The 72089-nt window shown below is 38.6% G+C and overlaps 1 protein-coding gene, 1 long non-coding RNA gene and 1 pseudogene across 2 annotated transcripts; 1 reads left to right on the forward strand and 2 right to left on the reverse strand.

Moving 5' to 3' along the window:
- Positions 1-22791: 22791 nt before the first annotated feature.
- On the reverse strand, positions 22792-24452 carry LOC148926325 (serine/threonine-protein phosphatase 7 long form homolog). Its single transcript, XM_089059078.1, has 4 exons — positions 24067-24452; positions 23908-23995; positions 23380-23826; positions 22792-23304 (listed from the first exon to the last, which is right to left on the reverse strand). The coding sequence occupies exons 1-4, from the start codon at positions 24450-24452 to the stop codon at positions 22792-22794; spliced, it is 1434 nt and encodes a 477-aa protein (XP_088915204.1).
- Positions 24453-26901: 2449 nt separating this feature from the next.
- Positions 26902-29074, reverse strand: LOC125187253 (exocyst complex component EXO70H1 pseudogene; annotated as a pseudogene).
- A 36632-nt stretch (positions 29075-65706) lies between these two features.
- On the forward strand, positions 65707-67187 carry LOC125191145 (uncharacterized). The gene is made up of 2 exons (XR_007171054.2): positions 65707-66887; positions 66968-67187. It is a non-coding gene; the product is annotated as an uncharacterized LOC125191145 (long non-coding RNA).
- Positions 67188-72089: the final 4902 nt, after the last annotated feature.

The following is a 72089-nucleotide window of genomic DNA, read 5'->3' on the forward strand; positions in this document are numbered from 1 at the left end:
ACGACTTTCAGATATCCAGTTTTTGTTTCTCTATTTTATATCTCCCTAACAAAGATCAAATCAATATGTCGAACAAAGAAACGGTGAAGGAAGGAGCGAAAGGTTTCGCAAAGTTAGATAAGTTTGCTGGCCAGGACTTTAGACGCTGGCAAAAGAAGATGCATTTCATGCTGACAAATCTCAAGGTGGTGTACGTTCTGAGTACTCCCATGCCCGAGGCTGTTGATAATGAAACTCTGGAACAGACGAGGAGGCGGATGAAGTGGGAGAACGATGACTACATATGTCGTGGTCACATCTTAAACGGTATGTCTGATTCCCTCTTTGATGTGTATCAAAATGTAGAGTCTGCTAAGGAATTGTGGGATTCTCTCGAAGCCAAGTATATGGCAGAAGATGCCTCTAGCAAGAAATTTCTTGTTGGTAACTTTATCAACTATAAAATGGTTGATTCGAGGCCTGTCATGGAACAATATAATGAATTGTTGAGGATATTGGGACAGTTTTCCCAATATGATATGAAAATGGATGAATCTATTTCTGTTTCTAGTATTATCGATAAATTGCCACCTTCTTGGAAGGATTTTAAAAATAATCTGAAACACAAGAAGGAGGAACTGAACTTGGTCGAACTTGGAAGTGATTTCCAAATTGAACAGTCCATACGTGATATGGAAAAGAGTTCTGGTGGTAATACTAAAAACGTGGTCGGTTCTTCTGTGAACATGGTGGAAGAGGGTGAATCCTCAAAGGCTGGTAAAGAGAAACGTAAGTTTCAAGGGAAACGGAAGTTTCAAGGTTATAACAGTAAGGATGAGAATAAGAAGCCCAAACTGACTTGCTGGAAGTGTGGCAAATCCGGGCACTTCAAGAAGGATTGTAAGTCTGGAAAGGGTGGAGGAAAAGGGAAAAACGAGGCTGGTCAAAATGGATCCAAGGATCCGGAAAAGCAATCAGGTTCGTCTTTTGTACCTAATGATCATTCGGTTGAGAATTATTATGCATCAATAATCTCTGAAGCATTTTATGTGCAGGATGATGATATCTCATGGTGGATTGATTCGGGTGCAACATGTCATGTATGCAAGGATCGTCAATGGTTCAAGGACTTTAAATCAATTGAAGATGGATCTTCCTTGAAGATGGACAATGTTGCAACTGAACTAATCAAAGGAATAGGATCTGTTAGCCTAGTATTTACCTCTGGAAATTCGTTGTTGTTAGAAAATGTTATGTATGTACCTGGAATTCGTAAAAACTTAGTTTCTGGTATTGTATTGAATAGTTGTGGCTATAAACAAGTATTAGAAAGTGATAAATACATTCTGTCAAGGCATGGTAATTTTATTGGCTTTGGTTATCTTTGTGGCATGTTTAGGTTGAATCTAGATGTCTCTTTTATGAATAATTCTGTTTGCATGACTTCTTCAAGTATTGGTAATCATGTTAGTAAATCAGAATTGTGGCATGCTAGACTTGGTCATGTTCATTATAAGAGATTAAAAGATATGTCGAAAATGAGTTTGATACCTGCTTTCGAGTTGAATAATGAAAGGTGTAAAACTTGCATGTTAACTAAAATAACTAGACAACCTTTCAATAAGAATGTAAATAAAGAAACTAAGGTATTAGAACTTATACATAGTGACTTGTGTGATTTTCATTCGACTCCATCACTTGGTAATAAAAAGTATGTAGTTACTTTTATTGATGATGCGACTAGATTTTGCCATGTCTATCTATGTCATTCTAAAGATGGAGCTCTTGATAAATTTAAAATCTTTAAGGAAAGTGTAGAGCTTTATCATGGTGTGAAGATTAAAACTCTTCGCACTGATAGGGGAGGTGAGTATTATGATCCAGCGTATTTTGAATCGACTGGTATAGTACATCAAACGACTGCTCCATATACACCACAACAAAATGGTGTAGCTGAAAGAAAGAATAGAACGTTGAAAGAAATGATTAATTCAATGTTGTGTTATTCTGGCCTAAGTGAAGGATTTTGGGGTGAGGCTATGTTAACAGCCTGTTATTTGTTGAATAGAGTTCCTAACAAAAGGAACAAGATTACCCCTTATGAACTTTGGCATAAGAAACCTCCAAAATTGAGTTATCTTAGAGTTTGGGATTTTCGAGCAGTGGTAAGACTAACTGACCCTAAAATGAAAACCATAGGTCAAAGAGGCATAGATTGTGTGTTTCTGGGGTATTCAGAAAATTCTGTTTGTTATAGGTTCTATGTCTTAGAACCTAATGACTATGTATCTGTGCACTCTATTATTGAGTCAAGGGATGCTGATTTTGGCAATGAGGATAGATTCACGTCTATACCTAAACCTGGAGGCATGATTGCAAGATCTAGTAATTCTGATGATGTTACTGGAAAGGTGATAGATACACCTCCTGAGGCTAGGAGAAGTAGTAGAGCAAGAAAAGCTAAGTCATTTGGAAATGATTTCCAATTGTACTTACTTGAAGGATCAAGAAATGAAATTAATTTTCAATATCAGTATTGCTTTACTATTAGTGATGATCCAAGGACTTACAAAGAAGCTATAGCTCAAGAGATTCCGCTTTTTGGAAAGAGGCAATCCAAGAGGAGATGGATTCTATAATCCAAAATGGTACTTGGATACTGACTGATTTATCACCTAGTTGTGAAGCTTTAAATAGCAAATGGATCTTCAAAACGAAGATGAAGGTCGATGGAAGCATAGACAAATATAAAGCCAGATTGGTTATCCAAGGCTTTAGGCAAAGGGAAGGAATTGATTATTTTGACACCTATGCTCCTGTTGCTAGGATTTCCACAATTAGATTATTATTAGCACTTGCTGCTATACATAATCTTGTAATTCACCAAATGGATGTCAAAACTGCCTTCTTGAATGGTGAATTAAATGAAGAGATTTATATCAAAAAACCAGAAGGCTTTGTCATGCCTGGTAATGAACATAAGGTTTGTAAATTGGTAAAATCTCTTTATGGACTAAAGCAAGCCCCCAAACAATGGCATCAGAAGTTTGATGACGTAGTATTGTCTAATGGTTTTGTATTAAACCAAGCAGACAAGTGTGTATATAGCAAATTTGATGCTACCGGTAAAGGGGTTATCATTTGCCTATATGTGGATGACATGTTGATCTTCGGTACTGACCAAGATCAAGTTGATAAAACAAAGGCATTTTTGTCATCTAAGTTTGAGATGAAAGACATGGGGAAGGCTGATGTGATTCTTGGAATTAAGATCACACATGGAGAACAAGGAATTTCCATTTCTCAATCACATTATATTGAGAAGATTTTGGAAAAATTTAACTTCAAAGATTGTTCTCCAGTTAAGACTCCTTTTGATCCTAGTGCAAAGCTCGTACCTAATAAAGGAGTTGCTGTGAATCAGCTTGAATATTCAAAGGCTATTGGATCACCAATGTATGCTATGATTAGTACCAGTTGGAAAGTTGAGTCAATATACTCATAATCCAAGTTTAATCCATTGGCAAGCCATGAATCGAGTATTTAAGTACTTAAAAGGAACAATGGATTATAGGTTGTCTTATTCTGGATTTCCTTCTGTTCTTGAAGGTTATTCGGATGCAAGTTGGATCACCAATATGGAAGATCATTCTTCCACAAGTGGTTGGGTATTCCGTCTTGGAGGTGGTGCTATATGTTGGGCATCAAAGAAACAAACTTGTATAACAAATTCAACAATGGAATCGGAGTTTGTGGCATTAGCAGCAGCTGGTAAAGAGGCTGAATGGCTAAGAAATTTGATATATGAGATTCCATTGTGGCCTAAACCGATATCACCTATATCTATCAGATGTGATAGTGCTGCTACCTTGGCTAAGGCATATAGTCAAGTGTATAATGGAAAGTCAAGACACTTAGGTGTTAGACATAGCATGATTCGTGAACTTATTTTGGATGGTGTGATATCTGTGGAGTTTGTAAGAACTCATGACAACTTAGCCGATCATTTAACCAAAGGGTTAAGTAGAGATCTTGTGTACAAATCGGCTATAGGGATGGGATTAAAGTCCACTACAAATCTCTGATATTAAGATACCCAATTCCCATTTAGTATGACACTAGATGCAGAATTCAATGTGGAAAACTTAATGTTGGAGATTGGAACACATTTGAAAATCGTCCCAAGGTATGTGTTCGGACCTACAAGTTAAGGAGGTTGAATATATAGATTCTTAATAGTTCTTTTGAAAAATTGCAAATGTAGGTGCAAGAATAAAGGAGCTACCTATATAAGCATGAAGTTTAGCCGCTTCAAGAAGCTGGGACTTGGTTTCGATATGTTTATGAAGGATAAGGACATAGGCTAGTAAAATATAGTGTCAAGATAGAACTATTCATATGTAAACTTTTGTGTACATTATCTTCGTGTATTCAATGTGAGTTCCCAGGGTTCAATCCTTAGAGACACCCGGGGTATTCGAATATTTGGAATGCGTAATGTACTAATATGGAATTCAATCGTTACGATATTTCGTTTATGCAAAAGTTTGAATGTTTGAGATGACTTGTTTTAGTTAATCAAGGATTGCACTAAAATAGGGGAGGATTGTTAGATATTTTAGTGTAATTGGATTAACTTGAATGATCGGTTATTGTTATAATGATACATCATTTAAGTATGGAGGTGCGGAGTGCATGCTTATTTGAATTCTTTATAATATTAGGAGCGAAGCTCCTAGATAGATGAACGGGGGTCCAAGGGGCAGATCCCCTGGCTGGGGTCGAGCTGTATCGGAAATTCATCCGAAAATATAATTTCCGAAAGTCGAAGGACTAAATTGCAATTTTGGAAACCTTTGAAATTCGGTTATTTTCGGTTTCATCTCCCAACAGGTGCAATGCTTCATTGCACTGTTTCATCTTCTTCTTCTACTGATCATTTTCTGATTCAAAATTATCGAAAATACAAACATATGATCTTCTAATACTCTGAATTTTATCCGATCAAACATTTTGGCTGAACCCCGAAATTGATTTGATCTGAAAGTGATAAACACGACTTTCAGATATCCAGTTTTTGTTTCTCTGTTTTATATTTCCCTAACACCTCTCCACACCTATCTCGATTCCACACCCCACTCCATGCCAAGAGAAATCAGCCTACAGCCTTCTAGGGACAGCAAGGAAGTTGTCCTCCAGCTGCCACATCAAGATAAAAAGTGTTAGAGTACATTCTTCAAAAAATAGAGTTAAGAGTGCAATTACTAGAACAAGTAAAAAGGAGTGACTAAGCTGCCAGCTCATACTTCTTAAATTTGGAATAGAAACAAAGAGAGAAAGACTAAAGGAGCTCATCTCCTTAACCTGAAGAGTGAAAAATCCTTTTCCACCACATGATCAATTAAGGAACTTGATCACCAAGTATAACATCTTCCAAGACTTTCACCAAGAAGGCAAGGTAGCCTTTATCAAGATTCAAAAAGAGAGTTTAGCAATAACCCAACGAGGAAATTTAAAAACCCAATGGCTTCCACAAGAAGCCAACACTTGTGGCTATATATAGAGCCATATCACACAAGTTCCTTCACCCTCAAACCACCCCCAAAATTTGAGAAGGAGCAGCAAGAGGGAGAGTAGGATTCGGCATCAAGCTGCGGAGTTCCGGCAGTCAAGAGGAGCCGATAACTGAGGTAAATCCGTGCACCAATCTCCATCACTAGAATAGCATTCATATAGATTCACATACCAAGCTCTAGATGAGAACTTAGAACCTTAGATGCTCAAAATTTGGAAATAAGTAGCAAGGATTTTGGAACAAGGACCAAGCCATTAGCCTCAATAACTTAAGCAAATCACAAATGCTTTGAAGATGAAAATTCCAGTAAAGTGTTGAGAATTTGGACTCAAAGGATAGGCCCCTTCATCAAACTCAATTAGACTCCCAACACCAAGTATTAGCTACTGCCATTGAGAGGCCTAAGTAAAATAGCTAAGTTAGAAGACTTAGCTTATGGGGAAGGCCATCTTTCTTAATAATGCAATTGTCATTAAAAGAAATCGAATATCCATCAAAAAACAATTTAGAAACTGAAATTAAATTTCTTCTAAAAGAAGGTATCAATAAAACATTCTTCAAAATAAAAAAATATCACTAGAAAAACGCAAGTAAACGTCTCTCACTGCAACGACCTGTTGGGGTTTGTATACTAAAAGATGCTTCGAGCGTACATGCCTTTGTACAGTCAGCTTGTGCATGTATACGAGAAACGCCACGTCCACTTGTTTACCTATTTATGAGAATAAATAATATAATATAATGGTTTATTATTGAAATATAATAAACAAGTCTAAGGCTTTTTACTAAGAAGGTCAAGCAGGGAAATTCGATGAATCTCCTCATGAGTTTTCCAGTAGGGGACTTGGCCAGATCTAGTAAGAAGAAAAACGTATTCACAACCTAGATAGGCTTTGGCTACCTATTGGTACGGTTGCGGTGTTTGTGATAATTCTCTCTTACCTAAGATGAGATTAGTAACACCGGTGTGGTAAAGCACTGAAAGGATCTAATCCGAAATGTATTCTTTATTGCTATCTACTGAAAGAATATATTTCAGAAAGTTTTGTATTTTCTAGTCTATGATATTAATATCAATATTGTTTATTCAATCAAACGCCACTTTGACTTCTCAATATGTGAGACTTTGTACGTAACTCAAGTTCATGATATCTTGGGTGGTAGTAATTGAATAACATGAAGGTATTGGAATATTATTTCATAGAATTCGCGTGCCCAGTGTGGTATGATTAAATCCCTAAAAGGGTGATCCCCAATGAGGTGTTTGAAAGAGGAATTTATTATTCAGAAATCTGCGCAGTTGGAATTTATTCCACGAATAATAAATAAAGTTTCAAACTAGAAAAACTCTTTGGAGAATTAATTTAATTCTAGTCACATAGCAGACAAAAGAATTAAATTGATGGATCAAGATAATCTTAAACGCGAGAAATATTATAAAATAAAATGGACCCAAGTTATTTGTAATTCGGTGATTTAAGTGGGAGTGCAATATTATTCTTTAGTGGAACAAAACAATATTCCATTGATAATATATTAAATCATGGGTCATTTGATTTAATTAGTAATTTATCTAATGGGTGAGCCCAACACTTAAGTCATTCCATGGATCCCCATCCTAGCCCAATAGGTCCATGCTTATAAATAGTGTAGTGATGGGAAACCCTAGTAAGCACTCCACACATCACAAACCCTAACCCTAGCCGCCATAACCGTCTCTCTCTCTCCCCCCTCTTGCCTCGGTTTTCGTGCCTTTGCACGAGGGAGATTAGGGTTTTGGTTTTTGTTCTTGTTCTATCCTAATTCATAGGATTAGATCAAGACAATTTCGTGTTTGTGTTGGTTTTCCCTAGATCTCATATCACTTTTATTTGGTTCTTCGAGATCCGCCCACACGGATGGAGAATCAAGGACAAGGGAATAGGTTGGAAGATTTGTGGTCGATAAACCAAGGATCTCCGGGTGGTGCAGCTAGCAACGTCAATCCAATGATGGATCATGAGGTAACAATCGAATCTACATCGAATATGCATGATTATGTGTTTATTTTATGTTATATCTATAGATGTATGTTTATTGCATGAAATTGGAGTCGAATGCATAATCACCTAAATAGATCCGGTCAAGGACCTGTTTGGTTTCCGTGTCTTCCGCTGCGGTAGTCCAACAACTGGTATCAGAGCCATTTTTTAGGCTCTGATTATGTATTTGATTAATTGAATTTTTCGAAAATTATAGTGTTAAAACTTGGGATTTTCGAAATTAATGCAATATGTGTTGGATCTATGTTTTTCTTGATTTTAATTTTGGATCTATGATATGATGTTCTAGATCGATGAAAGAATATTATGAATCTTGAATTTTATTCAAGTTTTTCACAAAAATATTCTAGATCTATGATGAACATCATTAGATCTATATATTCTAAGTAATATGTACTAGATTATATGTTTGTTGATTATATATATGTATGTGTTTAAGTGAATATATGTTTTTGAATCAAGAAATAAAGTGGTCCATGATTGAATACTTGGATCGATGAAAGAATATTATGAATCTTGGATTTTATTCAAGTTTTTCACAAGAATATTCTAGATCTAAACAAGTATTCATAGATCTATAGTTTTATGTTCTTAATATGCAAGAATAATTTAAATTGCTAAAAAGCTAGATGTTTAAATATGCATATTTGATATGAACATAAAATATTTGAAACGATTAATTAAGATTTAAGATCGCGGTCAAGCGAAGCGACCGCGATGAATCAAGTTAATTAAATTGAAAACGAATATATGAACGCAAGGGTTTAAACCCTAGATGTGTTCAAGTGCCGGGCTGCCTTCATTGGGGATCCGAGATCCAGATCCGATGAGGGGAGGCAGCGGCGGTCTCTGTTTGTCGGAGAAGCGGTCAGCGGCATGGAGTTGGCGACGGACAGCAGCTTCGGCAGCAACTGCTTCGTCTTCGGACAGCAGCGCCGGACAGCAGCTGTGTCATCGGCTGACAGCAGCGACTCCGGGCAGCAGCAGCAGCGTCGTCGTCTTCGGGCGGCGGCGGGCAGCGGCAGCAGCGGCGATCAGCTCCAGAACAGGCAGCTGCGACGTCATCTTCTCCGGGCAGCGGCTGCACAGTCACGTGACAGCAGCGAGCTCCAGCAGCTACGTCGTCTTCGGGCGATGGTGGAGGGGCTGACCAGCGGCAACAGCGACAGCCACAGTCAGCGGCTGCGCTGTCTTCGGACAGCAGCGGCAGCCGTGAGGTCTGCAGCGTCGGAGGCCGCGAGGAGCTGCGCAAGCAGCGGTCTTCGTTGCCAAGCGTCGGTGGCTGCTCCAGTGGGAGCGGCAGAGACGGACGGCGGCGGGCAGCGGCGGCGGTGGCTACTGCAGTGGGAGCAGCGCCAGCAGCCGCGAGAGGCGGCAGTGGTCGGGCGCGGCAGCAGCGGCTGCTGCGAGGCCCGTGGCGGCCCAACCCCTAATTAGGGTTTTGGGTTGCATCGTCGTGTCGTCTCGTTTTTCATTTTCGTGTTTTTGTTTCTTAAGGCACAAGTTATTTATAATTGTGGTTTAAAATCCTAAACCTAGAATAATTAAATATCTTGTGGTAATTATAATGATTTTGCAATTAAGTCAAGATTCTAATTTAAAGAGAATATTTACCTTCTTTAAATTTGCCAATTGAAATAATTAGGTCAAATAAATTGATTTAATTTGTTAATTAGTTGATTTTGATGGATTCTTTCCATCTAGATAATATCATGATAATTAACATAAGGAAATTCAATATTTGTTTGATCTAATTTTTGGCTTTTCCTTAATTGGATGGAATGTTAAAGAATATTCTCGCTATATGCTTTCATGTTTTAATTTTAAGGTTTAATTGAAAATTGTGTATATTTTATTTGGTATGTTATGGAATTATTTCCTAGATATATACCTAAGGAAAAGACATGAGTTTTTCAATTGTTTTAAACCTTCAAAATTTTCAAAAATACATGTTCAATAATTGGATGGATTTTAATTGGAATCCTATTCCTAGTTTGAATTTTGTCTTTAATATGATGTAGGTGAATTTTATTTCATCTAGATAACATCGGATTAATTAAAGAAGTGAAAAATTCATTTGGCATTAACATGCTACTAAAATCCTAAATTATTAAAGTATTAAATGATTAATTGGATTTTAATTGGAATTCAATTCCTAGTTTAATTTGAATTTTATCTTTAATTTTGATGAAGGTGAATTTGTTTCATCTAGATAACATCAAATGTGATTTAAAGGTATGAAAATTCATAGAGCATTAATTTTGCTATTAAAATCCTTAATTATTTATTTAAGTTGAATTTTGTCCTTAATTTTGATGAAAGTGAATTTTATTTCATCTAGAAAACATCATTTTGAATTAAAGATGTAATAAGATTCTTCTTGTCATGTGATTTTATGAAAGCTATGAGAAATTTAGTTCTCAAATTTAATTGGTGTGTTTTTAAATGGATTTAGTCTTAATTGGATAAATGCGGATTTATATATCCAAGTGGGCATTTAAAATTAAGACTTAGCTAATCTTTTATGATATACACCTAGACATTAATTTTAGGATAAGGATGAATTAATTCTATCTAAGTAAATCCTAATAGTATTAAAAGGTAATTCTAATAATCAAGATACGTTATTTTAACTAATAATGTATGATTGTTTAAGATTGGACTTAATGTCTAGATAATCTTGTTTATGTGAAGATAGAATTTAATTCTATCTATTTATTTTAGATGCTTAATTAAATGATCAAGTTTCGTCATTATGTTTATGTGATCCTTTTGTAAATGTGTTTACATGTTTTATTGATGAAAGATGGATATTTAATTTGAGTTATGATTTTATTTGTTAAAATCTAGTTTAACTCGTGCATCGCCTATGTACTTATTGCCTTGCATGCATAGCTAGTACATGTTTAATTATACTTTGAATGTGGATATCTGCCTTATCTGCTTAAGTGATAATTAAACTATTAAAACCACCAACAAGAAAATATGAAGCGATAATTACAACACGTTTGTATATGGCCTCCATAAAATTGGTCTTAGTGCGAAGTAGTGACCGGCCTGTCTTTACGGGAGGAACATTACCAGTTCGTAAGTTTGGACTTCTCTAGATAAAGGTTATTAAAATCGTAAAATTAGTTTTTCATTAATATCGCGACTGGTCTTTATCGGAGCAATATTGCTGCAAAATTATAAGGATTGTATTTTAATAATACTTAGAGGGAGCTATAGGAGGAGGTGCTTGTCCGGTTCGACCTTTCTTTAGAGGAGTTCACGCACAAGTAAAGAATCCTTAGTGCTTAATTTTATGGTTATACGCTTTAGCATTGTTAGTCAGCCATGCCATTCTTATGGTCTCTGGACTATCTATCGACATTGTGGCCAGTAAAAATAATGGATTTCTTGCATGAATAAGACTCGGCTTCCTCGTAGAAGAACGTTTGTGCTTGATTTTTTTGGATGTAAAATTGATGAATTGTTTTGTGGTTATTTGCAATTCTTTGAAATTTTACATGTTTATATTATTGGTATTTATTCTCACCTTGAACGAAAGATGATTGATACTTGGGATATTTACTATGCCATACTTAGTTCGAGGAAGCATGACTCTGAATTGTTTAAGGAATGGAAAAGTAAGCTTGATGTTGATCGTTTGATCAATGACTTGAGGTTGATTCTCAACAAGAATCGTCCGCCCATATACCATCTACAAGGAGAGGACAAGGAGTTTCGTGATCAGTGGCATACCGCGGAATGTCATCTCAAGGGCTTCGTTTTGGCTAGTGTTGGAAATGCCCTTGAGAGGTTTGACAAACCCAATAGGCCGTTGGTCAACAAGCCCACGTGGTTTGAAGAAAAGTCCTCTAAGGTAAGAGTTGGTATCGCTGTGAAGCATTTAAGGCATGATGTATTTGAAGAGGGCCAAGACGTGGGGGTATATGCCCTAGTCATGCTTGGCTACTTCAATAAACTTCACTTGTCGGGGGGAAAAGTTGACCCAGAAACCCAACAGATAATGATCCTTGATGGGCTTCCAGATAGCTTTAATGAAGTCAGAAATGAAATTTTGTTTAGCGACAAAAGGTTTTCGTTTTTGGAGCTTTATAACAAGCTTGTGATTGCTCAAACAAAGATGAAAAAAAGGGGTGGACTTTTGAGATGATCATGTTCAAGTCAGAAGAGTTTATTTTTGTTTTTATGTTTACATTGTTGAATTTTAAGAGTTTTTGATATTTTTTGGTTTTGATATCATATGGATTATTGATATGGAATTTTATTCCTAGACTATCAATTGTGTTTTTGGATTATCGATGTCATTTTATAATGCTTGCATTATTAGATAAATGAAGTTTTGATTATCCAATTATTTATGACATCAAATGTAACATGGTTAATATCAAAATGTTTACTTGTAATTAAATTTGTTGATTCAATTATTATGAAGTTTTCTTCTAGAAATATTGATTATTAAGTTTCTTTAATCCTTAAGTCTTTTGAACCATTATTTTGTTGATGAGTCAATAGAACATTAATGTTCGACATGGATTCAATACAAAATAAAATGATCTAATGATCGCGTTTGTTCAAATAAAGGTGTAAGAAAAATAATCACAATAATTAATTACAACACAAGTAAATTAAAATTCAACTAGAGACAAGATAAGTATTTATTATAAATACTAGAAATTCTTGTATAGTAAATATAGTGTGCACATTAAATTTATTTTAATGTTCCAAGCCAAGAGTTGACTATTTGATTAGTTATTATTTTATTTATTTTGTTGTGAAAGTGATAATTAAAATAGTGGGAGCTTTTCTTAATGAATGATTAAATTCCAAGTGTTTAATAAGAGCTTCATAGCTCGTTTTATTAAACTAGGATGAATTTAACTCCAAGCACTATTTAAATTGTTTTAATAGCCTTAAAGAATATTGAGACTAGTATTTTTCTACTTTTAAAAGTGGGAGCTAAATTTTGTCTCATAGAATATTCATAAATGGAATTAAGGTAATGTTTGATAGAGTTAAAAAGGGTTCACACCCTAGAATGAAAGAAGTGATGAATTGCACACTTTCTAAGACTCTAATAACATTAAAAGATATTTCCAAGTTAGCTATTAAAAATTAGAATTACTTTTGGGTTTCCAAAGGAAGTATTTCTAAAAATCACAACAAATGGTTAACTAAATGAACTCTTGGAATTTATGACTATAAAACAAAGAATGCAATCATTCGGTTTTATTTTGTCATAAGGACTAATTTCCAATTAGTCATTGTGATGAGGTAATTATGTTCATACATAAATTTACATCATAAATTATATAGCAAGGATAATACCAAGTTAGATTGGTATTATATAATTAAAGTTTTGGGAATCATATTCGACATGATTAAAACTTTATATGTTGCTATAGGTATTCTACTTTAATTAGTAGAAACTCAGAAGGATCAAAATAATGGATTTTGATAGAGGAATATGTATAAGTGCACTTGAGAAAGGCACATAAAATTATTCCACTGGATCAAAGGGCCTAGAAATATTTTGATCAAATTATCGTGCTCCTTAGCAAGAATTAAGGTTATAAATTACAAGTATATTTTCGTTTTATGTACTCTAGCAAACTATGTTGGTAGATTCTTTTAAAGAATTATAGTTTTGAGTACATTGTGGCCAAAGCCTGCTTTGAGTATAAGTGGGAGAAAATATGTGTGAATGTGTAGCACAAGGCCAATAAAGCGGTTTGTATACTCGAAAGCATTCTTTGTACAGTCAGCTTGTTCATGTATACGAGAAACGCCACGTCCACTTGTTTACCTATTTATGAGAATAAATAATATAATATAATGGTTTATTATTGAAATATAATAAACAAGTCTAAGGCTTTTTACTAAGAAGGTCAAGTAGGGAAATTCGATGAATCTCCTCATGAGTTTTCCAGTAGGGGACTTGGCCAGATCTAGTAAGAAGAAAAACGTATTCACAACCTAGATAGGCTTTGGCTACCTATTGGTACGGTTGCGGTGTTTGTGATAATTCTCTCTTACCTAAGATGAGATTAGTAACACCGGTGTGGTAAAGCACTGAAAGGATCTAATCCGAAATGTATTCTTTATTGCTATCTACTGAAAGAATATATTTCAGAAAGTTTTGTATTTTCTAGTCTATGATATTAATATCAATATTGTTTATTCAATCAAACGCCACTTTGACTTCTCAATATGTGAGACTTTGTACGTAACTCAAGTTCATGATATCTTGGGTTGTAGTAATTGAATAACATGAAGGTATTGGAATATTATTTCATAGAATTCGCGTGCCAAGTGTGGTATGATTAAATCCCTAAGGGGTGATCCCCAAGAGGTGTTTGAAAAAGGAATTTATTATTCAGAAATCCGCGCAGTTGGAATTTATTCCACGAATAATAAATAAAGTTTCAAACTAGAAAAACTCTTTGGAGAATTAATTTAATTCTAGTCACATGGCAGACAAAAGAATTAAATTGATGGATCAAGATAATCTTAAACGCGGGAAATATTATAAATAAAATGGACCCAAGTTATTTGTAATTTGGTGATTTAAGTGGGAGTGGAATATTATTCTTTAGTGGAACAAAATAATATTCCATTGATAATATATTAAATCATGGGTCATTTGATTTAATTAGTAATTTATCTAATGGGTGAGCCCAACACTTATGTCATTCCATGGATCTCCATCCTAGCCCAACAAGTCCATGCTTATAAATAGTGTAGAGATGAGAAACCCTAGTAAGCACTCCACGTCACAAACCCTGACCCTAGCCGCCATAACCGGCGCTCTCTCTCCCCCCTCTTGCCTCGGTTTTCGTACCTTTGCACGAGGGAGATTAGGGTTTTGGTTTTTGTTCTTGTTCCATCCTAATTCATAGGGTTAGATCAAGACAATTTCGTGTTTGTGTTGGTTTTCCCTAGATCTCATATCACTTTTATTTGGTTCTTCGAGATCCGCCCACACGGATGGAGAATCAAGGACAAGGGAATAGGTTGGAAGATTCGTGGTCGATAAACCAAGGATCTCCGGGTGGTGCAGCTAGCAACGTCAATCCAATGATGGATTATGAGGTAACAATCGAATCTACATCGAATATGCATGATTATGTGTTTATTTGATGTTATATCTATAGATCTATGTTTATTGCATGAAATTGGAGTCGAATGCATAATCACCTAAATAGATCCGGTCAAGGACCTGTTTGGTTTCCGTGTCTTCCACTGCGGTAGTCCCAACACGACCGCCACTTTAGTAGCGTCGCCCAGCTGGACTTCGATCTCACGATCATGTAACCATCTTGTCACCTGCATTAAGTCAGGATCAAAACATATATGATCAGTTGCTCCAGTATCAATATCCCACGTATGAGTGGATGTCGAAGCCAAACATGACTCGACTACAAGAGCATGGTGCATAACTGTAGCCTTGCCCTTTTTAGGGCAGTCTAGCTTCCAATGACCTTTCTCCCCACACTTGAAGCATTTTCCGGTAGGCTTCTTATCGGCCTTCTTCTTCTTCCTTGCCTTAGCGTTCTTAGCTCCCACTGGGTTTGGTGCCTTTTTCTTTCCTGCGCGAGGCTTAGAGCCAGAGGAAATAGGCGCCAGACTCAACATAGCTACTTTAGCTTGAACCATAAGGTCCTCCGCCGACTGAAGTTCAGTCAACAGCTCAGCCAAAGTGTAATCCCACTTGTTCATCTCGAAATTGAGCTTGAACTGCTGGAAGCTAGGGGGAAGACTCTGAAGGATTATAGTAATCTGGGACTCGGGATCGATCGTCCCTCCCAAAACCTCAATCTGATTGAGGTGGCTCATCATCTTCATGACACGTTGCCACACAGATGTGCCTTCCTTCATAGACTTCGTCATGATACTCCGAAAGGCTTGAGACTTAGCCGTTCGATTTTGAGTACCAAAAAGATTTGCAAGATTTTGCATAATCTCGACGGCAGTTGCCATGGCAGAATGTTGATGCTTGAGTACTGAAGACATAGATGCCAACATGTAGCACTTAGCCATCTCATTCGCCTTATGCCACCGTTTATGCGCATTCTGAACTCCAATCGAGGCATTAGCCGCGAGAACTGGAGGCTGCGGAGTAGTTAGCACAAACTTATACTCTTCTGCTGTGAGAACGATATCCAAATTTTGTGTCCATTCTATGTAATTTTGGCCCTTGAGTTTGTTTTCTTTGAGAATTGCAGAAAGAGGATTAAAAGACATCTTGGCGGATTTTATTGTACTGCAAACAGAAAAATTTACTATTTGTCATAAACTTATGTAAGGAAATTGAGTAGGTTAACCATAAAACTTTTCAAAGTCTTACAACAACAAAATTAATAAATTGTATCCTCCTTTGGAGGTTAATACACATTAAAATTTTGACAATTTTATTGGTCACAACACCGACGAATAGTCCAGAGACCACAAGACATGGCATGGCCGCCTAATGTTGCCTAAGCACGACCATCAGATTTAGCATTATAGAATTTTATTTCTACAACACACTCCCATAAAAATGTTCATGTGCTGATAACAAAACCAAGCTATCTCATAAATTCTGATTGAACCCTGAAACTCGCAGTTCCTTAGGATTATTGTCCCTACAAAGCAGGTGGCAATAATATTGGGAACCGCTTTCTAGTTCATTCTATTTATTATGTGAGAAGTCCGCCCTTATGAACTTACTGTTTTCGTAGGATTATTGTCCCTACAAAGCAGGTGGCAATAATATTAGAAAATCAGCTTCACAAAATTTGGCAGTCCAACCGATGGAGACCATATATAAACTTTTAGTTCATAATTATCGCTTAGATATTTGAGTTATGATTTTTAATTAATTATCCTTTAGCCTTAAGGCAGATTAAGACTAATTAAATTCTTTTGGTATTTAATTGACTGGATAATTAAATCTTTTATTATCTTTAGTATCTTAGTTTAAGAATTAATTAATCTAGAATTTAAATCTTATTCATGTCATACTATAAGATATATCTAAAATAAAGTACATTATTTAAATCTTAATTAGACATGAAAAATTAAATTCATATAATTTCCATATTCAAGATTAGGAAGAAAATAATTTAATTAATATTTAATGTAATCTTATATATCTATCTTATTTAGGATTCTAGATATAATAATTAGGAAACTATTAAATTATTCTCATCTATATCATCTAGGATATAAAATATTCTTAAATATAGAAAATAATCAAAATATTCCTAAAATCTAGGGAAATCATCCCTAAATATTTTATTTCATTAAATAATATTATTTTTAATGATATCTTTTAATTTATGAATTAAATAATCATCAAAATAATGTTCCATCGTTATCTCGTTGTTCGAGGTTCGTTGTCCAGCCTTCTCCGGAGGTGCGCGCTCGAGGCGTGCCGCTTCCTCCTCCCTCTGCGGCGAGAAGACGCCGCGACTCCCTCTGTGAAGATTGACCAGCCCGCGGCTTTTGCCGCGATGCTCCGGCAGATCCCCCTCCCGGCGTCAACCTGCCGTGAACCAGCAGCAACCGCGTGCGGCGGTGCGGCTCTGGTCCGGCGTGGCTCATTTGAAGGTTCGACTTGGGTTTCGTCTTTAGGGGTTAGGGTTAGGGTTAGGGATAGCTCCTTCGGAGAAGACAGCCGCTTCTCTCGGTCGAGCAGCGAGCTCCGCCTCCCTCCACGAGCGTCGGCGACCGGCGTGGCTAAGCAAGAACCTGTCGCGGTCTCTGCGACGGCATGGACGAGCCCATGCTCGTGTTCATGTCTCCGTTGGATCTCGTCGTTTGCTCCCACTGTTCGGCGCCATCGTCGATCTGCAACGGGCCGCCACCTAGGGTTTGCGGTTTTGGCCGACGGCGCGCACGAGCCCACGCTCGTCTGCGCGTCGCCCCATCACCATCGACCCTCGGCTCCCACTGGTTCGATATCCTTCTCCGATCGCGTGTAGTGCGATTCGTCCCGGCACAAGCGCCGACGAATCGCACATCTCATACGATCGAATAATTCAAGTTCTTTGATTCGATAGTTCTTGAGTTCATCATGCATAAAAATAAACAATAAAATACAAGAACATGCTTCGAAATCAAATAACACATGCATACACGAATTTCGTGAAATGTAAATCCAAATAATCAGAGCCAAAACCTGGCTGTGATACCAATTGAAGGAACTGGCAGCGGAAGCGGTGCGACGGATTAACATAATTTAACTATTATTACTCGCACAAATAAATCACATAATAATCAGATCTATTTAGCAGATTATTTAGACAAAATCTATTCACGTAATTCTCACATTTATCATGCTCATAACTTGAATTAATCATGCTTTAAGAATATTCAAACCTAAAACATGCTTTTCTACGGAGCAGAAATAATACCTAATTAATTCTCCAAAGAATTGAAGATGGCTAGCAGTTTCTCCACGTCACGCTTTGAATACTAGACCACAGATCTTCTCTCTGGTTCCCGAACTGTACTCCGATATCAACGTGGGCTGATCTCACCAGAATACTAGGACTTAAATAAAGAAGAAAGAAGAAATCCCTTTTGGAATAGGAGAGAATTTCGAGCTCCTCTTGGACAAGGGGGGACGAAAATTATATCATATAAAATTATGATTTCTGTCTCTTTTATTCTCCTATTTATATTAAGTTCCTTTTGGGCTCAGACAGAGATCTGTGGAAGGTTTTGGATATGAGCTCATCCAATTTACTTTTTACTAATTAAATTGAACCCACAATTTAATATAAGCTTTAATTGGAATATTACGAGCAGCCACTACAGAAGTAATATTGAACTCTCCCCATCCAAATCCGAAATTATAAGTAATCCGGGTTTTCGTTTTAACTTTCATTTCCCGCGCTTAAGATAAAAATACCCATTAATTAATTAATGTGTGCTATGGACTTAATTAATTAACTTCTTATTAATTCCAAGAGTGGACTTAGCATGAAACGCTTATTTATTATTCATAGAGTAATCAAACTCCAACTAGCTAGGTTCCGAATAATAAAACCTTGTTTCGTGGTCCTCTTGAGGACATTATCAAACGAGACTCTCCTCGCGCACGATTCAATATAATAGCAATCCTAGCACTGCTAGATATTAATCACCACTACCCAATATATCAGGTTTATTGGGTTACGAAAAACCCGCACCATTTGATAACTCAAAGTAATGCATAATCAATACCGTATGCTCAATGCTAAACTACATTGATTAAGAAACAAATATTTATCAAGACCTCGCCTTTCAGTAGATAGCCTAAGGACAAGTCTTGCTGTTAGATCCGTTCAGTGCTATACCACACCAATGTCATCTTATTTCAGTAAGGCTTAGAAATATGCGGACTGACATTGCAACCTTTCTCGATGGATAATCTAATTCCATCTAGGTTGTGAAATTCTTCTTTTTCTTAGTTTAGGACTGGCCGTGTTACCTTAAAGTGGACGCCGCCCACAATCGGTCTACTCAAACAAAGACTTAGACTATGTTAAGTTAACTTAATACATTTAAACATGAAATTAATATCCATTAAATGTAAAAGTAATCTGTTTTATTCCTTAAAAAATAAAATAAGAGTTTTACAGTATTCAATCACTCGAAATGTGATTTCTAGTATACAAACTCTAACAGTTGTTTGCTCCAATTTTAATTGTTGCACTTTTTATTAATATTAAAAATAACTTTCAGTATATGAAGAGCTGCTTTATGGTGTGTCTAGAAGCTAATGATGGTTAGTGAAAGCGTGTTCTTAAAAATACTGAAGAAAACCCTCGGTCCATGAAATCCGCTAGACATTGGGTCTAGGTACTCAGAGAACCTTGAGCTACCTGTCGTCGGGCACACAATCACTTCCTTAACTTCCTCTTCAAAAATCCCTCAACCCGTTTAGCAAAAAAAACTAGTACGTGGAAGTAGGGATCGATTCCACAGAGATGAATGCGCAAGTAAACATGTTTAAAGACTTGGGGACTAATTTTGTTTTGGCTGCTGCCACCCAATTTTATGGTTGAGTTTTTTTATTTTTTTTATTTTTTTAATTTTTTTTATCCTAGACTTGGTAATTGAAATATGCTACTCTAACAACTAGATCTAGGCAGAAACTTAAAAACATGCATATAAACCGGAATAAGCGAGACAATTACTAGATCGAAAGAACTATTTCCTAAATTAACCTAAGCGTGGGAAAATAACCGAAGGTGGGGACCATTTTCTGAAAAGGTAGAGTACGGTTGAAAAGCTGCAAAATAACTAACTATAGGACTAACTAATAGCGACATCATCTTCTCCATGGCATGAAACAACCAGTTAAAAACAGAGCGAAAACGTAAATCGAAACGAAGCAGTCGGAATTAAAAGCAACAAAACCGAAGAACAGTTAAAACTAAGGCAGATCTATGGCTACTAGACGAAGCAAAGTAAAAACGATAGCAGAAAATCAAAGATCCATGCACAACTCAGTTCCCCTGTTCAGATCCACACTTCGGATGCTAAATCCAAGCAGCTGGGACAAACTCCGATCAAAATCATCTCCATAACTGCAGATTCGCCGATTCAACACAGATTAACAACAACAACCACAGATCAACTCAGATTTCCCAGATCAAGTACACAAAACATCCAAAGTTGAGAATAACAATCAACCTCCGAAACAAAACCTCAAAACATATAATCAACGTAAATCAACACAAAATCAACACCATCGTGATGTAAAATAAAATTCATAGATAAACGATAAGTAGCAAACGAGCAATCGACTTAAAACGGTGAAGTTCGACGGAAATCAAAACGCAAAAGCTGAAAAGTAAACAATTGTATCTTCTCCCTCCTTGAGGACGGTGTTGCAACAGAATTTCCCGAAGATGAACCTCTAAACTACCCGAGAATCCCCATTTTTCCCAAGTGTGTGAGTGTGTGTGTGAGCTGAGAGCTAAATCATGTATATCTTGTGTGTTGCATGCTCCTCTTTATATAGGCGTGGAAGTGGGTCCAGCAGGGGCTCTTTTGTGTGAATTGTCTTCTTTGCCCTCAACTTTGGACTCCCTTCGTCTAGCCAATTTCTTCCTTGATTCTGCTCACTTTTCGTCTCATTCCTTCGCTGGTCCACTGCCTTCAGTTCTTCCTGGACCTAGCGAATTCCTTCACACACCTGGCTTAAAAATTGTGTTAGACCCAGTAATTGGTGATTTTTCATCACATAACCGATGCATGAAATTAGCCTTATCAGTATACAACGTGGGGATAGTATATTTTAAAGGTCATTACCAGGATATCTATTCGGGCTATGGTGAACCATGCACATCAGAAGACTTTTATACATAAATAAACCAGACGAACGGATCTATTTGACAAATTATGAATTAATTGATTCACATGCTAAATAATTAATTGCATATAAGAACGCAAATAATTCATGCATAAAGAACTAAACTCAAATCATGAAATCTACGGTTTAAAAGTTATAGAACTGATTCTCAAAGGAATCAACGATTGCTTACAATGTATTCACATTAAGTTCTTCATACTCAATCACGAATCTTCTAATCTATTTTCCGAACTCAAGTTATGACCTTTGGGTAGGAAAAGCTGGTCAAAAGCCAAAAGGATTTGACTAGAATCAAGATTGAACTTCATCTTCGAGAAGAGCCTGAAATTTTGACCACCTATAGGAGGCATGAAATTTATGAGGGAATTTTCTATCTGTTTCATTCTAGTCTCTTTTATATAGAGTTTTTATGGCTCAGATAAAGTATCCATGGAGGTTGGACTTGAAGCAAACCTATTAGTTAAATTGAGTATCAACTAATTCAAGCTCAAACAGAATATTATTATCAGTCACTACTAAAAATTAATATTGATTGCCCGTTCAATCCCAAATTATGAGTAATATGGACTTTCCTCTTTAGTTAATTAATACCCTAAAATAGAAACAATATGATTTCTACTTTTTTCACTCTATTATTGTGCTTAAAAACAAATTTTTCATATTTAATGAGACAGAGGTAGTATCTTTTCCAAAAACTTTATTCATGGAATAAATTCTAACTGACCATGTTTCTGGATAATAAAACCTCTTTCTGAACGCCTCTTGTGGATATTATCAAATTAGACTCTCCCACCACACGATTCATTGCAATAATAATATTAGCACCATTGGATACTGATCAATGCTACCTAAGATATCAGGATTCTTGGATTATGAAAAAAGCGCTCCTTTTAATAAGTTAAAGTAATGCATAACTATATCGCATTCCTAATGTTATGTCGAAAATGATTAAAAAATAACAATCAACAAGACCTCGTCTTTCTGTAAATAGCCAAGAATGATATATCTACATTATTAGATTCATTCAGTGTTATACCACATCATTATCGTTAGTTGTTCTAGCGTAAGGAAACTTGTAAACTGACTCTGCTACTTTGCATGATCAGGTAGCAAAAAACTATCTAGATTGTGAAATACTCCCTTCGTCCCACAAAAGATATCACACTTTCCTTTTTAGTTTGTCCCTCAAAAGATGTCACATTTCTATTTTTGGAAAAAGTTCTCTCTCATAAAAATATAAAAATAATATTTTCTCTCTCCATTTAACACACAAAATAAAACCTCCTAAAATCCCGTGCCGCCCCACAAGTGTGACATCTTTTGTGGGATGGAGGGAGTACTGTTTTACTTCTATAAAGAACTGTCTGCGTCACATTATGTGATGACATGTTTGTTTCACGATTAGTCTATATGCTGAAGAATTATACATCCTCCATCTCCTAATAGATGTCACCCAATTTCTTTTTTTGTTTGTTTTACAAAAGATGTCACATTTTCTTTTTGGAAAAATATTTCTCTCACATTAATATAAATATACTACTTCCTCTCTATTTGTAACACAAAACAATACTCCCTCCGTCCCACAAGAATTTGCAGTTTCCAATTTGGAAACTCTTTTCTTTCCAATGTGGTGGGACTCATTCTCTCCACTAACAGTTGTTTAATTACTTTTTCTCTCTACCTCTCTCTTGCTTTACCATTTTTTGCATTAAAACCCGTGTCGAACCCAAAAGTGCATATTCTTTTGGCACTGAGGAGTAGCTCCTAAAATCTCGTGTCATTACCCTCAAATGTGCCATCTATTATAAGACATGGAGAGTACTTATTTGGATCTTATTCATTTAAATCTTTGAGAAAAAGTATAATCCACATTTGGGAGCCACAAATTGATAATTATGAAAATATGGATCACGCGTTGCTCTAGCTGCATCCCACTCAGACCAACTGCCAAAGAATGAATCACATGATGCTCGTGCTCCCCATTGTGAGTGCTCGTGGCTTGCACCACTCAACTGAGATTGTGACCCTGGGTAGACAGACCAACTGGGGGCATCGTACTCTGGACTCAGTGGCTCTGGTTCTGCATACTCAGGCTGCGGCTGCGACAACCTATGCTGTCGTGACTCGTGTATACACCCATGTCCACCTACCCGAACACCCGGCAGTCTATGACGCATTGAAGCTGGTGGGCGTGGCAGCATGACCACATCTCGCCGTTGCGAAGTTGGATACTCCATCACATCAGTATGGTTCGTCGCACGAAGGGCCACAACAGCCATTTCTCGAATCTGCCATAACCAAGGATCAGTGTCATGTTCAGAGGTCAAATGCCATATCCCCTGAATGGTCTCAATCTAGATAATACAGAATCATTACAACTAATCTATACAAACTTAAAACACAATACATTTTTATATACAATAACATACCAACACTTTCATAGATGAGGCTGATTCGTTCATCCCAGCAGTTGACTGTTTCCCAGGTGGAGTTAGGTACGACACTGTGATCCTATTGTACCACGCCATATAGCCTGGATTAATGCGACCATCCATGGTCTCCGTTGCATGGTCAAAAGTTGATTGGAACCTGTCGTGTCTCATATCCCACTCATCAATGAAGAATTTATGTTTCTTTGCCCAATCAGCGCCCTTCATCCCACGACGGTGACTTTTACACAAATGTCCAACATTCTTTAGCATCCTATCACGATATTCAGGAATAGGCTGGTAGCGGTTAAATTGTCGGCAAACTCGTCCAGCCTCGTGTGCCTCGACAAATGACCAGCACACCAAGTAAGTGTCGCACAAGAAGGATGCAGTCGAATCAATGCAGTAATCAGGCAAGATACAATCTGCATACGGTGTCCACATAAACTACAAACATATAATATAAAAATCAAATTAGTTTCATAGTATAGTAAATTCATTAACTAAGACAACAAAAATAAATTTCACCTGGCCGGGACGAATCAGTGATAATTGATCACGATAATAAGCAACTGAATATCTGGGAGCATTTCCTATTTCAGTAACTCCATGCCACCTATACATAAAATTAATGTCAAAAGTTACCAAAAAAAATAATTAAGTGAGTTAATGTGAAAAATATATTACTTGGCTCCACACGGGGTATACGGCGTGTGCATAAGCGATATCACAAAGGATGGCCTCAATGTGGGCATTCTTTCCCACACCCATAGCTGCAAAAGAACCAAAAGAACCATAGGTCCACCCAAATCTCTTTTCTGCCTGCCTACAGATGCCTCGTATAAATAATGATACAGAAACGCTAAAGCAACACTACCCCAACTGATAGTAGACACTGCTTTCGGATCTTCAAAGGCATTTAACCACATAAAGGGGACCTTGCACCCTGTGGTGTCCAGTATAATAAGTCCCCCTAACAAGATCAGGGCATGTATGTGTGCCCTTTGGATGTATGCATAAGCATGCAGCTCATTACCCAAAGGTATCGTCACTTGGTGGATTAGAGATGTCATTAACAAACCGTCCTGCTTCGTTTCTGTTTCTACGTCAGGTATCCATCCCAACAGATCTCGACACTTGTTGGACCAATCTTCAAATCCGTTTGGGTCGTCACAGCTAGTGAAAACACGCTCGTCTGCTTTCAAACCCCACAGGCTTTACACATCCTGTAAGGTTACGGTAACTTCTCCAACTGGTAGGTGGAAAGAGTGTGTCTCAGGCCTCCAGCGCTCGATCAAGGCAGTAATAAGCTCGTTGTCCATCCTCATCGGCCTATTACATTCCAACACGCCTTTGAAACCCCATACATCAAGCCAATACTTCACATTTTCATGTATTTCCACTGCCCAGACCTTACTTTCCGTCCGACGAACTCTGAAAACATTTGATGTGCCATTTGCCATCAATGAGGCTGAAATGTGTTCGTTTTGATGAAAGAGTAGTGATGGATCCCCAGGTCCATAACATAACCGTCTTTCGGAACTTGAAGATGTCATCTGCTTCAAAATATTCACCCATTAACAAAACTAACATATTAATCAACAACTTAATATCTACATAGCACTCAAATACCTCAAAAATAATTAAACAAAATGTAGGCGACAAACTAAAATCTTTAGTAAGGAAGAACAATGAGTAACTATAACAAAAATTTGAAAAATATTGTAAAACACAACCAAACATCAATTTTTATCATAAAAACTCAACAATCCTACTTAAATTGCAACTTCAATTGACAAACAATAAGCTATATTCCAATTTGAAAACATAACCAAGATTCAATTTTTATCTTAGTAAAAAGGGGCGCAATCACAAAAACTGAATCACTTACTTCTACCCATTGAATTATATACATGTGAAACACACAAATAGGCAACAAAACAACAAAAATTGACCCTAAATTCATCAATTTCATCATAAACCCTAATTTTGCCAAATTAGGGAAAACCTACACAAATTAAGCAATAAAGGATCATTGTGGCCAAATTGAAGAACAATTACCGGAATATGTTTGTAAACGGTTGAAATTCGCCGGATGAGTCACTCCCTAAGTCGGAAAAGGTTGAAATCGCCACAGCTCCCCACCCTTTCACCTTCTGTTCTGTTCTGCGCGCTGCCTGCTTCGCGACTGATTTAAACCTGACCAAAGACACACAAGAGACATGCGTCACTACACAAAGACGCACAACAATTATGCGTCCCTATAAAAAGCATATTTCTTATGTGTCACTAAGTAAAAACGCACAATAGTCATGCGTTTCATTAGTAAAGACGCATATTGGTGATGCATCACTCCCCTGAGTAGGAATAGATCAATTGTTCTTCATTAAAATGGAATGCAATTAGCATCCTAGAACAAAAGAAGAATTTTCCCCCCACATTCTACTATGTATTTTCATTTACTTTCTTTACAAAGTCAAACAATTTTTTAAAATCCGTATCCATTAAATAGAGTTTGAGATTTCAAGGGAGTATATCTTTTTAAATATTTCATATAAACTAATAGTCATGTTTCAACAATATATCCCGGTTATCACGATTTTACACTTCTACAAAATCATTTTTCATATACATTCTATCTTTTCCATTAAAAATGAAATGTTTTCTAAAATGGAAACAACATTATCTCAACTTTTTTATCTCTCTCACTTTATTCTCTCATCATTAACTCACAAAACAAAACTGTATAAAATCTCGTGCCGAAAAATAAATACTTATGCAAATGGAACTGAGGGAGTAAATTGTATTACTCCATCGGGTCCCCAAAGAGTATGAACTATTTTCTTTTTCGTACATCTTTGAAAAGTTATGAACTTTCTAGTTTTGAAAAATCCAAACAACATATTACCCTTACACATCATTTTAATTACAATTTATACCATTACTATTAACAACTTATACCATTATACTAATGTAGACCCCACTCTCTACTAACATTAATTCCACTACCATTTTTCTCTCGCTTATTTTTTCCTTTATTTATTAAAACTCTTGCCGAATTCATTATTCATACTCTATGAGGATTCTACGAGGATGGAAGATATTAATTACTATCTCCTACAAACTATTGTACTCCATATTAAAGTCAAAGTGGAAAAAAATCAAGATTGCAACAAAAAATCTCGATTGCAACATAAAATCTCGATTCTATTTTGAAATCTTTAATCTTTTTTATGTATTCTATTATTTTGTCTTACTGAATATTTTCTCCAAACTAGTATGGGATGCGCTATATTATAATTTTTTAAATTGCTAACTCTGTCAATTCATTAATACGGTGTATTAATAATATTAACACGGTGTCAATTTATAAAGTGAACAAAATATATTGAAATATCAACAAAATTATGTGTTGACATTTTAATATCATCATGTGTGATTGATGAGTTAGAAGAGTTTGCAACTTAAAAAGTTTGCAATTGATCAACCTCCACTCATATACTATATTTAATTGTTGTAGAATTTAAAAGAAAATGTCCCATTTAGAGTAGCAGCTACGTCGGATCAAACTTGGACAATATCTCATGGATGGAGGAGTAGCTTATTTATATGAAACTAAAAAATCCATGCTTAAAAAAAAGTAAACTATATATAGTCAAAATGACAAAATCCAACTGATCAGAGACACCTCGCTAACTTCAACTTGTAGTGCGACGACGACAATGGAGACGCCGGCGGCGACGAATCCTCCAATATCTCAACAGCCGCATGGAACAAATCCGACAGATAATTCCCCAAATTGTCCGGCGATAACCTAACCAAAACCTCCAGATCCCGCTCCTCGTTCACAATCGCCACGTAGCAGCTCTCGTAGAACCGCCGGTACGCCGGAACAACCTTCCGCGCGATCGACATTTTTATCTCGTCGCGCAGCTTCGGATCCGGCACGCTCCACGCGCTCTGCTTTTTGCACGCCGCTTGGAACGCCGCGTTGAATCTCCTGAAATGCTCCTTGCACGCGGCGGCGGGGGACGATTCCGCCTCCGCAGCCGCCGGCAGCGCCGCCATCACCTTCGCCCACGCGACCGACTCGTAGCTCCCGGCGTAGAGCTTCACCTTCTTCTCTTGATTCGACAGCCATTCCTCGCCGAGGAGTAATCTCAGGGAGGTTGCTCCGACTCTGTCGACGACGAATTGGAGGTTGTTGGCGAGGAAGAGGTAGGAAAGCCCTATGTCTTTGTAGATCTCGGCTTTTTTGTCGAGTTTGCAGAGGAGGACGAGAATGATCCACGCGATTCGACTCGCTACTCCGGAATTGGGGGTAGGGCTCGCGCTGTCGAAGTAGGATTCAGGAAAAGGCGATTGAGCGGCGTAGTCATCGCCGGAGAGAATATCGGAGAGCGTTCCGGCGCGATCCGCTAGCAGAGCGACGTAATCCATCACTTTGTAGGTCAGCGGATGAATTCCACCGCCGGCGGGGGCCGTTTTCGACGCGTTTTTCTGAATCGACGAGACGAACTCGGCGAGAATCGCTTGAGTCGACTCGGTGAGCTTCTGGATTGAGGCGAGCGCCTGCGATTTGATCGGCGAGAGCGTTTCGTACGAAAAAATAGACTCGATTTCCGGCCAGAGATCGGAGATGGTCTCGAACAGGTTGATGAGGAGGACAATCTTCTCCGGCGATGCCTTGGTTTTAGCGAGGAGCTCTGGAAATCGGAGCAGATTCATACCTGCTTCCATGGTTGTATGCGCGATACATGTTTGATTCATTGTGTCTGAGACCGCAAAAACACGGTCACACAGCACTTTCTCGCCTCGGAAGATGGATTTCACCGCGATTTTGGCGGCAAAAATCCATTTGTCGACGTAACGCTGCAGGGATTTATGATCTAATCTCATAATCTGAGACGGATTGTAGGTTCTGATGCCGAGGCGATACACCTCTTCATCAACGATGGATTTCCTGGTGACTCTGTAAATGTTTCCGCACTCCTTGCTATATCCACAAGCAATCATTGTCTGAGCAATCATTTTCAAATCCGTCATGGCTCGGTCGAGCAGCAGGGAATCTGCATCCTCGTTGTCGTCCTCCTCGGAGTTGCTGAAGGAGAGCGACCTCGGGGAGAGGCGGGAGGAGCCGCTGGAGACGGATTGAGGGGTCAAGCAGTCCCTGTTTGCGGATAGGATGTAAAAGAACTCCTTCTCGAGGCGAAGCATGGCCAGTTTGATGAGATTGTTGGCTTCCCCGAGGAGGTGGGAGCAGGGGCGGTGGGCGATGAGGAAATGCATCGCGGTGCGCAGCTGCTCGACGCAGGCGATGAATTCCTGCGCTTGGGGTCGGTTTTGGTGGAAGATGGAGGTGAATTTTTCCCATTTGGCTATTAGGTTTGTGGCGTTTTGGATGGTTTCCTGGGTGGTAGTGAGAGAGAGGTTGTTTGTGAAGTGTGGGATTTCGGAGAGGGAGAGGAGAGCGGCCATAGTTATGATTGCCATTTTGGAGTAAGATTTGATTATATGATTGTTCTGGGATAGGAAGTGGTTAATATAGAAGTGGCAGAAGAAAGGGAAGGGGGTTGTGGTTGTGGTTGTAGAAGTTTCTTCTATTAGGTGGAGTGGACATTTGACTGACTGAGTTGGATGCTGGAATTTGGAAGTTAGTAGTCTCCAGTTTTTTTATGCACTTCAAAAGTTTTTCTGATTTTGCGGGCTCAAGATATGTGGTCGCGACGTTACGTTCAAAAAATAAATTGGTTATGTTAGTCTAGTTAAAATTATTTTGTATTTTTAATTTTATAATATTTGTTAGGTTTGTGATTTTTTCAAAAGTCCAATTTGTGACAACATATATTGGCGCACCTTTCAACATTACACTCCCTCTGTACTATATAAATAAGTTATATATCCGTCATATCTAGTTACAAGTTACAACAATATTTTTCATCCATTTTTACTTTATTATTATGTATGAACCTCATCACTCCTTACACAATTTAAACTATTATATTTCTTTTGTCTAACTTTACTAATTATACATTAAAATTTGTATCAATCTTATATGACATATTTCCATTGGAGGGTATATTATATCTGATGATTAACATATCATCTTCATTTCTATAACTATTTTAAATCTAGACAAATCTTAATGTTGTATATGTGAGAATTTCACTATTATTGAACATATCTTTATTTATTTAACTTGGATGATCAATTCTATCTATCACTGAAGTCAACCCTAATTAAGTTGGGAGATGACCAAGCTTATTTATTTTTCTAACACAGCCTATCGCGAAATCTATTTGAACTTAGGAATTTTAATAGGATTATTTTATGATCAGGTTTCAGTTTTATAATTCGCAAATCCTCTAATGTCAACCAATCCAAATACAATCGACTAAACAAATTCTTCCCGGAAGTTTCTTCCACATTCCACATTTCACGAAATTTCTAAGCATACATGCATGCGTTGAAATGCACTAATGCAGTCTACCCACAGTGTATCTATATGTGATTCTACATGAGAACTAGTGTGGAAGTCTTGATAAATTTTGTAGAAATATGTGACTGGAATATTTTCTTTTCCATATATACGTAGTATGATGATGCCATAACTCTTAATCTCTTATAACTTGGAATGATAACATGATATGGTAGTGATCAATGCATAATAAAAAAAATAATTAGAGATCGATCAAATCTCAACTATTAAATCAAAAAGTGGAATACAGGACCGAATGAATTTTGAACACATGGACATCGTTTTAAGAGTGTTTCGGTTCACTCCAACAGTGTTTTAGTTCATTTTAAATAAATTGTATTGAGTGCTATGAATTAAAAAGCCTTGATAATGAATTATGTGTTTTCAAATACAATAATTTTAAAGTTCAATCTCATTCTTCTCTTTTTTGATTGTTGTTGAGATTTGATCTCTAGTTATGCACAAAAAAGATAGTGTGATGTGAATCCTAATGTCTTAAAGAAGAATCAAAGAACCAGATTTGAATAAATCATCTCAAAAAGAAGGAGAAGATGATGTGCATCCGGGAAGCGCCAAACTAATAGAAAGAGTGAAGGCATACAATGAGCCAAACCGAAGCTAGGGTATGATTCAAACCATTTGTTGCCTGTCAAGACGATGTCCAAATTCTCTTATCTTACCATCATTATCTTCGTTCGAAAGAGCTTCACGTGGGTACTTTGTATGCTTCAATCGGAGCCGGATGAAGAAGTTACGGTCGTTTTGTTAGAGTTTGTATACTAGAAATCATCTTTCGAGTGATTGAATACTGTTAAAACTTTTATTTTATTTTCCAAATGAATAAACAGATTATTTTTGTCATAATGTTGTTATGTTTTACATTTAATGGATGTTTATTACATGTTTAAATGTATAAGTAACTTAACAAAGTCTAAGTCTTTGTTTTAGTAGACCGGTTGTGGGCGTCGTTCACTTTAAGGTAACACGGTCAGTTCTAAACAAAGAAAAAGAAGAATTTCACAACCTAGATAGGCTTAGACTACCTATCGTGAAAGTTTGCAATGCCTGTCCGATTATTTCCAAGCCTTACTGAAATAAGAAGATGTTGGTATGGTATAGCACTGAATGGATCTAACAGCGAGACAGTCTTTATGCTATCTACTGAAAGACGAGGTCTTGTAAATTATCATTTCTTAAGTACGTTAGCATTGAACATACGGTATTGATTATGCACTACTTTGACTTACCAAATGGTGCGGGTTTTTCGCAACCCAATAAGCCTGGTATATTGGGTAGTGGTGATTAATATCTAGCGGTGCTAGGATTGCTATTATGTTGAATCGTGCGCGAGGTGAGTCTCGTTTGATAACATCCTAAAGAGAAGCTTGAAATAAGGTTTTATTATTCGGAATCTAGCTAGTTGGAGTTTAATTACTCTATGAATAATAAATAATATTTTTTTTGCTGAGTCCTCTCTTGGAATAAATAAGATATTAATTAATTAAGTCCATAGCAGACGATAATTAATTAATAGATGTTTCTATCTTAAGCGCGGGAAATAAATATCAAGCAATGGAAATCCGGAGTACTTATAATTTCGGATTTGGATGTGAAGTGCAATATTACTTCTGTAGTGACTGCTTGTAATATTCCAATTATAAGCTTATATTAAATTGGGTTTAATTTAATTCGTAAAAAGCTAATTGGAGGAGCCCATATCCAAAGTCTTCCATAGATCCCTGTCTGGGCCCAATATGTGACTTATTATAAATAGGAGAATAAAGGAGACAGAAAAGACACGTGTTTTTCACTCAAAATTTTCGTCCCCCTCTCTACATAGAAGAGGGACGATTTTCTCTCCTCCGAGGGAAAGGATTTTCGTCTTCTTTATTTAAGTCCTAGTACACTGGTGAGATCAGCCCACCCTGATATCAGTTTACAGTCCGGGAACCAGATAGAAGATCCGTGGTTTTGTACTAAAGATCTTCACGTGGAGAAGGCGCTAGCTATCTTCGATTCTTTAGAGAATCATCAAGGTATAATGGCTAAACCGTAGAAAAGCATGTTTTAGGTTTCAATTAATTTAAAGCATGTTTTATTTGAGTTATAAGCATGATACATGTGATAATTGCGCGAATAGAATTTGTCTAAATAATCTGCGAAATAGATTAGAATTATTATGTAATTGATTTATGTGAGCGCTTCCGCTGCCAGCCCCTACACGTTTGACGAAGGCTGCATGGAGCAGTGCAAACCGAGCGACGCGCTGGGTTCGCAAGGTGGCGACCTCCCAGATGCCTACAGAATTTTGACAGAGTCTCTTCCCATTTTGGGTGAGATGAATGTTTGGGATTCAAGACACATATGTTTGCCCCGAACTTGCTCTTGCAAATATTTCAATAACCCAACAAGAAATGAAACAATAAAAATGGTGGAAAAGGAAGAAGAAGAAGAATGTGTTTTTTTTTTGTCAAAGACACTCAGTATAGGCAGGGGGTTTAGGTAGACCCTCAACCCACGAAGAAGATGAAGGTGTTATGATTTAGATGGATGCTTTGAACCTATGAACCTTCTACAAAAAAAATGAAGACAACCCAAGCCAACTTTCACCAAAGCAAGAATTAATGGCTCCACAAAACTAGCAACACAAGAACTACTAAAGTATACCTTAACATTCAACTTAAGCCCGACAATAGATTAGAATGCAATCAGAAGGAATTTTGATAAATCTTCAAAGATGAAGATAAGTGCTCTCAAATGGAGTCTTTGTTCTTACAAAATTATTCAACGCTGCCCAAGAATAAACCCTTGTGTTGTATTTATTAGGGTGGAAAAATAGTTCCAAAAAGCTAAAAACACACGTCAAATCATGCCTCCGGACAAATCTGGTGGGTCACTAGGTTGGTAAGGGCGTGAAGCTGGTGACTCGCTGGTGAACTGCTTAAAAAATCCCGTAGGCATCTGGCAGGTCACCAGGTTCGCATTCCTAGCGAACCCAACGATTCGCTAGCTTTACACTGCTCCACGCAGCCTTCGTCAAACGGCCATAATTAACTTCTCAATCCGGGCTCCGATTGAAGCATACAAAGTATCCACACGAAGCTCTTTCTTAGACGAAGGTAATAGTCAAAAGATAAGAGAACTTGAACATCGTCTTGACAGGCAACGAATGGTTTGAATTAGATCCCAACTCTGATTTGGATCGTTGTATGTCTTCACTCCTTCTATTAGTTTGGCGCTTCGCGAATTCACATCATAGTGCCTCTATAATGCTAGTCTATAATCATATATACAAGTATATATGTTTAATGTACTCCTCTGTTCGCTATTAAGAGTCTAATTTGAGTTTAGCACAAGTTTTTAAGAAAATAAAGAAAGTCGGTGGAAAAAGATAGTGAAATGTGAGACCTATTTTTATATACTACTCATTCGTCCCACAAGAATATGCATTTTCCAATTTCTCTCTATTGAGGTGGGACCCATTCTCCACTATACTTTAATTACTTTTTCTTTCTATTTCTCTCTTACTTTTTCAATTCTCCGTTAAAATCCGTACCCAACCCAAAGTGCATATTCTTATGGGACGGAGAGAGTACTAGGTTTTTAATAAAAGTGAGTGAAATAGTGGAATATGATGTCTACCTAGCAACTATATAGTAAAAGTGATCTGAGACTCCTAATCATGGACTAACTAAAATTGTAAACCGAAGCTCCTAATGGCTTACAGAGTGAGTACTCCCTCTGTACGCTCATAGTTGAGTTATTTTTCCATTTTGGGAAGTTTTCTCATAGTTGAGTCATTTCTATATATAGTACTCCCTCTGTAACACCCCACTTTTTCGAACCCTAATTTTCGAGTCATAAAATTTTTGCATTAAATGCTTTTAATGCTATGAAGTATGTGGATTAATTGATGAGTGAATTAATTGCATGATTTCGTTGTGACCTAACTGCGATTTGGAGTTGAGATTTATTTGAATAGTTAAATATGTTGAGTATATGACGTGTCTGTTGAACAGTCAAAGATGTGGAAAATACGACGTGGCCGTTGAAAGGTCAATGTGTTGAGAATATGAGGTGAAATTAAAAATGGTTGATTTTGTGAAATGATTGTGTGAATATTTGGATGCGGGGTAAAATATATATTGTGGCGAATTATTTCCTAAGGGGTGAGTGAGACTAAATAGGATTTTCATAAATATCCTACACATTTATTTGGAATTTTCGACCCCCATGATTTATTGGAGAGGAAACCTATTTTCTTGGATATAATTATTTGCTTGGGATAATTATCCAAATTAAATTCAAAGTCCAATTATTTCTTATTTTCTCCATGAGAAAATCGATCCCTATGTTTATTCCAAGGAGATTTTCGAAAATCTCCTATTTATGGGAGAAGGGATTATTTTATTATATTATTTGATCCCTTATTTATTTTCTTCCATGAATAAACTTAAATATTCTAACATATCTTACCGTATCTAAAAAGATCTTGTCATATCCTATTTTAATTAAGATTTAAAATTGATTCATTGTGGAGGAAACATAATTCACGCCATTTCCCTATTTCTCTTGGGGGAAATTATTATTTTTATTCTGCTCCGTATATTTTATTCTACTCCGTAAAATACCAAATAAAATCATAGGCTAATTAAATAGCCTAGATTTCGAAATTCTCCTTATTCCTCCTCAAAAATCACGCCATCTACTCTCCAAATCTTCTCAAATCTTTAATTTATTTAATTAAAGATATTATATTTTGCACTCTATAAATAAGGGAGAAACCCTAAACCTATTTCTCAAAATCACGTCTCCCTCTCTCTCTCAATTCACGCCACTTTCTCTCCCACTCCTTCCCAAATTTTCTTCTACTTTTCTCCAAAATTTCTTCATCTTTTGAGAAGAATTCAAGTTGAAGCCTCAAGAATTATTGAAGAATCAAGATTCTACTTTGTTTCTACCGTTCGTTCTATCGAGAAAAGGTATTTTTATATTAATATTTTCTCATCTAACCGATAAATCGATGTTCTTGGACCCTCATGCATATAGATTGAGCGAAAAGGGGAAACAATTGATGAATATGAAGTGATGTGTGTGTGCGTGTGCATCGGTATCCGTGTGTGTGTGTGTGTGTTCGTGTGTGTGCGTGTGAGATGTGTTGAAGAACACTCATGCGTGACATGTTTTGATGATAGATCTGGAGTTGTGGTGCGAATAAAATTGATTTGATAATCATGCCTTGATTTTGAATGGTGATATTAAAACGAATTGATGGAAAAAGGGAAACGTTGGGAACATGCATGATTTTTGAATCAATGATTGAGACTTATTTGTGATACGCATAAATTAAAGGTGATAACTCGCGCTCTCGGCGTGATAGCAAGAGGAAGAGCGTACTTGTGATCTAAGGAATCGAGGTGGGCTTTATTCACTAAACTCTTTTATTACCAAAATAATGATTATGGTGTTATAAGGGTGGTTTAAAACGTTATGTCATGCATGTGGGCTGTGATTGTTTTGATTATGTTGTGTGCCTGATGTCTAGTTTGTGAGTCCGCTCCATTAGGCTATGGGGCTATATAAACGAATTTGGGTCTGAGTAGGGCCGCAAACCCTATCAGGCTAGTGTACACAGTTGGATCGGGAGCCGTCCTTGCTAGTCGTCCGGTCTCGTGGGCGAATAGCGTGGCCACACTTTCGTCGCACTATGGAATTGTTGATTGTTGAGAAAATGGGGAAATTGTTTGACTGGCCAGTCTATGAAATTATTTTGTGATACTCGATGATATTTTTTTATAACTGTAAACTCGAGTTCACTATGGTAAGGATGACATATCTACTAAAATGTTTTGGCATGAGTCCACTGAGTATGTTAAAGTATTCAGCCCTGCATGTGTTTTCTCTATGTGCAGGTTGAGTGGCGACGAGCGATTGGCGGTGTTGAGCAAGTTAATTGAATAACATGATCATTTGAAACTCCGAGTGTAGTCGTGTCTTCATACATGACTTCACTTTTCTCTTGGATGCTTCCGCTGAAACATGAAACTTATTATCGTTTGTTTGAGTTTGAACTTATTCCTTTTGGTTGAAAATATTGAGACATGATGCGTTTTGGATTATACTAAACCCTTGCCTTTTTTAGCATAAATTATGATATCTATTCATCATTGGTTTTTCTTGCTTAAGCCGTCTTCTTATTTCCTAAATAGTTCATCAATTACTTTGGTCAAATCCCTTTAAATGAAACCCTAGCCTATGTTCTTATTGCATTTAAGTCCGTCTAGGTAGCGATCGCCGTATTTATTATACCCTAGAAGGGCGGGTCGTTACACCCTCTGTCCCACCATAACAAGATTTAAGAAGTTGATATTTAAAAAGTTAAAGTGGAGAGAACAAAGTATGAGAGAGGAAAAGTAGAGAAGTGAGAAGAATAAAGTATGTGGAAAATAAAGTAAGAGATGATTTTTTACTTAAAATAGAAATGACTCAATTATGGTGGGACATCCCGAATAGGAATGTGACTCACTTATGGTGGGACATAGGGAGTAATAAGTTAACATATTTCTTTTCACCTCTTTTACTCTCTCTTACTTTATTCTCTTTTCATCTCTCTGTCTTTTTCATTTCTTACTTTATTTTTCCTTACTTAGCTCATTTAACGCAATTTTTCTTAACTTGCGTGCCAAAAAGAAACGCCTCAACTACCACAAAACGGATGGAGTATGTTTTATGATCACTAAGTTAAGGAAATGATTCAAGTTCCATTTTCTTCGGCAGTTGGAAGTCTTATTGTCCTTGGCATAGTAGGTAGTACCAGTCTAGCATTGACCAAGATCATTGGATAGTGGTAAAGATTATTCTATAAATTATAGAAGGACTAAAAGGCGTGGTTTAATTTACAAGGGGTACTTGTTGTGTTTTGTGGATCATACCAATTCAAACTTTAAGACTAGCCGGTACTTGAGATAATCGAACTCAGGCTATGTGTTCACTAGGAGATGGAGCTAAGACATGGAGGAGCGTAAAGCAAAAAATGCATCCCGAACTGCACCCCGAAAGCAAAATATATGGTTTCTTCTAAAACTGCTAAATCTATATTCATAAAAAGCATACCAAAAAATTTTGAATATTATTCTGCGTATTTCTAAAAGTATTATTTCCTCAGTCTCATAATAGATATCACACGTTTTTTTTTACAAAAAAAATTTCTCCCTCACATCAATATATAAAAATATATATTCTCTCACCCCTTAACACACAAAACATCTTTTATAATCTCGTGTCATCATCCAAGTGTGACATCTATTATGGGATAAAAGGAGTACAATGGCTACTCTAGTGAAATGACTTACTCAGGGGAACCACGAGCCTTTAAGGCTAATGAGCACATAGTGTGAAATTATCATATCAATAAGGGATTTAGCTCTAAAGTGAGACATTAAGGTTATCTAGATAGCACTAGAGAACAATCTAACTATTTTTTCACAAAGTGCTACCCAACAACACGTTAGATAGCACTAGAGAACAACCTAACTATTTTTTCACAAAGTGCTACATGACAAGACGTTTAAACGTCATATGGGAGGATTGGTAGTTCGATGGATCAAAGGACTAGACCTGTTTTTAGTGTAAGTGGCACATTTTGATAGTAAAATACTCTCTCCGTCCCCTATTAGGAGTCACTCTTTGATCGGGCATGAGTTTTAAGAAATGTAAAGAAAAGTTGGTTGAAAAAGTTAGTGGAATGTGGAACCCATTTTTTTATATTGGTTTTATAATAAAATGTGAGTGAATTGAGTTAGTGGAATGTGGGACCTACTTACTATTTATGGTAAAAATGAAGTGTGACTCTTAATTAGGGACGAACCGAAATGAAAAAGTGTGACTCTTAATAGGGGACGGAGGGAGTATGTTTTTAGTGTAAGCGGCACATTTGATAGTAAAGTATACTCGAAAGCATGTTTTGTGTGTAAGTGAGATATTATTAGGGTTTATATATTATAAATGATTCAAGCAGCTAGGATACGGAAAACTCAACATCCACTTTAACCCGTTGCGAGAAGAAGTTATTATATTACATTATATTTGCTTATTCATTACTATGGTCAAACATTTATGGCTAAAAGCAAACAAGTTTTAGTCTTATACATTATACATTATACATTGGGTATTAGGATATGGGTTTGTGTTAAAAATGACAACTCCTGTTAAAGTGACACTGTGACACCACTTATACAGCAATATTGTAAATGCTACATAACAATATTATAAACGCTACACAGCAATCTATAGATTGCTTTACTGCGTGTTGAATATTGCTGGCCAAGAAAAATTACTGTATAGTGTACAAAATATTGCTGGCAGTCTTTTTCAGATTTTTTTTTGCCACGTGGCAGCTTATTATTCATCCACGTGTACAAATGATTGGCTATAAATGATGGTATGATGTTATTTTAAGAGGTGGGGGCACCCTAACCCTCCCCTTAGGATATGTTCTTATAGTAGGTGACTCAATAAATTCCTCGTATTTTGAAGTCAAACGAGTCGTCAATATTATTATCCATAGTGATCTAAATCTACTAAAATTGAATTAAACTAATGCGCAATTAATTTGTAATCATCCAATGAGTATGGCCGGTTCAACTTTCACGAATCTCTAATTTGTTTAATCACAAATAAAATTTTCGAAAGCCTTAGTTCTTTCAAAGAGATTTTGAAACCTCCTAATATCATATGTTAAATCATACTGTATTGCTCATAAACTAAACGTATATAATACGCATATGTGGATATACCATGCGGATTCGATTAACTGATCAATATAAATACTGAAATACATACATCAGGAAGTATAATCTAATTAACGATATAATCTGTGACTAATAGAAATCAATATATTGTGAAAACAACCGCTTAACGACTAACTTGGTTTGCGCAATAAACTAATACACTCATATATAGACTGATTCTCTTGACTTATAAATATTACATTATTTTCCACTAAAATAGTTGTTTATTTATTAGTCAATAAAACCTGCGTGTCCTATATTTTCCACATATATTAAATCATTATTAATATAATTTATTACGTTAAGCATCTTTGACATTATTTCATGCACACATGTCATGCTTATAGTATACTTAAATTAATTTTTTAAAACTCTTTCCTATTTCAATCATGTTGATACATCAATGTGCATATATCTGACACACACATATATATAGATATTGATTTGGAATTCTGGATATATTGACCAAATAAGTACAAAACATACGAGTGGTATTTTATCAAGGGTAGGCTTAGGCTATATAATTTTCAGATCAAAGTTTGTCCATTTTTTAAGAAATAGTAGATCATACTTTACTTTATTGACAGAATGATATATTTAGGTTTATTTTCAAATTTTGATTGAGCTCACTTTTCCACTACTGGATGTTAGCGTTAATTGGCACCATAAAATTTGGTCGAATTAAGCTAAACTACATCGTATCTGGTCACAAGAAAATAATAAAAACTCTACACATCATTAATTCTATTCGAGTGTGATTAATTCCATGCAATTTCTCGATTCTAGACCAAAAAATTCAATCCCATTATGATTGGAAAACTATATCAATGTATAAGCTAAGTATTGTTTTTTAAATATAAAAGGACAATTATTAACCATTTAATGTCAAATACTAAAATCTATTAGAGACATATATAGCCAACGGTTCATCTTAATATCATTAATTCTTTTATCATATATTCGGATTTAGTGATTTTAAATTTTAATATCGACCACGACCATTTTTATCTTCATATATGTCCGGTATTCATAAAAATTAGTTATAAAATCTTAAATGAGTTAGTACGGTTGCGCACATCTCTTTCTCACCCTTTTGAGTAGTGATTAATTGGTCTTCATCTTTATATAATCTTGCTAACCCCATCTCCTTCAATATAATCGATTTCCAGTGAGATTTTGGATAAACCTAATTTATCTTCTCTGCTTAACCAATTGATTGATATTCGTAGTTGGTATATATCTTTCACAAGCCCTTCTTAGTACTCGTATTTATGTATTTCATATTTGCTTCCTTTTTTTTTTATAAGCTGAAATGTTTAAGCCAAAACAGTACATTAGAAAAGTCCCGCAACAAACTACACTAAAAAAAAAACAAGCAAAAATAGAAGCTAATTAAACACCACATAAGGATAAACCCTACCTCTCAAAGAGGTCCCTGTGAATCAAACAAAACACGAAGCACACCCAAATGAGATGAAAGAGCACGTACAGGATCACAACACTAAGTCAAGCCCAAAAAAGCAAGCAAACATCCAAAGAAAACTCATCCCATTGCAGCAAAACAAAACTAAGGCCGGGGAGCAAGAAAAGAGCAATACAAAAAGACCTCAGTCGGACATAATAACTTAATCACTAATTCAATAATGCAGCTTATGTGGTCACAATGAATTTGAAATTTCATATTTGTTTTCTTTGTTTGATTCATATCATTCTTCTCAAATTATTTTGATATTGATAAAAACTAAAAAGACAGATATAATAAGCGATAGATAAAAGTATTTGATTCGTATATGTTTGTAATATATTAATTGCACTTATATCATTTTGTTATTCTTGTCAAATTGTCAATTCATTTGACCGATGAGTTGTAAATCTTAAAGAAAAAAAAAACAATATTCAAGCTTAATTTAGTAGTATTTGATAAATGAATCAACGTAAGCAGAGCATTAAACTATTGAATTTGATTTAAATATCGAACGTTTCAATTATAGCAGTATTACTTAGTGGCTTGTAACTAGACATTTGTGAGGTGATCAATTACTTATAACACATGGATTTGACTCAAAAAACGGCTGACTTTACAAAGGAGAGGTTTCTTGTGTTTCATAAAATACAGATATTTATACACATATGGAGATTTTGATTCGTAAACATTGATTAAAAGTCTACGAACATTGAAAGTTTATCCTGAATCAAAAACTAATTTCGAATTACTCTTGATCATTAGAAAAATATAAAAATATAAGATCAATATCTTTTTATGCTAGAAAATTTGCTATTGATATGGCAAAAAGAAATTATTTTGATAACCAAACTCGTTTTATGTATACTATTACACTCTTTAGTTGATAGCTACCATAAGAAAAATAATTCCAATCAATATAAATAGAAATTAAGATTATGTCACGACCACAACTCCCTAGTGCTAGTGAGCGCAGTTATTTCGCGATTAAACAATTCTCAACAATCATAGGACAACATAAGAAGGGTGGAACCACTTAAAGCAATAGTCTCGAAGGCATATGGCTACATAGTCAGAACGAGTTCAGAGTATCCAGTTCATAACTTTCTAGCACATAACTCTAGATTGCAGCGGAAGAGTCCAAGACAAAATAGCACGTATGAAGACATGCTAATTTGGGTTACCTAACTACTTATTTAAAAGTCTTGTCCCAACACCTTCGCCTCCTCGTACACGTTCAACCTGCACATTAGAAAAGAAACATGCAGGGTTGAGTATTTGATATACTCAGTGGGCACATTGCCGAAACATAATTTTCGTAAAAGTTTTGTCAGCCAATTGAGTGATCACGGGGTTTTAACTTAAAAGTCCCGAGTCACTAAAAGTATTTTTGTTCGTAAAATTGATTGCACAATCACATAACATATATACCATATCTGAAACGTAGGTGAACCGGGAATGTGGCCACATTCCACGACGGTCACTGGATCGGCCAACTTAAAAGCTAGCTCACGATCCCCATATGTGTACACTAGTCCGAGTAGGCTTTACTTCCCCACTGGGACCCGAATTCGATTTAACATAATTGGCATAGCCAAGCAGATAGGTAATCCATAAAACATAAAATGGCATGACAAAACATAAATAGCATAATTTTCACATAATCATGCTTGAAGGCAAGTTCACATTTTAAAAGAAATGCCCACCTCAAAAGCTTAATTCCGTAGTCGAAAATTCCTTGACTTGATCTTAAACGATGTGTGAGGACGTCCCTTTAGAAATAAGGTAATACTTTAATTAGACTTTAAGACGTCAAATAACTTAAACATGAATGCATCCTAAGTGCGTGGTCATTTTATTCTTCTTCTTAGTCTTCTAGAAAAGTTCTAGAAATCTTGAAACATTAATTAAATCGGGAGATTTAATTTATTAGAGAAGCTTAAGACATTATTCATTTAACCTTGAGACTATTACTTTCCATGTATCTCGTTCGAAATTAAATTATCATCTCGGGATTTAATTAGCGAACCTTCACATAAAAATTTGATCGAGCAACTTAGGAGGGCTCGTGATTTAATTAGGCACAACAAGCCCAACTCCTACTTTATTTTAATTAGTGGCCCAAGCTCCATAATAATTCTATTAACAGGCAACCCACTTCTCTATTTAATTTCTTGGTCCATACTTTTAATTAAAGAGGCCCATCAAAACAAAGTAGAATTGGCCCAACACTAATACTCCTAACTCCATCGGTCCTTCTCTCAATTCCCAACTCACACAAAATCCCCAAATTGAAGAAATAAATCCCTAGATCGTCTCTCTCTCATTCTCGGTTCTAGGCGTCAGATCGGAGATCCGATGTCGCAGCGTATCTCCTCGCCGTCCTCGACGAGAGCTGCAGGCGCGCCACCGTCTCGTCGCCGGCGCCGGCATCTCTCTCGTCCACGCTAGCCTTGGCAGCCGGCATCCAGCGGCTGTCCCGCCGTCGCAGTCCAGCTGAGCAGCGGTGCTCCTCCAGGAGACTCGTCGTCGCGGTTGCTGCTGTGACCGCACCGCCTGTCGCCGTTTACTACTCCTCCGATGAGAAACTCGAGTCCGTCGATGTATAGAGATGAGTTCTCCTAACTTCCTTCTCGCATTTTCGCTAGAAAAAGTTGCTCTCTACAACTTGATTTTATTGAAGAACATGAGTCTTATCCGTGTGTGGATTTTTGGTGATTTATGGATCAATTCCTTTAATTGGATGTTTTCAATCAAAAGCTACTGTGATTTGTGAACTATTTGAAGTTCTAAACATGAAAGGATATAAGAACTGAAGTTGTTGAGCTATGGCTACAACTACTGATCTTATCATTAGATTACTGGGCATTTTGTTTGGAAAGAAAATTATTAGACTTAAAGGTGCTATTGTTCTATCAATTTATTTCTAGTATGCTGTGTACATGAAGTGTTGATTTTCTAAACATGTTTGATAAGAAATTGTGGTGAAAGGGTTTACCTTGATGCTTCCTCTGTTGTTAAAAGAAAAATCACAGCAACTTCTCCACCAAGCTTCCCCCTCTCACTTAGTTTCTCATTGGGATTAATTGGAAGTGGTGAAGGAAAAAGTGTGAAACTGAAAAGAGATATATGTGTTCATATATATTGGAATCTGGTTGAGGATGTGGTTAAAACTGAAAACCTGCAGCCTCTTGTCTTTTGTTGAGGACTTGATGGCTGTTGTTTGCAGTACATGGTGTGTACTCGTGGTATTAAAAGAGGCTGATCTCCTCCTTTGTTTTTCTCACTGCAGCAAGATCTCTTTGATGATCTCCATCCTACTTTTGTTTAATTTGTTTTGTTTTTATTCTGGAGTACAAGCACTCTTGCATTTATACACTTTGTCTGATTATTGCAGGTCATAAGAGAGAGAGACGGCTCATGGGAAGAGAGTGTAGGGGCTGACTTGCCCTTTTAGGGAGGCCCTAGCTGCATTATAGCTAAAACAAGTTTGTTCCCTTTCTCTTACAGGAAGTTTCCTTTATTTCTCTTGTACATATGCATTAAATATCTTGTTTGCACACTGCAGGCCTTGGAAAAAGGATTGGTCCGCTTCTTCAAAACATCAGGCCAAAGACTCTTGGGCTCGAAAGAGAGGCCCAACGTTCACATATTTGTATTCTTAAATTCTCTCTCATCAACTTGTATGTAATTTATTTTGTAATTAGAGAGTAGCTTGATATGTATTTGAACATTCTAAATCAGAAATGTAACTCCATATTATTTATTGATGTTTATTGGATTTACTACATGTATGCATAATTGTTTCAGTCCGATCGACACCTTTCAATTTAGCAACTAAGCAAAGTCATCGACTAATATTTCTGATTCGAAAGTAATTAGAATAAACGAACGTTTCTCTGGTTCGACATTAAACGTTAAGAAAAGGATAATAGAAGAGCGGGTATTACATTCTACCCTCCTTAGCAAAAATTTCGTCCCGAAATTTGCTTGTCACTCAAATAGTTCTGTGTGCTTTTCCTTAATCTTGTCTTCCTATTTCCACGTAGCTTCTTCGTGGCCGTGATACTTCCACTGAACTTTCGTCATTATAATAGATTTATTCCTCAACTCTTTCTTTCCGACCCAAGATTGCTTCAGGCTTTTCTTCATGGCTTAAACCTGGTTCCAACACCATTTCTTGGTGAATTACGCGTTTGGGGTGGAACACATATTTCTTCAATTGTGACCTATGAAAAACAATGTGCACATTTCTGAAGCTCGGTGGTAGCGCCAATCTATACGCCACAGGACTGACTTCTTCTAGAATTTCATAGGATCCGGTGAAATGTGGCCTTAGCTTGCCTTTGACACCGAACCTTGATATCCCTTTTGATGGGGACACTTTCAGAAAAGCTTTGTTTCCAGCATTGAACTGTAGGTCGGTTCTGCGAACATCCGCGTAAGACTTTTGCCTATCTTGAGCTTCCTTGATTCTCTCAGATCTGACGGACGATCTCTATCATTTCCTCTACAAAATCCGGTCTGAGCATCTTTCTCTCACCAACTTCATCCCAGTAAAGCGGTGATCTACATTTCTTTCCTTGCAAGGCTTCGTATGGGGCCATGTTTATAGTTGCCTGATAACTGTTGTTGTAAGCAAACTCTATAATTGGCAGTACTGGCTCCCAATTTCCTCCACGGTCGAGCATTACGGCTCTTAGCATATCTTCCAAGGTCTGGATCGTTCTTTCAGATTGCCCATCAGTCTGTGGATGGAATGCAGTACTGAAATTCAATCTGGTGCCCAGCTCTTGCTGCATGCTTATCCAAAATCTAGAAGTAAATTTCGGATCACGGTCTGATATGATTGTTACTGATATTCCATGTAATTGCATGATCTCTCGCACATAGATCTGAGCTAACTTGTCCGATCCGTAAGTGATACGAATTGGTACGAAGTGAGCGCTTTTGGTGAGGCGATCTATAATCACCCAGATGGTAGTATTTCCTCATTGGGACTTTGGCAATCCTGTTATGAAATCCATCGCAATGTGTTCCCATTTCCATTCGGGAATTTCTAGGGGTTGCAATTTCCATAGGGTCGTTGATGTAGAGCCTTCACTTGTTGACATGCTAGGCATCTTTCTATAAGCAACGCTATGCTCCTCTTCATGCCATCCCACCAAAACTCTTTCTTCATATCTTGATACATTTTCGTACCTCCTGGGTGGGCAGTGTAGGGTGTCTCATGCGCCTCACTCATGATCTCATTTCTGAGTGCCTCGTCATTGGGCACACGCAATCTTCCTTCAAAAGTGATGGCGTTATCCGCCTCCTCGCAGTAACTTTCTTCTTTTCCCGTCCTCACTTTAAGACGAATTTTCTCCAATGCTTCGTCACTCCTTTGAGCCTCAACAATTCTGGCCCTTAAGTCTGGTTCAACCACCAAGGTAGTGATCCTACTTCCTACCGTCTACGGTGCTCCTACTACTTCCAGTCGCATCTTAGCAAACTCATGTAGGAGCTCCTCATTCTGCGTGAGGAAGGTGGCCAATTGGGGCTTAGCCTTCATGCTCAGGGCATCTGCCACTATATTCGCCTTGCCTGGATGGTAATTTATACCACCGTCATAATCCTTGACTAATTCGAGCCATCTGCGTAGTCGCATGTTCAAATCCTTCTGTTCGAAAAAGTACTTTAGGCTCTTGTGGTCCGTGAAGATCTCGCATCGAACTCCATAGAGGTGATGTCTCCAAATCTTCAAGGCATGTACCGCTGCCGCCAATTCCAAATCATGTGTTGGGTAGTTTAACTCGTGCGGCCTCAATTGGCGTGATGCATATGCAATCACCTTGCCATTCTGCATCAGCACACATCCGAGTTCGATCTTTGATGCATCTGTGTACACCACATAACCTGTTCCTGGTGCTGGCACGACTAGGACTGGTGCGGTGGTCAACTTTTCTTTTAACAGCTGAAAGCTTGCTTCACACTTCGGTGTCCAATTGACCTTAGCTCCTTTCTTGAGCTGTTGAGTCATTGGTCTTGCTATTTTAGAAAATCCCACAATAAACCTTCGGTAGTATCCAGCCAAACCTAAGAAACTTCGAATCTCATTAGGTGTTGTTGGTGACTGCCAACGTTGTACTGCTTCCACCTTTGCAGGGTCCACTCGGATCCCTTCTGCCGTTACTATGTGTCCAAGGAAGTTCACCTCGTTAAGCCAGAACTCACATTTGCCAAACTTAGCATAAAGTTTCTCGGCTCTCAACGTCTCTAAGGTGGTTCTCAGAAGTTCCTCGTGTTCCTTCTCGTTCTTCGAATAGATAAGTACATCATCTATAAAGACTAGGACGAACTTGTCCAAGTACAGGTGGAACACGCGGTTCATTAGGTCCATGAACACCGCCGGGGCATTTGTAAGCCCAAAAGGCATCACAGTGAACTCGAAATGGCCATATCTGGTGCGGAACGCCGTCTTGGGTACATCGTCTTGTCGGACTTTCAGTTGGTGATAGCCTGATCTCAAGTCCATTTTTGAGAATACACCCGCCCCTCGAAGTTGGTCAAAAAGGTCATCAATCCTCGGTAGCAGATACTTGTTCTTGAGCATCAACTTGTTCAACTCTCGGTAGTCGATACACATTCTCAGTGTTCCGTCCTTCTTCTTCACGAAGAGCACTGGTGCGCCCCATGGTGACACACTGGGTCGGATGAAGCCCAGGTCTAGTAGTTCCGTAACAGTATCTTGAGTTCTTCTAACTCTTTAGGTGCCATTTGGTATGGTGCCTTTGATACTGGAGGCGATCCTGGTTCGAGATCGATTGTGAATTCCAATTGCCTGTCTTGCGGCAATCCTGGTAGTGCGTCAGGAAAGACATCCGGAAATTCTCGTACCACTGCTACATTCTCTATCTTTCGGTCCTCTTTCTCTTCTCCATTCAGATAAACGAGGTATGCAGGACATCCTTTCCTTATCATAGTGGTTGCTTGTAGTGCAGAAATTATGGACTTTCGTCGCCTCATGGAGATTCCGTGAAAAATTTTGGGTTCCTTCCTTGGGTATTGCAGAGAGATCTGCCTTTCCTTACAAAGAATGGTAGCTTAGTTTTCAGCTAACCAATCTATTCCCAATATGATGTCGACGCTCCACATCAACATCACATGCAAATTGTGAGCCACTAACTTAAGGTTTTCCATAGTGAATTCTACGTTCGAGCAAGTTCGTGAGATATCTATAAGGCCTGTTATGGGTGAGGACACCCTCATCTTATGTTCGATTTCATCAGTAGGTAGTTCTAAGGTATCTATTGATTAATTGATTTTCTCTGACTGGTGAAGCCATCCCCAGCTTAGGTTACATCGTCACATACTAAGTTCTCTAATACTTGCATCGGTCGTAATTGTAGCTAGCGGGTTTGACCTCGTAATCCCCCTCACTTAGCTAGGGTAGTCTACCTTTAACAGGCTTTAGGATACTTTTGTGCTTGTCGCGATCCATTTTGTCATAATTAAGCACAAACTTCATTTTGCTTATATTTATCCTTGAATACATAAATAGTATAGCGGGGTATTGGCTTCTTTCTTCAAACATTGTTGGCTTCATGCCCTTTTGTTCGACTGAACGATTCGTGGTAAATAATTTAGCATGACTTTCCACAATGATCTAGGATGATCTAGGTGCCATGTCTAGAGTAACAAAAAACTCTATCGCCATTTCCTTTTTGGATCGCTTAATCCGGGTGTGCCATATCATAGAATACTTCTTCGCATTTTGTTGCTAACGTTTGTTCTTACTCTACCTCGTAGGACTCCATATCCATTCTCTCGTGATAACTCCTTAAAGAAAATTTTTTGGTTCCCTCCTCCCGTAGCAGGGATGTGAGGGTAGTGGTGCTATCACGCGTTCTTTTTCTCCAATGTCTCTCCGACCTGTGGCTCTTTCTGGCCAACTATTAGATGAATCTCTCTGGTTGATGGAATTGGTTTCGTCAAACATAAACTACGAATGAAATCGCATTTTCTCCATGATTTTCACTACATATCCATGATTGAGTCTTCATTTCTTGTGGCTCACTTATTGATCCATTAAACATCTGTATATATGATCTTCTACATCGTCAAAACTCATTTGATCCATATATATTCCTTAACATTTCTCTTCTTAAGCCTAGTTACCTATCCTCATATCATAATATTCGATCTTTTACCAGCTTGTTACAAGCTGTGCGTATATGTGGAATATTAAACGTTTCGTGTTGTCGATTATGTGACGCTTCTGGTTGTGTATCATTTTCTACACGTGTGTCAACATAAACTTATATATCATACTTATCTGAGAGAAATTAAGGTTGTGCCTTTCCCAAGAGTCTTGTATCGAGAACTCAAAGATTAACCTAATAGTCTTAACTTGGATAGGAAACATAGATGACTGAAAATTTGGAGGGCTCCAAAATATCAAAAGGGACAAGAATATCATCTCTTGTTCGACTCTTATGAATTTTCATCATCAAATTGCGACAATTGATTTTGAAGGAAAATACCAAGTTCAATAGGACTTATCGTGTCAATTCAAAGAACTAGGTGGTCCAAACGGTTTCAGATAAACCCATAGAATTTGAAAACTCACTTCTGATGGGAGCTTGAAAGAATATGAGGTAGGTCATGGAAATAGGATGATATTGAACTAACTGTCAATTTCCATACTAGGATGTCGAATAATATAGTTCAATTTTCAGCTCAAATTGACTAGATCCGGGCATCAAGGATGATGGTTTCAACATGTCAAGACCTCAGATGATTAGTCGCAGGAGGGTTTAGAGATGTAAACAATTGCCATGAATTAACATTGATCATGGTTCACCAACATCATAATGTGGAAATCATGGAAATACATCAATGGATTCACAGGTAGCGACCAAAGTGAAAGAAATATTTTTGGAAAAGTCAACTACCATCAAGGAAAATACAATACATTAGCCTTATCTTAGTGTTTCAGAAAGAAATCATGAGCTAGAAACAATGCATGTAGTGGAACGGAGATAAAAAGAGTTTTCACCCCTATAAGAATGGAATAGTCACAAATGAAGGAGGTGAACAAAAGTTCCAACGAAATGTGCCTTTCTCTGAGGAGAAATGTCTGAACATAGGCAACTGAAGGGTGAAGTTATGTCCCGAGAGTTAAAGAATCTGGGATATTGATCTTATAAATGGTGGGTCATATAGGAGGCAACAACCAACAAAGATGCTTGAGAACATATGAGTCTTCCGAATTTAAGATTTGAAAGTAAGTCACCACTTTCGTTGAAAAAAAAATGATAGTGACTTATTATTTGCAAAAACATGGGTCAATCAAAAGTCTTAAATAGACGGCAGGACACCCTTATTAAGGATGCTCAGATAATGTCCATAGAGTGAGATTATTCTGGAGGACATGGTCGTAAGCAACTTTAGAATCGAAGGTTTATGACCAGAGCTTATGAAGTCAACACTTTACATTTTTTGAATAATGAGCTCCACTACTATAGCCAACGAACTGAAAGAGAGTCACAGTTTTCATAGGAAAGGAAAAAGTGAGGCATTACTTGCATAAATGCGAGTCAATCTAAAGTCTAAAGTAGACGAGGGAATTTTCATTAAGGAGGTTCATAGAAAGAAATCGATGGGAATCCAAGTAAGTACTGTTGACCATAATCATCTGTTCCAGTTATGTGACACTTTCTTGTTTGTTCTTTCAGAGCTCGTACATGATCAGAGTGTTCTAGGAAACCATACATTCCAACTAGGATTCCTGGTGTTACAACTAATAACTACCGTTGAAGGTCATTGATAAGGCTAATTTCATGCATCGGTAATGTGCAAAAAAATGTTATAAATTGCTGGGTCTAACACGTTTCCTAAGCCAGGTGTGTGAAGAAAATCGCTAGATCAAGGAAGTAAGGAAGGAGATGGTCTAGCGAAAGAAAAGGACGAAATGAGCAGGATTTACAAGGAAAATTGGCGTGACGGGGGAGTCTACAGCTGAGGGCAACAAAGTCATTATCAATACCTCGCTGGACCCACTAAAGCGCCTATAAATAGAGAGCAACATGCAGCGTAATGGATATAGTTTTCACTCTTCTTAGCTCATACATTTTACACACACTTGGGAAACATTCTGGGGGATAATCATGATAGGGGGGGTACTTTCTAGAGATCTCGAGTTTGGTAACACCGTCCCAGTGAGGGCGAAGATACATTTGTTTTAATTTCAGCTGTTTTTGCTAGTTTCCACCGTCGAACTTCACTTTTGGGAGTCGACTTTGATGTTGATGATGTTTAACTGTTTATCGCTCATGGATCTGAGTTTAGCTGTTTAATTTCAAGTTACTTTTGCTTAGATCTCTCTACTGTTAGCGTAATTCTTAAATTGCTATGTCGATCTCTGTTTATTTCGTTATTGAGATGTTTGATGTGGAATTGAGTGACAGATCTGTGGTTGATTGAGTGTTCGGAGCTTAAATTTGTAAATCTGACGTGATGGAGAATTTCTTCTGTTTGGAGTCCGTGTCGGACGCTTGGATCCGGAGTGGATTTAGCGTCTGAAGTTGGTTTTGGCGTGTGAAAGAAACAGTAGTGGATAGACTTGTTTTATTTCCTTTGTTTTCTATTTCCCTTCGTCTAGGTATGCAAGTCTGTAAGTTCTTCGTTATTTATGCATAGATTTGATTCCAAGTTAGTAGCTCTGTTTTTTATTTGCTTATGTGTTTTCTCAAGAAGTTTTATGCGAATTTGGTTGTAGAAGACGATGTCACTGTCAGTTAGTACTAGAGTTAGTTATTCTGCCACTTTCCAGTCGTACTCTGCTTTTTCTTAGAGGTGGTCCCATCGTAGAATTATTTCCTAGGTCTAGCTGTTAGGTTAAGTTTCTTTCTAATATTCCCAAGTCAAGTTAATTTTAATTTTTCCTCAACCCAAGAAAATGCGTGGCAGCAGCCAACACCAAAAATACTCCCAAATCCTTGATTACGATTCTTACGCATCCTTTCTCTGTGGGATCGATCCCTACTTCCCTATACTAGGTTTAGTAAAGTGGTTGAGGGTTTTTGAAGCGGGGAAGTACTTGTGTGTCCGACGACCGGGATTCCACGCAACCTACGAGTTCCTAGACCAAGTGATCTAGTGGACTTGCTGGATTTGGAGAACCTGCCTTATTTGAATATCGCAACACTGCACACACACCACACTTGTACTGTCACAACCAAGAGATAGGTAGCTTCAAATGGCGTCGTTGCCAGGGAAGGATGGCGTTTGCTGTTATTAAGGATTTGTTATAAATATTCTAATTTTTGTTATTTTCTTTCTCCCTGACAGTTTATGAAAGCGGGCTTCCAATCTGGAAGTTGGGCAAGTTCATCTGGAGCAGGGAGTGGCCAGTACGAGTGGCGAATCAAGCAATCTACATTTACCATCACCACTAGATCAGGATTGAGAACGGAAGATCCATTCCCGTTCGAGTCAGAAAGTGAAAAGGAGTGGAATTCATCGACAGTGGAGAATCCAGGAACATCAACAGAACCAGAGCAATCCGAGACCGAGGAGGAGAAGGACCCACATATGGCTCATCTACTAGACCCTGATCCGGAAATAGGGTCGCTCACCGCACATCTTGACGGTGAACCCGCTCATGCTATAGTTTCGAATCCACGACGGAGGTCGATCGACATCAAAACAAATGTGCTTGGAGTTCTACCTACTTTCTCTGGGCGTAGGAATGAATGCCCTTATGAATTTCTGAACGAGTTCAGTAAACTATGCAGCATTCAGAAGCGACCCAATGAGGCAACAGAAGAGGACTACCGTCTTCGAGCAATTCCGTTTGCTCTCAAAGGGGAGGCGAACACTTGGCTGCTGAGGCTTCCACCAGACTCGATCAACACATGGAAGGATTTTAAACTGCAATTTTTGGATTACTTTTTTCCATCTAACAAGACGAATGCCTTGAAGAAGGAGATTCAGGAGTGCAAACAAGAATACGATGAGTCCCTAAGTTCTTATTGGTCCCGCTTCAAGGGGCTGCTGGATGCTTGTCCAATCCACAGGATGATAGAAGTGGAGACTTACTATTTGTTCTATGAAGGTGCAAACCCTGAATCAAAGGACTTGATGAACTCCTCGAGCGGGGGAAATTTTACTAAGAACAAAGCAAGTGAAGCCAGGGAAACGCTGGGGAGATTGATTGAGGCAAAGAAGGCCTATGATAACCCGCGAAGCATATTGAGGAGAGGATCAGCTAATGCAGTGATGGATCAAGAAGACAAGAAGGAGGAAGATAGGATAGATAAACTGGAAAAGGCCTTGCTAAGTGCGATCGAGAAATGCAATCCGCATGCCCCAGTGGAAAATGAGAAATCCCTTGGTCAAGAGGAAAGACAATTGCAACAATACTACAGCCAACCCTACGAAGGAGAATGCCACGCTCAAGCAAGTTCGATGGGAAGTTGGAATCCCGATGGAAGTTGGAATCAAGGGAGACAGAGGGACGCTCCATGGAGGACTCACCCAAACATCAGATGGACTGACCATGATCAAAGCCAGCCACCTCCCTTGCAGCTCACGAATTTTGCACACCCTCAGGAGAGGCAGTCCAATTGGCCAGGGAAGGGACAAGAAGGACAATTGCAGCTAGGATACAGGAATCAGGATCAAGCTAATTGGGGAAACAAAAATCAAAACAACCCAGGAAACTCCTATGTGCCACCCCACCAAAGGAATAACCAAGGCAATTTTCAGAATTCCCAACAGAACTATCAAGGGAATCAAGGGTCGAGTAACCAATACAACAATCATCAAGGAAATTTTCGACAGAACCAAGGTCAAGGACAAAATTTTGGTCAACCCAACTTCAGACCACAACGGAGTTTGGATGACATGGTCCATGATTTGGTAAATTCACAGCAGTTCATGCAAGGTAACCTACATTCCAACAATGACATGGTGCACAAGTTACAAGATGCTCAGTCAGAGCAAAAAGCCGCCATGGACATGATGGCACAACAACTTTCCCAGATCGCAGTATCTTTGAACGAGATGCGAGGGAATGAAGGTAAACTTCCTGCTACCGTCAAACCGCCAGATCGGGCAAATATTAGTCAAATTACTTTGAGATCTGGGCGGGGTTATGAAGGGCCAACGTTGGAAGCCGATGACGAAGCACCTATGCAAGCCAAAGAAGGGAAACAAAGTCAGAAACAGCATGAAGGAGGCGCTGAACCAAGGGAGATCATTGTTCAGAGAGACCCCCAGAATGAAGATTTAGGGGGATCTCTACCTCGACCAAGGGACCCATTCTTCCTAGACCCCGAACCTGAGGAAGTAAGTAAGGAAGGAAACAAGGGAGTTGATGAAACCCAGGCTGGGACATCCACAAATGCAGTAAAGCGAGCAAAACCATTTCCATATCGTGGGGAGGCGAAGAAGAAAAAGGATGATACAGAGGATCTCATGGAGATTTTCAGCAAGTTGGAAATCAACTTGCCATTCTTGCAAGCCTTGAAAATGCCCACCTTCAGTAAGTTCATCAAGGAGTTTATTGCAGGGAAAACCAAACTAGATGGCAAGATTGTGATTGGAGAAACTGTGTCTGCTGTGATACAAAAAAAAAGGATGCCCTCAAAATGCACGGACCCAGGTATGTTTACATTACCCATTTCTTTAGGGGATATCAAGGTTGAGCATGCCATGTGTGATCTAGGGGCGTCAATAAATGTTTTGCCTCTTTCAATTTATAAGAGGTTAACTGGGCTAAGAATGGTTGATACCAAAGTAGTAATCCAGCTAGCAGATAGAACTTGCATTTGCCCTGAAGGAGTGTTGGAAAATATTATAGTCAGGGTGCATGAGTTTCTATATCCGGCTGATTTTTACGTGATTAAGATGAATGATAATGAGTCTGCTGAGTCCAGTGGGGTACTTTTGGGGAGGCCATTTTTGCGTACGGCTAAGACCATTATCGATGTGTTTGATGGAACAATTTGCTTGGACTATAATGGGGAAAAATACACCTTTAGCATAGATGAGGGGATGAAAAGACCTTTGGATGTTGAGAATATCTATGCTATTGATGTTATTAACCCTTTAGTCCAAGAATATCTTGAGACAGAATTGATACAGGAACAGATTGATAATTCGGAGTTGAGCCATTCGATTGACAAAGAAGTTGTAGGATGGTGTGCAGCAGTGAACACAGAGGAATTAACAGATGAAGAGCTCATGGAGGCCATAATGGAATTCTGCAGGAACCCGGAATCAGCTAGGTCCAAGGGATCGGCTTATGTGGCCAGTTTGAAAAAATCCCCTGGGTTAGGGAAAGACACTTCACCGGAAAATTCAGAAAAAAATCCCTTGCCCCAGGAGACAAATGGAACGAAAAAAGAGCTGAAAACACTTCCACCAGGCCTTAAGTACGCTTACTTGGAGAAGGACGAGACATTTCCAGTAATAGTCAACAGCAACTTGACCAAGGAACAGGAGAAGGAGTTGCTAGAGGTCATTAAAAGGAACAAGAAGGCAATAGGATGGACTCTCTCAGATTTGGTGGGAATAAGTCCAGATCTTTGCATGCACCACATCCGTCTGGAAGAAAGTGCAAAGGCTCATCGAGACGCACAACGGAAGCTGAACCCAAACATGCGAGAGGAAGTCTTGAAGGAGGTATTGAAGTTGCTTGCTCTAGGAATCATTTATTCCATTCCTGACAGTGAGTGGGTCAGTCCTGTCCATATGGTGCCAAAGAAGTCTGGGATACAAGTCATCAAAAATGAGAAGAATGAATTGGTACCCACCAGATTAGTGACAGGGTGGAGGATGTGCATCGACTACAGGAAGTTGAATGAAGCCACAAAGAAGGATCATTTTCCTTTGCCTTTCATTGATCAGATGCTGGAAAGATTGGCAGGCAAACAGTATTTTTGTTTCCTTGACGGATACAGCGGATATTTCCAAATCTACGTTAATCCGGAGGATCAAGAGAAGACCACTTTTACGTGCCCTTTTGGTACATATGCATACCGAAGAATGCCGTTTGGATTGTGTAATGCACCGGGGACTTTTCAACGATGTATGATGAGCATTTTTTCGGATCTGTTGGAAGTATGCATTGAGATATTCATGGACGATTTCACCGTCTATGGTAACTCATTTGATGCTTGTTTAGCCAGCCTAGATCTAGTGTTGCAGAGATGTCAGGAAAAGCATTTAGTGTTGAACTTCGAGAAGTGCCACTTCATGGTAACTGAAGGCATTGTCCTAGGTCACGTGGTTTCTGAGAGGGGTATCCAGGTAGACAAGGCGAAGGTGGATGTGATATCAAAATTACCATACCCTACGAATCAAAAAGAAGTGAGAGGTTTCCTAGGCCATGCAGGGTTCTATAGGAGGTTCATAAGGGATTTTGCAAAAATCGCGCAACCACTCACTCGGTTGTTACAGAATGATGTTGAATTCGTCTTTGACTGACGAAGGATGTGAGAGGGCATTCCAGCTGCTTAAGGACAGGTTAGTATCAATACCAATAATCAGGGCACCAGACTGGAATCATCCTTTCGAGATAATGTGTGATGCGAGCGATTTCGCTGTGGGAGCTGTCTTAGGACAAAAAATTGATGGAAAAAGCTATGTGATCTTCTATGCTTCCAAAACACTAAATCAAGCTCAGAAGAATTATGACACCATGGAGAAGGAAATGTTAGCCATCGTGTATGCCTTTGAAAAATTCCGACCCTACCTTCTTGGGTCAAGGGTTATAGTCTTCACGGATCACGCAGCAATAAAATACTTACTGGCTAAGAAGGAGTCGAAGCCAAGGTTAATCTGTTGGGTGTTACTTCTACAAGAATTCGATTGGGAAGTACGAGATAAAAGAGGAACGGAGAATAGGGTAGCAGATCATTTGAGCAGAATCTTCCAAGGAGAGACAGAAGAGGCTATACTCGATGCCTTTCCCGAGGAACATTTGTACCTTTTGGAGAAATTTCCTAGACCACCTAACTGGGAAGCAGTTTTGGCTCTGACCGGTCTAGGGGAATCAGATAAAGGGAAGCGCACGCTGAATGCAGAACCATGGTTTGCTGATCTAGCCAATTACTTGGTCACAGGAGAAATGCCGATTTCAGAGGAAGTTTCCCGGGCCCAGAGGATGAAGATTAGAAGCGAATCCAAATTTTATTTTTGGGATGATCCTTACCTGTGGAAGATGTGCTCAGATCAAGTGATTAGGCGCTGCATTCCCGAATGGGAACAAAGGGATGTATTAAATCATTGCCACGCGTTAGCATGTGGAGGCCACTTTGGGCCAAGGAAAACAGCGAGGAAGGTTCTAGACAACGGATTTTATTGGCCAACATTGAATAAGGATGCTTTCAAATTATGCCAGTGTTGTGAGAGATGCCAACAGACAGGGGGAATTTCAAGGAGAGATGAGATGCCTCTGAGCCCAGTGATCGTGTGCGAAATTTTTGATGTATGGGGAATGGACTTTATGGGACCGTTTCCGTCATCGTGTGGGAATACCTACATATTGGTTGCAGTGGATTATGTATCTAAGTGGATAGAAACCAAGGCCACCACAACTTGCGAATCAAAGGAGGTGGCGAAATTTCTCAAGGATAACATTTTCAACAGATACGGGGTTCCTAGAGCAATCATCTCAGACCAAGGAACACATTTCTGTAATCGCACAATCGAGGCTTTGATGAAGAAATATGATGTACACCATCGAGTGTCAACTCCTTACCATCCTCAGTCTAATGGCCAGGCAGAGATTTCTAATCGCGAGATCAAGGCGATATTGGAAAAAACAGTTAATCCGTCAAGGAAAGATTGGAGCAAAAGACTCGGGGACGCATTGTGGGCCTACAGAACTGCCTTTAAAACACCTATTGGAATGTCACCCTACAAACTTGTGTTTGGCAAGATGTGTCACTTGCCTGTAGGAATTGAACACAAGGCATACTGGGCAGTGAAGGAAATGAACATGAAGCCGATAGCATGCGAAGAAGAGAGGAAGTTGCAATTGCAAGAGTTGGAGGAACTTCGGCTGGAGTCGTTTGAATCTGCCATGTGGTACAAAGAAAGAACGAAATTATGGCACGATAAAAACCTTCGGGTCAAGGAACTTCATGTGGGACAGAAAGTGCTCCTTTTTCAGTCTCGGCTTAAGCTCATGGCAGGGAAACTGAAGTCTAAATGGATTGGCCCATACACCATCGTTGGCATCCGAGCAAATGGAGCAGTAGAGATCCAGGGAAGTGCTCCAAACTCTGTTCCTTTCCTTGTAAATGGTCGTAGAGTGAAAGTCTATAGGGATAATTCTGAGTTGTGTGTTGTGGACGAGATTCCACTACACACACTCCCTATTATTGCCTAAAAAGGACGAGGGTAAATTCCGATGATATTCCTGGGTCAAGGGGTAAGTTAATAATTTTGGAAATTCACAACTGACCCAGGGAATCTCGGAAATACAACATGTAAATAGTTTAAACATTATCTAAAAAAAAAAATGTGTATTTATGTGTATGTAATTTCGAAGCACCAGACTCCTAGGGGAACTCGTATTGTATGTCCTAACCTAAGACCCAGGGGTCTGGAATCTTCAAATTTTATTTTTGTAGGGCATGGTCGAGGGGATTCGCCAGGAGAGACCCTGAAGGAAGGAGTCAAGGAGGGAAAGGATATTTTGAAGTTCAAATTCTGGCCGATAATTATGGGAGATGTACGGTTGCTTACATCACGCCTGCAACCACACCATCTTTTCACCAGAAAAGGCAACCGTCGTCCTTCTCTCTCCATCATTCCTCACTAGAAAAAAAAAATTTAGTTTGCTCTTCCTTCTCTCTTCATTCACTTCTCTCTCTAACAGACAGACGAAACCCTAACAACAAATTGCCCAGTTCTTTTCGTTTTCTTTTTCGTTTTCTTTTTCAGATCTAAACCGATGGATTCTACCAAGGGAACTGAGTATGACCCCACTTTGTTGGCCGAATTGACACAGAAGGTGGGAAGCGTAGAGAAAGCGAAGGAGGTGTATGCCCTATTCACCGCCAGTCTGATGTCGTCTGCGGCGACTGTACCGCCACTGCCAATTCCGGCGGATTCGGCCGCGACACCGGCAAGTCTCTCTGAAACAAAATCGCAAGTCGCGGAACCGCCGCATGCAAAGGCCGTTTCGCAAGTAGCGGAGAAGGAGGAGGCTTTACACTGGCAATCGGAGGACGGTGAACAGACGCATGACGAGTCCTTGGAGGAGACAGAAGGTAAAGTACCGGAGAACCCTAATTTTGAGGGTAGGGAAATGTTTGAGGGGGAAACCCCTATTGCTGATGAAATTCTTGAGGGGGAAACCCCTATTGCTGTGGAAATATATGAGGGGGAAGCCCCTATTATGTTTGAAGTTCGTGAGGGGGAAACCCCGGTTTCTGTTGATATTGCTGAGGGGGAGACCCCTGTGTTTGAGAAGGCTGCTGAGGGGGAGACCCCTATGTTTGAAACAATTACTGAGGGGGAAACCCCTACTTTGGAGAGAATCGCTGAGGGGGAAACCCCTATTACAAGAGATGTCAGGGGGGAGAACCCCATCTATATCGAGGGGGCAACCCCAATGTTGATCGGAGAAGGGGAAACCCCAGAAAACCTGTTGGCGGAGTCGGATCTACATTCGACGGAGGTACCGGAGCCCGAGGAAGGGCTGAAATTGATCGTAGACCTGGTTGATGACCAGGAAACAAGTGAGCCCAAGATTGATGAAAGGGCCGAAAGGAGGCGCACCAGGAGAAGCCTCCTTGACGAAGTTGATGACTTCATACCTGAGGCGACAGAGACAGAGGCGCGCTTGGCCAAGGAAAGAGCAAGAAAAGGAAAGGCGCCGGCGACTGCATCTACCCGGTCAAGGAAAGCTCCCTCCGTCCAGAAGGTCGAGGAGACCCTTTCCCCTGAGACCGAGGAAACCCTTGTCGACGAGCACGAGGAGCCCATCCCTGAGCCAAGCTATAACTCTGAGGAGGTTGAGGAAGAGCCAATTCCCGGACGCCCCGTGATTTGGCTGACCAAGAGCTTGCTGGAGGAAATGAGACAGTTTGACGACCAGAAAAGAATCGCAGTGTACAAGGAACGATGCAGCGCAGGGAAAATGGCCAAATCAGGAAAACAGTATAGCAAGAGGGAGCTCAAGATGATTGCATGTGACAAAGAATTTCGCGCCTATATCCAGGCAATAGGGTTTGAGTGGCTGTTGCAGCACAGCCAAGAGAGGGTACCAGTGGATCTGGCAAGGGAGTTTTTCTCCACTTTTCGTTTGAAGAATACCTCAGACCTGGACGCGGATTCCATCACATTCAGACTCTTCAATCAGGAACATGAGTTGAGCATTAGGGTGTGGTCCCTACGGATGGGGTTATTCACTAAGGAAGAAGATGAAGAGGGGGCTTGGAACGACAGGATGGTGGGGATGCCAAAGAACACACCTGGGTTCAAAGTCCAGACAGCATGGGAACTGGTCACGCACTCTAAATCAGGGGCGTTCAAATCCAGCTACTCCAAGGCCTCCCACATCGAAGATCGGATCCTCCGTTTTGCTCAAACATTTATCAGTTACAATTTGATGGGTAGTGCGAATTCAGCCCTCACTACCACCGATCTCTACTTCACTTGGTGCATAGCAGAGGGTGTTAAGGTGCACCTCGGATATTGGATGGCTCAGGCGTGCCACCAGATGACAAGCAACCCAGGACGTCATATGTACACCTGCCACCTCATCGGCGCTTACCTCCAGAGGAATATAGAAATGAGAATTGCCAAGGCTGCTCCACTTGTAGTCATGTGCGACCCCCCAGAGGTGTTCAGTGTTGATTATTTCTTCAACAAGGGGTTGCTGCAGACTCAAGGCACCAAAACTCTCTTCTATTCTTTAGGAGACAAGGTGAAGGCGGAGCCGGAGGAAGCAGAAGAGGCCATACCAAGTGAAGAGATCGAGGAGCTGCGGAAGGAAGTCCAGGACATGAAAAAGGAGATGCAGATAATGCGGAAGGATATGATGAAGGAACGAATTGATGGGGAATCGGGAGGCAGTGCAGACCCTGAGGGGAAATATTGCTGATTTGGCAGTGAAATGTGCCAAACAGAATGATAGGATTACGGAAGCGGTGGAGCTTTCAATGAAAATGTTGAAGTAGATGCAGCAAACGCTCCCCTTGACCCAGTTGAGGACAACTCCTGGGTCCAGCAGTGAAGTCAGGCAGACCACCCATAGCAGTCCCTCCGTCAAGCGACCACAGCAGTCGCTTCAGATGATCTCCCCGACCATTCCCGTGCAAATTCCAGCCCCACCAAAATCAAAATTGATCGTGAGAAAGTCAGTACCGGAAATCCCAGATCAGAAGGAAGAAGAGCTGGAGCAGCCAGCTAGGAAGAAGGTGAAAGTAACCCGCCCCGGAGTCCCACCACAGTCTGGCTCCCGACGGAGCCAGCCCCAGAAATGATCGAACATCTCTTGACCAAGTAACTTTTATTTTTTCGTTCTTTTCGTTCTTTTTTATTTTATTATCCACCTGTTATATATGTGTTTAACATTTATTATATCTTCTCCCACTTAGCCCACTGCGTGGTCTAAGTGTGAGAAGTTCGTGTTTTCTGTTGTTTTATTTGTTTTTTTATGTTTTTCTGTGTCTTTCTCCCACTTAGCCCATTGCTTGGTCTAAGTGTGAGAATTTTTATGATTTTACGTTTTGCATTGATCTCTCTGTTCCCCCCTTCACGACGATGGCTTAGGGACAAGCTTGAGTGAAGTGGGAGGGGGAGAGGAGTCAATGCATTACCCGTTTACATGTTAAGAGTTGTTAGTTTTAAGTTTTGTCACATGAGCCAGTGAATTTAATATGGCATGATTCCCTTAGTGAAAGTAATTGAAGATAGGAGGCATTTCAACTTAGAAGCTTTTGCCTTAAATGAGCCTAGTTAATTTGAATGAAGCAAGAATGACGGAGAATGCCTCTACTTACTTAGTTGTGAAGCCCTACTATATAGTGAGTTATAAACCTCAGATAACTTTGAGCTAACAAATGTTTAAGGGCCACCAATGAATGCTTAGGGAAGAAGAGCTATGAAGGAGAAAAAAAAAAGAGGGGGAATTGGGTTATGAAGGCATAAGCTGGACGAAGTCCAGGGTAAGGCGGTATAAGCTAGACGAAGTCCAGGAGGAAAAATGGAGGAACAAGCTGGACAAAGTCCAGATAAAAAAGAGAAAGAAGAAAAGAAAGAAAAAAAAAAGGAGGAGGAATAAGCTGGACGAAGTCCAGAGGGGGGAATGGTCTAAAACAGGAATAATGATAGCTTGCACCAGAAAGGAGACAACTCTCATAACCCAACGCTTCAGTGGTGTAGCATTAACTTAAGGGAGAATCGATCCTAACATCCCTGGTGAGGAATGAGTGATCGAGTGAACCTAACAATTGGGTAAGTAGAGAGCTATCTTGACAAACTGACAGATTGACTAGGCAAAGGAAGGGAAAGGGCCTATTTGGAGGAGTGCAAACTATTGGAATGACCTTAATCTTGTGGGGACAGATGCCTAAAATTGAAACTAGCTCATGTATATATGTGTTTTGCGTGTTTGTGTGATTTTCTTATATTTCTTAGTTTTTCTTGAGTCTAGGTCTAGGAGTCGGTCAAGAGATAACCTCGCTTGAAATTTGCCTTATTCTTTTTCTTTTCTTGTCTTTATACTTGAGGACAAGTATGGTTTAAGTGTGAGCAGTTTGATAAGGCTAATTTCATGCATCGGTAATGTGCAAAAAAATGTTATAAATTGCTGGGTCTAACACGTTTCCTAAGCCAGGTGTGCGAAGAAAATCGCTAGATCAAGGAAGTAAGGAAGGAGATGGTCTAGCGAAAGAAAAGGACGAAATGAGCAGGATTTACAAGGAAAATTGGCGTGACGGGGGAGTCTACAGCTGAGGGCAACAAAGTCATTATCAATACCTCGCTGGACCCACTAAAGCGCCTATAAATAGAGAGCAACATGCAGCGTAATGGATATAGTTTTCACTCTTCTTAGCTCATACATTTTACACACACTTGGGAAACATTCTGGAGGATAATCATGATAGGGGGGGTACTTTCTAGAGATCTCGAGTTTGGTAACACCGTCCCAGTGAGGGCGAAGATACATTTGTTTTAATTTCAGCTGTTTTTGCTAGTTTCCACCGTCGAACTTCACTTTTGGGAGTCGACTTTGATGTTGATGATGTTTAACTGTTTATCGTTCATGGATCTGAGTTTAGCTGTTTAATTTCAAGTTACTTTTGCTTAGATCTCTCTACTGTTAGCGTAATTCTTAAATTGCTATGTCGATCTCTGTTTATTTCGTTATTGAGGTGTTTGATGTGGAATTGGGTGACAGATCTGTGGTTGATTGAGTGTTCGGAGCTTAAATTTGTAAATCTGACGTGATGGAGAATTTCTTCTGTTTGGAGTCCGTGTCGGACGCTTGGATCCAGAGTGGATTTAGCGTCTGAAGTAGGTTTTGGCGTGTGAAAGAAACAGTAGTGGATAGACTTGTTTTATTTCCTTTGTTTTCTATTTCCCTTCGTCTAGGTATGCAGGTCTGTAAGTTCTTCGTTATTTATGCATAGATTTGATTCCAAGTTAGTAGCTCTGTTTTTTATTTGCTTATGTGTTTTCTCAAGAAGTTTTATGCGAATTTGGTTGTAGAAGACGATGTCACTGTCAGTTAGTACTAGAGTTAGTTATTCTGCCACTTTCCAGTCGTACTCTGCTTTTTCTTAGAGGTGGTCCCATCGTAGAATTATTTCCTAGGTCTAGCTGTTAGGTTAAGTTTCTTTCTAATATTCCCAAGTCAAGTTAATTTTAATTTTTCCTCAACCCAAGAAAATGCGTGGCAGCAGCCAACACCAAAAATACTCCCTAATCCTTGATTACGATTCTTACGCATCCTTCTCTGTGGGATCGATCCCTACTTCCCTATACTTGTGTGTCCGACAACCGGGATTCCACGCAACCTACGAGTTCCTAGACCAAGTGATCTAGTGGACTTGCTGGATTTGGGGAACCTGCCTTATTTGAATATCGCAACACTACACACACACCACACTTGTACTGTCACAACCAAGAGATAGGTAGCTTCAGTCATATTTTCATAATGTTCTCGATAAGTCAGAACGGTCATTCTCGTAAAACATTGCAATCTCCTTCGTGCTTCACAGCGTGCTATAAGTATTGTTTCGAGGTCCCGTAGCCTCTTTGACTTGCTACGCAAGATTGGATCACTTAATTAGATCATAGGTACGATATCTTTTCGTGTAAGATACACCTCCTTTACTGGATCGAGGGTACGCTCATTTTGGTTATGATTGAGATCATAAAGACAAATGGAACTTTCTATTGTTCACATCATTAAAATGTTCGATAGACGCCCATGTGTCTAGGTAGTTTTTCGTATCTCGTGCGATCGTTACCATCTAAGAATAGATGGATTCATTCATAAATTATAAGGTTCATTCTTGTACATTTGGAATTGTTCCAAATACAACATCATGAATCGTGGTTTTGTCAAGATATAGGGTAGAGGAAAAGGTGTGGAGTCCACTTTAGACACATTCATCTATATTTCCTCATTTTTAAAACAAAATTAGGGGTTTACCCTAACTTGCATATACTCGTTCGTTTCATCGCTTAGAAAAGCAGTTGGGAAATCATCAACTTATATTACTGTTCAAGAGCGTTCAGCCAAATGTACTTCTTAGGCATCCTATGTTCGCATGCATTAATCATTACGTAACTTTATAAAAACTTCCTTAATCTATCATCATACTTCACATAATAGAGCATGCGTAACTAATAATACTTAAGCATTTGTCTCAAAGACATTCTTATGCTTAACATTTTAAACTTGAAATTCCATGGTTCGTAGAAAAAATGGAATTTGCATACTTTTCCTTGAAAACCTTGAACATGTTCTAAATATCTTCATAAAGAATCATTTTTCCATTTATTAAGTTCTTTCATGAATAACTGAAAATTTTCTAGTAAGAACTTCTTTCTTACCTCATTGTTACGGTTGAACGTGACGAGTCGAGGTGTTGGGTCCCTTTAAGCTTTACATTTTAGTCATATTCTAGTCTAGTACTATCATTCTAGACTAAGGCTTGAAAGAAGGTTCTTGGGTCCAGAGCGAAAGAACGGTGCTCTGATACCACTTTGTCACGACCACAGCTCCCTAGTGCTAGTGACCGCAGCTATATCGCGAATAAACAATTCTCAACAATCATAGGACAACATAAGAAGGGTGGAACCACTTAAAGCAATAGTCTCGAAGGCATATGGGTACATAGTCAGAACGAGTTCAGAGTATCCAGTTCATAACTTTCTAGCACATAACTCTAGATTGCAGCGGAAGAGTCCAAGACAAAATAGCACGTATGAAGACATGCTACTTTGGGTTACCTAACTACTTATTTAAAAGTCTTGTCCCAACACCTTCGCCTCCTCGTACACGTTCAACCTGCACATTAGGAAAGAAACATGCAGGGCTAAGTATTTGATATACTCAGTGGGCACATTGCCGAAACATAATTTTCGTAAAAGTTTTGTCAGCCAATTAAGTGATCACGGGGTTTTAACTTAAAAGGCCCGAGTCACTAAAAGTATTTTTGTTCGTAAAATTGATTGCGCAATCACATAACATATATACCATATCTGAAACGTATGTGAACCGGGAATGTGGCCACATTCCATGACGGTCACTGGATCGGCCAACTTAAAAGCTAGCTCACGATCCCCATATGTGTACACTAGTCCGAGTAGGCTTTACTTCCCCACTGGGACCCGAATTCGATTTAACATAATTGGCATAGCCAAGCAGATAGGTAATCCATAAAACATAAAATGGCATGACAAAACATAAATAGCATAATTTTCACATAATCATGCTTGAAGGCAAGTTCACATTTTGAAAGAAATGCCCACCTCAAAAGCTTAATTCCATAGTCGAAAATTCCTTGACTTGATCTTAAACGATGTGTGAGGACGTCCCTTTAGAAATAAGGTAATACTTTAATTAGACTTTAAGAAGTCAAATAACTTAAACATGAATGCATCCTAAGTGCGTGGTCATTTTATTCTTCTTCTTAGTCTTCTAGAAAAGTTCTAGAAATCTTGAAACATTAATTAAATTGGGAGATTTAATTTATTAGAGAAGCTTAAGACATTATTCATTTAACCTTGAGAGTATTACTTTCCATGTATCTCGTTCGAAATTAAATTATCATCTCGGGATTTAATTAGCAAACCTTCACATAAAAATTTGATTGAGCAACTTAGGAGGGCTCGTGATTTAATTAGGCACAACAAGCCCAACTCCTACTTTATTTTAATTAGTGGCCCAAGCTCCATAATAATTCTATTAACAGGCAGCCCACTTCTCTATTTAATTTCTTAGTCCATACTTTTAATTAAAGAGGCCCATCAAAACAAAGTAGAATTGGCCCAACACTAATACTCCTAACTCCATCGGTCCATCTCTCAATTCCCAACTCACACAAAATCCCCAAATTGAAGAAATAAATTCCTAGATCGTCTCTCTCTCATTCTCGGTTCTAGGCGTCAGATCGGAGATCCGATGTCGCAGCGTATCTCCTCGCCGTCCTCGACGAGAGCTGCAGGCGCGCCACCGTCTCGTCGCAGGCGCCGGCATATCTCTCGTCCACGCTAGCCTTGGCAGCTGGCATCCAGCGGCTGTCCCGCCGTCGCAGTCCAGCCGAGCAGCGGTGCTCCTCCAGGAGACTCGTCGTCGCGGTTGCTGCTGTGACCGCACCGCCTGTCGCCGTTTACTACTCCTCCGATGAGAAACTCGAGTCCGTCGATGTATAGAGATGAGTTCTCCTAACTTCCTTCTCGCATTTTCGCTAGAAACAGTTGCTCTCTACAACTTGATTTTATTGAAGAACATGAGTCTTATCCGTGTGTGGATTTTTGGTGATTTATGGATCAATTCCTATAATTGGATGTTTTCAATCAAAAGCTACTGTGATTTGTGAACTATTTGAAGTTCTAAACATGAAAGGATATAAGAACTGAAGTTGTTGAGCTATGGCTACAACTACTGATCTTATCATTAGATTACTGGGCATTTTGTTTGGAAAGAAAATTATTAGACTTAAAGGTGCTATTGTTCTATCAATTTATTTCTAGTATGCTGTGTACATGAAGTGTTGATTTTCTAAACATGTTTGATAAGAAATTGTGGTGAAAGGGTTTACCTTGATGCTTCCTCTGTTGTTAAAAGAAAAATCACAGCAACTTCTCCACTAAGCTTCCCCCTCTCACTTGGTTTCTCTCTGGGATTAATTGGAAGTGGTGAAGGAAAAAGTGTGAAACTGAAAAGAGATATATGTGTTCATATATATTGGAATCTGGTTGAGGATGTGGTCAAAACTGAAAACCTGCAGCCTCTTGTCTTTTGTTGAGGACTTGATGGCTGTTGTTTGTAGTACATGGTGTGTACTCGTGGTATTAAAAGACGCTGATCTCCTCCTTTGTTTTTCTCACTGCAGCATGATCTCTTTGATGATCTCCATCCTACTTTTGTTTAATTTGTTTTGTTTTTATTCTGGAGTACAAGCACTCTTGCATTTATACACTTTGTCTGATTATTGCAGGTACATAAGAGAGAGAGACGGCTCATGGGAAGAGAGTGTAGGGGCTGACTTGCCCTTTTAGGGAGGCCTTAGCTGCATTATAGCTAAAACAAGTTTGTTCCCTTTCTCTTACAGGAAGTTTCCTTTATTTCTCTTGTACATATGCATTAAATATCTTGTTTGCACACTGCAGGCCTTGGAAAAAGGATTAGTCTCCTTCTTCAAAACATCATGCCAAAGACTCTTGGGCTCGAAAGAGAGGCCGAACGTTCATATATTTGTATTCTTAAATTCTCTCTCATCAACTTGTATGTAATTTATTTTGTAATTAGAGAGTAGCTTGATATGTATTTGAACATTCTAAATCAGAAATGTAACTCCATATTATTTATTGATGTTTATTGGATTTACTACATATATGCATAATTGTTTCAGTCCGATCGATACCTTTCAATTTAGCAACTAAGCAAAGTCATCGACTAATATTTCTGATTCGAAAGTAATTAGAAGAAACGAACGTTTCTCTGGTTCGACATTAAACGTTAAGAAAAGGATAATAGAAGAGCGAGTGTTACAGATTAGTTGAGGTTTACCAAAAAAATTAAAAAAAGAGAATTTAAGATCGAGGGCGCATTGATATCGTTGTACAACTATAAAATTCAACTGTTCAACTAAGAGTTTGATCAATAAGCTTTTTTGTTTTGATAGAAAAGTTTAAATAAAGAAAAAAAATAAGTATGATGTTTGACATCCAAATTGTATTATAGAAAAACAAGTGAAATGGTAATATTGCCTTGATTGATAATTTTTTTTCCATTCAAGATGATCATATTTTAAGTGGAGTAACTGATTGTGATAAAGAAATAAAATTAATTAGATATTTTAATAAAGATAGAGGAAAGAGAAATACATTCCTTAATATAGCAAATAGACATCTTGAATGAAAAAAACTAGAAAAAAAAACATCATATTGAGTGAGGGAAAAAATATTTGTTGATAGTGAAGGAACTGGCAGCGGAAACGGTGCGACGGATCTATTTAGCGGATTATTTAGACAAAATCTATTCGTGTAATTCTCACATGTATCATGCTCATAACTTGAATTAATCATGCTTTAAGAATATTGAAACCTAAAACATGCTTTTTTACGGAGCAGAAATAATACCTAATTAATTCTCCAAAGAATTGAAGATGGCTAGCAACTTCTCCACGTGACGCTTTGAATACTAGACCACAAATCTTCTCCGATATCAGTGTGGGTTGACAGAATACTAGGATTTAAATAAAGAAGACAGAAGAAATCCTTTTAGGAATAGGACAAAATTTCGAGCTCCACTCTATATGGGGGGGGGGGGGGGGGGACGAAAATTTTGAGTATTAAAACTTATAATTTTTGTCTCCTTTATTCTCCTATTTATATTGAGTTCCTTTTGGGTCCAGACAGGGATCTATGGAAGGTTTTGGATATGGGCTCATCCAATTTACTTTGTACTAATTAAATTGAACCCACAATTTAATATAAGCTTAATTGGAATATTATGAGCAGCCACTACATAAGTAATATTGATCTCTCCCCATCCAAATTCGAAATTATAAGTAATCCGGGTTTCCGTTTAACTTTCATTTCCCGCGCTAAAGATAAAAATGTCCATTAATTAATTGATGTCTGCTATGGACTTAATTAATTAACTTCTTATTAATTCCAAGAGTGGACTTAGCATGAAACACTTATTTATTATTCATAGAGTAATCAAACTCCAACTAGCTAGGTTCCGAATAATTAAACCTTGTTTCGCGCTCCTCTTGAGGACATTATCAAACGAGACTCTCCTCACGCACGATTCAATATAATAGCAATCCTAGCACAGCTAGATACTAATCACCACTACCCAATATATCAGGTTTATTGGGTTACGAAAACCCGCACCATTTGATAAGTCAAAATAATGCATAATCAATACCGTATGCTCAATGCTAACCTACATTGATTAAGAAACAAATATTTATCAAGACCTCGCCTTTCAGTAGATAGCCTAAGGACAGGTCTTGCTGTTAGATCTGTTCAGTGCTATACCACACCAATGTCATCTTATTTAAGTAAGGCTTAGAAATATGCTGACAGACATTGCAACCTTTCTTGATGGATAGTCTAATTCCAACTAGGTTGTGAAATTCATCTTTTTCTTTGTTTAGGACTGACCGTGTTACCTTAAAGTGGACGCCAGCCACAACCGGTCTACTAAAACAAAGACTTAGACTTTGTTAAGTTAACTTATACATTTAAACATGCATGAACATCCATTAAATGTAAAACATAACAACATTATGACAAAAAAAAGCTATTTTATTCCTTGGAAAATGTGCTAACGTCTAATTCTCCCACTTATACTCGAAACGTGATTTCTAGTATACAAACTCTAACAATCTCCCACTTATACTCAAAAACACTTTCGAGTATACCAAATGTGCTAACGTCTAATTCTCCCACTTATACTGTAAGCGGATTGAGGTCTTGAATTAGTCGAACTCGCATTCCTTCAACATGGCTTTCATACGGCTTGACCGCTAATGCCTTCGTGAAAGGATCTGCCAGGTTGTTTTCTGACTCAATCTTGACCACTTTTATGTCTCCTCTCTGCACTATATCTCAAATGATATGATACTTCCTCTCTATGTGCTTGCTAGCTTTATGAGCCCGTGGTTCCCTCGAATTTGCCACAGCACCAGAATTGTCACAATAAATAGTGATGCTCTTGGGCGTATTCGTAACCAAACCTAAATCCAGAAGGAAGTTCTTAAGCCATACAACCTCTTTTGCAGCCTCCGAAGCGGCCACATATTAACCTTCCATGGTAGAGTCTGCAATGCATTTCTGTTTTACACTCTTCCAAATTACAGCTCCACCTCCTAAGGTAAACATATATCCGGAAGTTGATTTTCTCGAATCTACATCAGCTTGAAAATCTGAATCTGTATAACCTAAAGGATAGAGCTCGGCTGCATTGTAAACTAGAACATAGTCCTTAGTCCGATTAAGGTACTTGAGTATGTTCTTTACGGTAGTCCAATGTCCTTGGCCGGGATTTGATTGATATCTTGCTACCATGCCAACAGCAAAGCAAATATCAGGTCTAGTACAAAGCATAGCACATGAGACTACCAACAGCCGAGGCATATGGTATTCTTCTCATCTCTGCTATCTCAGACGTTGTCTTAGGACACATCTATTGAGATAAATAGATGCCATGTCTAAAAGGTAAGAAACCTTTTTTGGCATCTTGCATGCTAAATCATTTAAGTACTGTATCGATGTAAGATTCTTGGGATAAGCACAACGTTCTCTTTGCACGGTTCCTAAGAACCTTGATACCGAGAATGTGTCCCGCTTCACCCATATCTTTCATCTCGAACTGACTGGACAACCAAGTTCGCACTGATGACAACATCTTTTTATTGTTTCCAATTAGAAGAATTCCATCTACATATAAAACTAAGAACACAACATTTCCCTTTTCAACCTTCTTATACACGCAGCTTTCATTAGGGCATTTTTTTCGAATCCAAACTTTTGTACAGTTTGATCGAAACACTGGTTCCATGATCTGGATGCTTGCTTGAGGCCATAAATGGCCTTCTTAAGCTTCCAAACCATGTGTTCCTTTCCCTTTACTACATACCCTTCGGTTTGTTCCATGTAGATGGTCTCCTCAAGACTCTCGTTTAAAAACGCAGTCTTAACGTCCATCTGCCATACTTCCCAATCCATGTAAGCTACTATAGACAAAAGTATACGGATTGATTTGAGCATGGCCACTGGGGAGAAGGTCTCATCGTAATCGATGCCTTTCTTTTGGGTATACCCCTTAGCCACTAGTTTTGCCTTGAAGACTTTAACTCGTCCATCGGGTCCACGTTTACGTTTGTATATCCACTTCCTCCAATGGCAGTACAGCCTTCGGGTAGGACAGACAAATCATAGACGTCTTTGTCTACCATTGATTGTAGTTCAAAATCCATTGCTTTCACCCATTCGCAATGATCAACATCTGTCTGCGCCTCTGCAAGATTCCAGGGATCAAGTACATTGTTGTCCGAGGAGTGATCCATACACTCTCCCAAACCAATGTATCTTTCGGGCTCATGAGAGACCCTCCCACTGCGACGCGGCACTACAACATCTGGAGTATTAGTTGAAGTTTCTGGAATTGTTGTTACACTAGGTAATTGTTCTTGGTTAATGGAAGTTGTGACTGGAGTTAGCTCTTCAAGAGCTATCTCACTGCTGGACTTATGATTCATTAAAAAGTCTTTCTCTAAGAATGTGGCATGAGTGCTCACAATTACTTTCTGATCTCGGAGACTATAGATGTAACAACCCGGATTTCTAGGGTATAATAAATACGGCGACTGCTACCTAGGCGAACTTAAATGCAACAAGAACATAGACTAGGGTTTCATTTAAAGAGATTTGACCAAGGTATTTCATGAACTACCAAATAAATAAGTCAACGGCTCAATCAAGGAATATCAATGAAGAATAGATACCATAAACTATGCTCAAAAGTCAAAGGTTTATTGTAAATCCAGCAAAACGCATTAAGTCTCAAAATCCTAAACCAAAAGAATAAGTTTAAATCAACCAAAAGATAATAAGTTCCATAATTCAGCGGAAGCTACCAAGAGAAAGTGAAGTCATGTATGAAGACACAACTACACTTGAAGTTTCAAACGATCATATCATTATTCAATTTATTAGCTCAACACCGCCACCCGCTCGTCACTGCTCAACCTGCACATAGAGAAAACACATGCAGGGCTGAGTATTTTAAACATACTCAGTGGACTCATGCCAAAACGTTTTAATAGTTATGCCACCCTTACCATAGTGAACTCGAGTTTTTGCATTTATTTAAAGAATGGCATCGAGTATCACAAAAATATTTCATGGACTGGCCAGTCAAACAATACATCCCATTTTCTCATCAATCAACAATATCATGGTGTGACGAAGTGTGGCCACACTTTCGCCCACGAGACCGGCCGACTAGCAAGGACGGCTCCCGATCTCCCGTGTACACTAGCCTGATAGGGTTTGTGGCCCTACTCAGACCCGAATTCGTTTATATAGCCCTATAGCCTAATGGAGCGCACTCGCAAACTAGGCATCAGGCACACACAATATCCAAAATAATCATAGGCATGGCATAACAGTTTAATCCACCCTTATTTGCAACATAAATGAGTTTAAGAATAAAGCCCACCTCGATTCCTAGATCACAAGTATGTTCTTCTTCTTGCTATCACTCCGTGAGCGC

This window comes from Salvia hispanica, chromosome 5 (assembly GCF_029641045.1).
Source record: "Salvia hispanica isolate PSC_SH4W2 chromosome 5, Shi_PSC_v1, whole genome shotgun sequence".
Lineage (NCBI taxonomy): Eukaryota > Viridiplantae > Streptophyta > Magnoliopsida > Lamiales > Lamiaceae > Salvia > Salvia hispanica.

Bases quoted from the DNA above. Each gene is read 5' to 3' on its own strand.
- LOC148926325 (XM_089059078.1), bottom strand. From the start codon at position 24,452: ATGACATCTCTAATCCACCAAGTGACGATACCTTTGGGTAATGAGCTG. The intron at 23,827-23,907 runs GTGAAATTTATT...ATATGTTTGTAG, and splicing joins CACTGATTCGTCCCGGCCAG to TTTATGTGGACACCGTATGC. The intron at 23,305-23,379 runs GTATGTTATTGT...TGTATTATCTAG, and splicing joins CCTCATCTATGAAAGTGTTG to ATTGAGACCATTCAGGGGAT.